The sequence below is a fragment of the Gastrolobium bilobum genome, unplaced genomic scaffold (genome assembly GCF_033153095.1).
Source record: "Gastrolobium bilobum isolate Gb01-03AN ecotype WA unplaced genomic scaffold, APGP_CSIRO_Gbil_v1 utg589, whole genome shotgun sequence".
NCBI lineage: Eukaryota > Viridiplantae > Streptophyta > Magnoliopsida > Fabales > Fabaceae > Gastrolobium > Gastrolobium bilobum.
Genome location: NW_026898229.1, coordinates 196,650 through 268,738, shown reverse-complemented (window position 1 = coordinate 268,738; position 72,089 = coordinate 196,650). Strand labels below are relative to the sequence as shown.

Here is a 72,089-nt window from a genome sequence, read left to right as displayed (position 1 = left end):
AAATACATAACCATGATATAATGTCCAATTACATAATCTATGTTCATTGTTCTCTAAATAATTACATAATTGGAATTATACATGATAAATATAGCCATCATCTAGGCCTCAAAATATACATCTCATGTGAATGCTCAAAATAAATTTGTTTACACGATATCTATATCAAAATATAAACAGAAAATCCACATGCTATGTCATATCATCTAAGTGGGCTTCTTGCCATGGGATGCTCCCTCTCCATCCGTGGAGGTACCTGAAATGATATCCTCAACACAGGTGAGATAAAAATTTCAGTAAACTAAGGGTCGTTAGAGGATTACTTTACCTTATAGTTCACTTCATGTGCATCACAGTAAAATAACATAGCATATAATACATCATCATATCATACATAATCTCAACTCAACTCCCAGGGAACTTCCAAGAGACCCTTTTGTCTCTTAGCATCAAATCCCCACGAAGTTCCTCAAGGGCTTGCTCTAAGAAAAGTCCATAGATACAGTGCACTTTCAAGAAACCTTTTGTTTTCTTAGATATCTGATCCCATGAAAATCCTTGTTGGCCATCGGGCTCCAAGAAAAGTGATTGTAAATATAAATCTATCTATTGGCCAGAGATACATCTCAAACATATTACATCATCATAAACATAACTTATAACTCATCATCATACTCAAATGCATGCTACTATGTCATAACGTTATAACACACATTTATCATAAAACCACTACTCTATTGGATCATGGTGGAACACACAAAGGGATTGACCCCAGGTCCAGAAGTTTACCTGATTTGTAGACTTCTTTCACTTGCCCTTTACTACCTCAAGAGCCCTCAATCACACAAACCACAACAATGAAACCTATGGCTAAATGTGGCAATGTGATCAATACAAACATTCAACACATGAAACATCAAGCATTTAGCTAAAATTCCCCTTGAATACTCAATCACTGAACTTACCTTCTTTGGTGATTTTCAACAAACTTGGTCTTGAACTAGTGTTTGCCCCAATGGATGCTCCTCCACCATCAAGTCACAAGACTCAACACTACATCCTTAATTAGCACCAAACACACCATCAAAATCCCTCATAAACAGAATTTTCGAAATTCACCTTGACATGATCTTGAACAATTTTTTTAAAGTGAGCCAAATGGTTGACTCATTGGTTTTTCCTTATCAAGAAACAATCCTAAGCATGTTTTACAAAGGAAGCTACATCATTTTGACACTCTAACCACACCAACCAATATTTTCAGAATTTACACATACCAAAACCTAGATTTGTCAAAAATCCATGAAAACATAAAATGAGTTTTGATTTCTTACCCTAAATCCTTCTAGAATGTGGAGAGGAGGACCTTTAAAGCACCTATGAGCTCAAACACTCCTAAAATCCATAAGTTCTCCAATATTTTTGAAACTGTAAGAAGGGAATATCTCACTTTACGATGCTTTATATCTGAAAATGAGGAAGGGTTTTTGTTCTTGGTTAAATACTAAACAAGTTTGGCTTTAGAACCAATTGATTTCGTTCACTATAGCTCACTCTAGGTGTTCTTCGATTTTCAACAATAGAGTTTGGCTCTTAGGAAGGGAAGACCATTGATGGTGAGGACTAAGGAAGGGGTTTTGACAAAAATTTGATTTCTTGCTCACTTAAGGTTGATTGACTTGGTCAACTAACTTAATTGGTCATTTACTCATTTAACCCTTCTATCTTGGTAAATCTGCTCTTTTACCATTTCCTTTCACATTTATTTTTTAGCCAATACTTGATATTTCAAAACATGTGTTTTTAACTTTTTATCTCATAAATTAGTCTCTCACTAATTTATTTATAAGTTTTAGGTAATTTTTCATAATTTGTATTTTTATCCCAAAACTCTCTGCACTTTGTTAGATAAGTGACTTCAATACTCAAGGGGGGGTGAATTGAGTTTTATCAAATCTTTTTGCAAAATGCCTCCTTTAATATTTTGAACAATATTTCTTCAATCAATTGATTTAGCACAGATAATTCTAAGTGAAAGTATTAGTGTGAGCAATAAATATCAGCTATTAAATAGATATACACAATTTAATAATGCAATTTCAAGATAAATATAAATAGTTCAAGGTTAGAGAAATTGCAAACTAGATGTATCCTGCCTCAATCACCACCACCATGACCTATGTCCAGATTGACGCTGCTCGATCATCCTTTTTCACTAACTATCAAGCTTGAAAGGTGCTTAATAAACCACTACAATCTTTCAAGACTTCGGGCTCTTAGATGCCTTTCCACTTCACTCCAAAATTACTTAGGAATTTGGTATCCTCTCAAATACAAAGGGTTTCACTACCCTCAACTCAAGCATTAAGTAGGTGAGTGTTTAGAAATGAATAAGTACTCTTAAAGTACAGATTGAACAAGTTGAAGCTTATAGGTAATGATGAATATCACAAGAGAAGAGCTCAAAGAGTGTTTATGATCAAAATGAGTAAGAATAAGTAATTGATGTTGTGATTCAAATAGAATAGTCAAGAATGATTGTATATTCAATAAAACATTGATTTCAACTAGTTTGAGGCGTAACAAATGAGTATATATAAGTGTTTGATCGAAACTAGTCGTTAGAATGATTACTGTCCAGTAAGTATTCGATTACTTTTTGCAAAATAATCGAACATTTCAGCAAGTATTCGAATACTTTATGAAAAGTATTTGATTACTATGCTCGAAACAAAGTATCTGATTACTTTTCAAGAAAGTATTTGAATACTGTCTTGATAGCAACTGAAAATGCAGCATTTTGAGTTCCAATGCATTCCAACTTGTCTCCAACCATTTTTAATGCAATACCTTGACTTGATAAATAGATTTTAAAGTTATAAAACTTGTCAACGGTCTTTTTTATGAGTTTTTCAAATTTCTTTCAAGTGTTTAAAGTCATAAATAATGCATGCATATAAATAAGCATCGTTTGAGCTCATTCATGCAATATTAATCAATTACCTTTACATTTGGGTCTAAGTCCTATAGATGTACTACTTGTAGGTTCTAGGACTTAGGTACTTCCATTGTAACTTTATTCTTGATCTCTCTTTGGACTTGGTCATGTGTCTTGATGGTTTTGCATTTATTGACTTGTTGAATTGCTTCCTTAAACTTTTTTTTTATTGTTTTGAATTGTATCACTCTTGAGGTCTTCTTCCAAACTTGTTTATTATCATCAAAACTCTTGTATTATTGAAATCTTCATTTTAATTAAGTACATTGGTTCCGCACACTTTTATTTGAAAAGTGACTTAATTATCATAATTTGATCTCTGATCTAATTATTATCTGATAATTTATGCAAAAATTTCTAATTATTCATTATACATATTTGAGTTATTATAATTAGAGATGAAACTTCCTGAACTTGTAGACACGATTAAAATTAATAATTAATAATAAATATAAGAACAAATTTTTCTTGTGAGAGGATCGAGTCATCCAATCAAATCCAACTCATGAACTCGTCTCTACAAAATTGTCGAAATATTAAATATTTGTTTTTCCTTAAAGATGTCGGTGGCTTGTATCTACGTTATAATTGCATATATAACTATGTTATTTTAACAACAGTGAATTATAATTATGCATTTTACTTTCTAAAATAAATATAATATTTAACTATCTTTAACATATATGTAGATTAATTAAGTTATTAATGAATTATTCAAATTCAGTAACTTCAAAAAAAATTAATTATTTGTGAAATTATATAAAGTTGTCTGACATTAAATAAAGCTATATGCATATCCGTATACATAATTTAAATAAGAAAATGATATTAATAGTAATTTTATATATTTTCTTTAGTAAATTGTAATTTTATCTAGCGAATTATAATTATTTATTTTTTATGTAAATATTTTTATTTTATTTCTCTTCATAATTTTACTTAATCTTTTTGCATGATAGTATATATTAAATATGAAACTAACAAATTTATGAATACTTTAAGAAGAGATAAAAGTCTTACTCCCCTTCTCGGTTGTCGAGTTTCGTTCATCTAATGGTTATAACCTATTTGAAATTAATAATTAATTAATTGGTATAACTCAATAAACTATAACCGTTAGATGGACGGAAATCAACGGTTGAGATGAGGAATAAGATTTTAAGGTAAAGATCTTTTGACTTCGGTGTAAGTTACTTTCCATTTCATCTGTTAATTTTCGTCTATCTAATGGTTATAACTTATTTGAAATTAATAATTAATTAATTAGTTTAACTCAATAAACTATAACTGTTAGCTGGACAACGAAAATCAACGGTTGAGATAAGGAGTAAGATTTTTAAGTCGTACACCGGTATCAAAAGAGCCCTTAATAAAAATAATCAAGTTACAAACAAGTTAATTAAATTAAGTTCGAACTTCATATTTTTTAAAAATAAAATCTAAACTTTATATTTGGCTTCGTTTTTTTTTTTGGTAAGCTGAGGGGGAAAACCCACAGCACAAAATAAAATTACACAATAGAAATAGTCCAAGGTCTACAAACAGACGCTAAATCAGCTAGAGATGTGCATGGTTCGAACCGAACTGGTTTTTTTGAAAAATCGAACCGAATTAGTTTAAATGGTTCGGTTCCGAAGTGGTTCGGTTCGGTGGGAAACGATTCGGTTCGAAACCGGTTCGGATCGATCCTCTTTTGAAAAGAAATTTTTAAAAAAAAAATCAATTTATAAAGATCAATTTGGTTTGGTTTGAAAATAGTTTAGTTCGGTTCAAAATGGTTCGGTTCTTAAACTGGTTCTAAAAATCGATTCGGTTCATGAACTGGTTCTTTAAAAATCGGTTCGGTTCATGAACTGGTTTTTAAAAATCGGTTATTTTAAGGGGCGGTTCCGTTCGGTTCATGGTTCGGTTCAATTTTTTGGTTATTTTGCACACCCCTAAAATCAGCGTTAAACAGGAACTCAATACCATGGGAAGGGGAATTGAACCTACACATGTCAGGACCATCAGAATTAACTATGGGATAGTTTGCCAGCCAATCTGCAATATTATTGCCTTCTCTATACGTATGCTTCAAGTGGATTGTCCATTCCTTTGCAATCCATGCCTGTATCCGAGAAATCAAATGACTCTCGCGGGCTGCATCACCAGAATTGGTGAGCAAAGTGATAGCAAATAACGAATCACTTTCTATAATTAATTTCCTCCAGCCAAATTCCCATGCTAACTCTAAACCCTTGAGAATACCCCAAAACTCAGCATTTAAAGCATTACAGACTCCAATTCTATAAGAAAAACCATTTAACCATTGACCAGAAGCATTACGAAAAACTCCTCCACAAGCTGCCAAACCTGGATTACCTTTTGCAGCTCCATCCGAGTTGAATTTCACCCAATCAACTTTCGGAGGATTCCAAGAGACCAGAATGCTAGACTTGGTGCGCATTAAATGACTCTTATTAGCGAGGTGGAAAGCTTCTTGAAATTCATGAGCTTTAGATTCCACCAAGTATTGCTTATACTGATGATGAGAATTTGTTCCACCAAAGACCTTTTTATTCCTCCAAATCCAAGCCATCCAACAGGTAGTTGCAAATATGGTATGCCATGGAATGATACCATTAAAATTTTCAGAACTCAGCATATTACCCTGCAACCAACTAAACAAACTGTCAGAGAAAAAAGAGTCATAGATATTGGTTGGAACCAACTCTGTCCATAGGCTACGTGTAAGAACCCGCACTGTTAAAATTAGGAAATTAATTAAATAAACATGAGATTAAAGAAATAATTCTATAATTGAACCTAATAATATTGATAAGACTTAAATGATTATGGTAAGTGATTAATAATGCTAAAAGTCGCTTTTCTGACGAAAAATGCAGATACCGATTCTGTCTCACGGTATAAATGTGTACCTATGAAGTATCCCAAAAATTATAATAAGTATGGGAATATTCCTAGAAAAATATATAGGACTAGTAAAACAAGTTTCAAGTTGAGATAATGAGAATTGATGTCAGAACTGATACTGGCTAAATAAAAGCGCGTACCGAAAAGGTGCTGCAAAAAATAAAATAAAAATATGAAAAATCTTATAAAAATGAGTAGGTTCAGATTCCAAAGTTTGGGATTAAAATGCTAACAGTGCGTTTAATACTTAAGTGACCTATATAAGGCCTTGGCACATGATCCTAGGTCATTTTTGTGCCTCCTACGTGCCTTTCTCCTTATGCTCCAGCAGTTGAGTGCCTCATCTTGCCACCTTCACCTTCCCTCCCTCTTATGAGCCAAAGGTGTCATTTTTACTCATTATTCCTCTACCAAAACACCATTGCCTTGGGTGAGTTGGTCTTATGAGGGTGTGTGTTGCTTCATTACTGAGTTGTAGCCTCTGGTTGGTGTGTTGAGGTGCTGAGTTTGAGAGTTGGGTTGAGGGAGATTTTGTTCTAGCATTTTGAGCTCCAAGGAGTAATCTTTGGTGCAAAGAACCAACCTTTGATCACCATTTCTGTGTACCTTGGGAGACATAACCTTTGCAGCTGATTGATGAGCTCCAAGAAAACCGTTGTTCTGTTCCAAACCTTGGTGGTAAGCACCATCATCCTTGCCTTTGGTTTCTATAGAAAGAATGAACATTGATGCATGTAATGATTAAAAGATAAGAACTTGAGGTTGGGTAAGGTTAAACACACCTAGAAAATGCATGTTTAAGCATCTGGAATCGTTAAAAGAACAACCTTTGGGAGTGATATCTCGCGAAATGCAGAACTGCATTCTGTCACGGATATGATATTCAGATATTGATATCCAGATATGGGCTTGGTGATATCCGAATATGGATATTCGGATATGATATCCGTATATGCATATCCGGATATGGCCCCGACATATATCTGGATATTCTGGGTATTTCGAGACAGTAACTGTACTGTTCATACATAGTGATATTTTGGGTTTGTGGACCCATGATTGGCTAATGTGGACTTCTGCAATATTAATCTAAGTCAGAATCAAAGGGATTAAGGGCTTGTGGCCTTGTGAGAAGCCTAAAGACATGGAACATAAAAAGAAGGCATTGTCCTTATGTCATATGCTTGTAGAGTATGAATATTGATATGATTATTAGTCTAAAACAGATTGTGATTGTGTTGTGTGTGGACTTTGAGCGAGTGTGGACCTTGGATTGGATTAATTTCTTAGAGGTAAGCTTTCGTGTCCTCAGTTTAGCCATTGTTGGTTCCACCATACCCCATGGGGGAATGGTTTTATGGATGATGTGTTTTCATGTTTTGATGATTGAAATGCTTTTTAGCTGTTAAGTGAAAGGGCCTTATAATATGCATGTGTTGTTCCATCTAGACGATAAGTCTGAGTATGTGGCATCATACAATACGGTGATTCTGTGGGTGGGTGCAAGTGGCTTCTTGCACTGATGTAGGTAATAGACGTATGTAAATCCTGCATTTCTCTGGCCAGTAGAATATCTTGGCACATATGACATGATTATCTGTTGCTACACTAATTTTGGAACTGATATTGTATATTGCTTTAAGAACTTATATTGCACATGTAAGTGAGCTTGAGGTGGAGAAATCCTTGAGGACCCCTTGCCTTACTGAGATTTCTGTTTAGAGATCTCACCCCACGTTTGGGGTACATATTTCAGGTTCAGGTAACTCGGGGGTTGAGACCTCGGGCGGCAGGAGGCCGGAGCTGAGTTAGATATCTGCTATTTATGATGATGTGCTTGGGTGATGACATGCTTATATTTATTATCATGTTATTTGTTGTGAGACTATGTTGGGCTTTGTTGCCTTATTTGGTGAGCATGGAGGTTGTCCATGCCATATTGATTGACTATGTCTTATTTTAGTCTCGAGTTGTATTAATGTATCAAGATTATGGTCCGGACTATGTTTGTAGTACCGTGACTTAGATACTCACTTTTATTTATATATATTGAGGTTATTCAGTGTATTTAGCTTTATTGCAATTTACATACAGACGATGTTTTGAAAAAGGATTAAGTAATCAACTTGGTAATATTAATGACGTCATAATTGGAAAGAAAAAGTTATTCCGCATTTTAATTAAGCGTGGCTTAATAGGATGACATGTTAACAAACCGGGTATACACGGGGTGTTACACTACGAATTTTATTGCAATCCCTTAAAAGATGAATGATGTTTTCCAGTTCCTCCAAACAAACAGCACAAGTTGAAGTCCCCAAATTGAATTTCCACAATCTTTCTCTAGTAGGAAGTTTGTTGTGGGACACTTTCCAGATGAACAATTTGATGACTTAAGGCCCCTCCTACCTCCAAATGTTTTTCCACCAATATGCATTAACTTGTATAGAATCATTATCTTCCACGAGAGTTTCATAAATTCGTTTAACTGAAATCCCAGCTCCATCTCCTAACCACCAGCGCCTTTGATCTGGTCCATCAAGAGAATTAGGTGGGAGCAAACTTTTAATTTTCAACAGAATTTTGGTGGCAGCCATCTAGCAAGAGATTCCATATCCTACCTGCCCTGATTAATCATATACCCAGCTAATTTTTTTCCTATCTCTTCCCATGGAATTGGAACAACTGTTACATCCATAAGCCTTCCTATATCTTTCATCCAGATATCTTTCCAAAAAAAAAATATTGTTCCCATCTCCAATTTCCCAAGTGAGATGATTTTCTAAATTTTTCCAAACCATACAGATGTGTTTCCAAAGTCTAGAATCAGAACCAGAGCTATGAAAAAAGTCCACCGCATTATGATGCCTACCATACTTTGCACGAAGAACCTAGACCCAAAGAAGGTCCGGTTGGGAAAACACAGCCCAAGGAAGCTTTCCGACAAAGGCATCATTCATCTTAGATAGGCATTTTAACCCCAACCCACCAGCAGCTTTTGATTTTACTAGAGTATTCCAGCCAATCAAATGGAGTTTCTTTGTATTGTCTGTATCTCCCCCAAATAAATCTTCTCTTTATTTTCTCAAGCTCATGACAAATTGATAAAGGTAATTTATCACACTGCATTTGATAATAAGGAATAGTGGCAAGAACAGATTGAGTAGGGGTTATTCTGCCTGCTTGTGATAGACACCTCGATTGCCACCCATTTAATCTATCTTGCACCTTTTCCATTATGTTCCTGTATGGCTCTTTTGAAACTCTGCCATGGTTCATCCAAACTCCCAGATGCCTCTCCACATTTCTGACTCTTTTGAAGCCACAAGCATTAGTAATCTCCTCTGTAGTATTCTCTGGAGTATTTTTAGAGAAAAAATACTAGTCTTTTGATGACTCACTTTTTGCCCAGATATTTCTTCAAACAGCTTAAAACATTTCATGATTTTTTCAATTTGTTGAAGATTAGCTTCCGCAAAAATCATTAAATCATCTGCAAACATCAAATGAGAGACTAGAGGACCCCTACTCCCAATTTGTATCGGTTTCCACAGACCCCCATCAACAACAGTGTTAACTATATGACTGAACTTTTCCATTCCTAGCACAAATAAATAAGGTGATAACGGATCTCCTTGACGAACTCTACGGGAAGGTTGAAACTCATTAGACTTCACACCATTCCAGAGAATATTGAACTTTGTTGAAGAAATTGCAGCCATAATGATATGAATAATTTTCTCCGGAAAATTTAATTCAATCATTATTTTCCTTATGAATTCTCAACTTAGTCTATCATAAGTTTTATTCAGATCAACTTTAATTGCCATGAAAGCTTTCTTACCTCTCATTTTGTGCATTGAATGAATTAGCTCCTGCACTATAACAATATTATCTTGTATATGTCTTCTAGGAACAAAACTGGATTGCACAGGGGAGATAATTTTCATCATAATACCTTTTAGCCTCTGCACCACAATCTTACTCAACAATTTATAAACAACTGGACAAAAAGATATAGGTGTAAAGTGAGACATATTTAAATAATGAGTGAAACTGTCTACCAAAAAAATAAAAATAATAATGAGTGAAATTTGAGTCTCTGAAGTTTAATTTCTCAGCATCGCTCAACTCATTTTAACATTCTAAAAATAACTTTCATATTCGTCTCGCTCAATTGGAACATCAACTGGATAATGGTTCAAACTTCAAAGATAAAAATGTTACACTCTTCTGATCTCTTAATAACAAGGGAATGAGAAGATATTCAGTGGTTCCGGACCACCATTACTCAGTGATCCGGATCAATCAAAATCATACAATTAATGAGAAGAGAGGATAAAGAAGAAATAAAAAATAACTTTTTGTCCAAGTGTTATGTAACGCCCGGCCACTTCAAGAATCAATGTCTATCCACACATACTAACACGAGACTTTTCAGTGTGCTTTTTCCTCACTCGCATACTTCCTGGGAAAACTTCCCAGGAGGTCACCCATAACAGAATTGCTCCAAGTCTAGCACGCTTAACTGTGGAGTTCTTTCGTTCCGGGCTACCGAAAAGCAGATGCATCTTGTTAGTATAGGCAGTACCAATTAATTCTTATACGCTATCCCAAACTGTGCAGTCTCATACCTGCACAGTCTTCGAAATCTCTCTTTTTGGGTTTCGATTCGATTCATTCATGCATGTAACCCCCTGCTGGAAGCCTGTCAGGAGTCGCTCCTTGTCCATGCCCTTTCGCACCGGCGATCACTCCCCGCCCTCGTCAGCGCTCGGGATGTTACATGCCCACCAGCTTCCGCCTGGTTCGTCCTCGAACCACACCGTACTGGAAGAGAGGCCCTGCTCTGATACCACTTGTAACGCCCGGCCACTTCAAGAATTAATGACTATCCCCACATACTAACACGAGACTTTTCAGTGTGCTTTTTCATCACTCGCACACTTCCTGGGAAAATTTTCCAAGAGGTCACCCATCACAAAATTGCTCCAAGTCAAGCACACTTAACTATGGAGTTCTTCCATTTTGGGCTACCGAAAAGCAGATGCATCTTGTTAGTATAGGTAGTACCAATTAATTCTTATACGCTATCCCAAACTGTGCAGTCTCATACCTGCACAGTCTTCGGAATCCCTCTCTTTCGGGTGTCGATTCGATTCATTCATGCATGTAACCCCCCGTTGGAAGCCTGTCAGGAGCCGCTCCTTGTCCATGCCTTTTCGCACCGGCAATCACTCTTCGCCCTCGTCAGCGCTCGGGATGTTACATGTTACCTCTTGAATGGAAGGACTACATGGGACCTAAAGCACAAAAAAAAATTTCCCAAGGGAATATATCATTTAACCATTTTTCTTAGTTAAAAATTTGATGTCAACGGGGAATTTTCTCTTTTTCCTTTTGAATAGGAAATATGAAAATATCTTTATTTATTGAATTTTTTTAAGGAGGAACAAAACTGGAAATTAAACATTTTAAATCAATTTTATGAGCGATTATTATATATAATCCATGTCACTTTTCTATATAAAGATATATTTAATACCAAATTTTTTTCCTAATGAATTTTATTCATTCAATTGATAGATTTTAAAGTAACATTCCTAATTTGTTATTGCATAAAATCACATTCACATATAAGAGATGGTGTGAACATTGTTTAATGAAAAATTCATCTAAAAACAAATAGCTGATGAAAATTATTTTTTTTTTTAATTTTTTGGGGACGTTATACTTACCACCAAGTAAGTTTACCACCCTTACAACTAGTCTCATCACCGTTAGATTAGAATTAAATCCAACGGTTCGCAATTATCCCTTATAATCCTAATTTTCACTCTCTCATCCCCTCTTTGTCTCTCTATAGATTTGAGATCTGCACATCTCTTCCTCCAAATCCCTTCTTTGTCTCTCTAGGTTTGAGATCTGCACTTCTCTTCCTCCAAATTTTTCTGGATTCAAATTTCTGTTCCTTTAGTCCATCTGTATGCTCGCCCATATATAATTTATGTGGAACTAAAGTTGTTTTAATCATGATCAAGATCCATTGGAAGAATTGTTTATAAAGTAATGAATTTTTAATAACGAATGAATTACTAAAGTAATGGAAGAATTGTTTATAAAAAAAAATAAGCAATGGAAAAATTGTGAATCAGCGTACATCAGCAATTCAATTATATATGTTTACCGATTTGCTGTATAAACAATTCATCATACTATAAACAATTCGGTAAACATATATAATTTAGCCCTTCGGTAAATATATAATGAAGTGAAATATGTTGAAGTGAAATATGCTTAGAATTCGTATAACAATTCAGCGATTTCTGGCAATGGATCTCTTCGGTAAACATATATATATATATAGGGGTGTGCATGGGTCAGGTCGCGTCAGGTTTTTGTGCCGACTCGACCTAACTTGATTTTTATAGGTCAGATATTTTGATCCGACCCGCTTTAATTTGATCCAAGTCAGGTCTGATTTGGTTTGAATTTTTTTGAACTAGTTCAGAACTGGGTCGGATCTGACCTGATTTGATTTCTGAAGTGGGTCTGACTTGATTTTTGAAGTGAGTCAAATCCGACCTGATCCGTTTTTAACTTGGTTTCAAAACTTGTTTTTAATTTGATTTTTTGTATAATTATTGATTTTTTTTAAACTCATGTAATTTAATTATTTATTTGTTTTAACATATATAAATTTTATAATAAATTTGATATTTGTTGAATAAATAAAGGAATGTAATTTTAAACTCCTGCACATGTGAAGCAAAATTAGTGAAAATTAATGAAAAGTAAAGGATGAGAGAATGTTCTTCCCATCTTAAGATGACAAATCACTAATTTTAACAATAACATATTATAAAATTACATAAAGTCTACTGATAGGAAATTCATAAATTCAAACCCAAAATTTACAAATTAAATTAAATTTAAAATTTCTAACAAAATTATTTCTGTACTTTTCACAATACTAAAAAATATCATATTTTTGATGAAAATTCAATGTTGCAAGCAACAAAAATTTCGTCACAAAATTATTTTTTCGTCGGAATACTTTTTGTCGAAAAGCGAAGAAATTTTTTCTCTAATGAAATTTTTTACAAAAATAGATTTTACATCAAAATTTTCGACGAAATTTAGTTTCCGTCCAAAGTTTTGACGAAAATGATTTCCTCCATAAAATATTTTAAACGAAAAAAGAATTACGTCAAAAATTTTGATGGAATATTTTTCGTTCAAAATTTCGATGGAATTGTGTTCTCACGAAAATTGTTTTGATAAAAATGTTTTATTTGAAACTTTCGATGAAATTTAGATTCTCAAAAGAATTTTGACATAATATTTTTTTCGTCAAATTTTTTTTGACCGAAATGTGAATGTTTTTTTATCAAAAAACTTAACAAAAATATTTAGTCAAAAAATTTCGATGGAAATGTGTTTCGCTAAAAATTTTGACGAAATTTATTTTTGTCAAATAGTTTAACGAAAATGTTTCCGTCAAAAAACTTTCGCCGAAATTTGAATTCTGTAAAGAATTTTGATGAAATTTTTTTTCGTCAAAAAAATTCTATGTAACTGTGTTTCGTTGAAATTTTTTATGAATATGTTTTTTTATGAAATATTTTGACGAAATTTAGATTCTGTAAAAAAATTTGACAAACATTTTTCCATCAAATTTTTTTACATAAATGTTTTTTGTCACAAATTTTGATGAAAATATTTTTCGTCAAAAACTTTTGTGAAAAAATTTGATGGAAATATTTTTCGTAAATTTTTTTTGACGTAATTGTTTTTTTCTTTTTCTTTTTTTTTTCACATAATTGGTGTGAGTCAAGTTTTGGGTCATTGAGTCATTATTAAAACAAGTCAGGTCTAAAACTGTCCCAAATAAAAGTGGGTCAGTATTTAAACCCAGTTCAAAAAAATAGATATTTATGGGTCAAGTCAAGGTCAGATCAATGGTAAGGCAAGTGAATCAATTTTTTTGTACACCTCTATATATATATATATATATATATATATATATATATATATATATATATATATTTCCCAACAGACTTCATTATATAAGCATATTTCACAATTCAGCGATTTCAATTCGGTAAACATATATAATTGTTCTCTTCGGTAAATATATACGATAGCAACCTACTCTTGCCATCAACAGAGTTCACAATTCGGTAAATATATAATGAAGTAGAATGAGATTTCTGCCCTTCTTTCTCTTCAAATTGTGATTACGGTTTGATAGACATAATAGAAAACTAGGTTGACTAAGAAGATGGGTCATGGAAAGATTTTGAGTAAACTGAAATTTGGATAAAGAAATAAAAACTTGAATCCAGAAAAATTTAGAGGAAGAGATGTGCATATCTCAAATTTAGAGAGAGACAAAGAGGGGATAAGAGAGTCAAAATTAGGATTATAAGAGATAATTGTGAACCGTTAAATTTAATTCTAATATAACGATGATGAGATTAGTTATAAGAGTAATAAACTTACCTGATGATAAATATAACCGTCCCCTTATTTTGTCTTGATGTTTGAGTGTTCCATTTTTTATGCATTATTGGATTTTCACGCATCCTTGAATTTGATACTAATTTTACCCATCATTAAATAAATTTAATTATAAAATCTTACAAACATATAAAATCAAGAGGTAGCAAAGCATCTCTTTACACAGATTGATTTAATTACCAAATACAAAGATTAATTAAAAGTAAAATTTATTTAAATAATATTAATAAAGAGGTGAACCAATTGCGTAGTAAGAATCTTTTATTGCAATAAGTTACCCTTTTTATTTGATTTGGTGGTATTAATTTATGTAAGAATCTTGTATTGCTTTAAATATCTTTTTCCTTTTTTCTTTTAGACGAAATTATCAATAATTTTACTTTTCATCGCTAAAAGACTAATATTAATATACAATTAGATTTAGCTTGGATTTGTTCAACTTATTTTGAAATAGATTCCTTGTAATGTTGTACAAAAAAAAAAACTTCCTTGTAATGTTACTTAAATGAGAGTATTAGAGTAGCATTAATTTGTTAGGATCCTGATTGTAACTATCACGGTTTGTTACCTTGTATATTAAAATAGATTAGCTTGATTTATGCTTTCTGTTCCTTAGTTTTAGCTGATTTCCTGATGTAAATAGATTAGCTTGATTTATGCTTTCTGTTCCTTAAGTTTAGCTGATTTCCTGATGTAAATAGATTAGCTTGATTTATGCTTTCTGTTCCTTAAGTTTAGCTGATTTCCTGATGTAACCAATTGTAAATCTTGGTCTATATAATAGACCCAATTTGATATATCATCAAGCTGCGAATGACAGCAACTTCTGTTATGGTATCAAGAGCTTGACGATCAACAAGCCTTCATTTTTTTTTTTTTTTTTTCATCATGACTTCCGCACCTAAAACCTTCAAGGTTTCTGATTCTAAAGTCACATGCACTTACTGTGGCAAACCTTATCATGACATAACAAGATGTTATCAGCTGATTGGTTACCCAGATCGCCCCACTCCTGGACGCAGCCCTCCTCCTGGACGAAGCCGTGGTCGTGGTCGTTCATCCACTGCACGATCTCACCCACAATCTGCTCGGGCTACTCATACTTCTCTGCCTTCGGTTCCTTCTGAGCCGTCATCAGCATCCATCTCCATGGCAGATTTTACACCAGAAGTTCTACAACATCTCATGTCCTTGGCTGTCTCTTCTGCCCCTCCAGTTGATAAACTTACGGGTAAGATTTTACACCCATCTTGGATCATCGACAGTGGTGCATCCCAACACATGACGGGCACACTCTCCTATCTATCCAATGTGCATTCTATTTCTCCTTGTTCTGTGGGACTGCCGAATGGAGTTCATGATATTGCTACGCAATGTGGCAGCATTACTTTGGGCTCTTCTCTTCATCTCTCCAATGTTCTTTATGTCCCTTCGTTGGCTTGTAATTTGATTTCTGTATCTCAGCTTCTGCGCCAGTCTTGCTTGGCATTGTTTGTTAATTCTGTTTGTTTGATACAGGACCTAAAGCAGAAGAGGACGATTGGAACGGGTGTTGAACGAGAAGGGGTGTATATATTGTGTGCATCATCAGCTTCTGCTCATGTTGCCAGTACGTCAGATTCTGCAGCACTATGGCATCGTCGTCTAGGACATCCATCTTCCCGTTATTTATCTTTGTTACCTTTTATTTCCAATGCAAATAATTTGGCTCCTTGTGACGTTTGTTGTAAAGCCAAACAACCACGAAGTCCTTTTCCTATTAATAATAAACGTTGTTTACATCCTTTTGATTTACTTCACTGTGATATATGGGGGCCATATCATATGGCATCTACAACTGGTGCCCGCTATTTTTTAACTGTAGTCGATGATTTTAGTAGACATGTTTGGATTTTTTTGATGCGCAATAAAACTGAAACTTCCACATGTTTACTTCGGTTTCTCCACTTGGTTCGCACCCAATATGATGCATCTGTTAAGCGAATTCAGAGTGATAATGGGACTGAATTTTTGTCATCTGTAGTCCAAGAGGCTCTCTCATCCTACGGTATTCATCATCAATTATCATGCACTTACACCCCACAGCAAAATGGACGCGTTGAACGTCGTCATCGTCACATCCTCAACGTGGCTCGTGCTTTGCGTTTTGATGGTCACTTACCTATATCTCTTTGGGGAGAATGCATCTTGACCGCTGCTCACCTCATCAACAGAACACCGACTCCACTCCTTGGTGGTCAGTGTCCCTATGAAGTTTTGCATGGCACTCCACCAAAGTATGATCACTTACGGGTCTTTGGGAGTTTATGTTACACTACTGTTTTACCCAAACCACATGACAAGTTCGCTCCTCGCTCCCGTAAGTGTGTGTTTGTTGGCTACCCTTTCAACAAAAAAGGATGGAAGGTCATGGATATCTCCACTCATGAAATATTTGTTTCTCGTGATGTTTTATTTCATGAAACTATTTTTCCATTGGCTGCAACTTCATCTGCACCTTCTGTCCATGTACCGTCACCACAAGCTGTCTTCACCGATTATGATGTGGCACCTGTTACTGCTATTGATACTCCCACAGCGGAGCTTGATGACAGGGGGAGTTCGTCCTCCCCAGTTCCGGGTTCTATTACTTCATCCACGGATGTCCCTGGTTCACCGGTTCCGTTGACAGAACCCAACACTGCATCTGTGGCAGATATTCGTGAACAGCGTGCCAGACGTCCCCCATCTCATTTAAAGGATTATGTATGCAACACAATGACTACACCCTTTCCTCGTCTCTCCACTTCTCCAATCGACTCAGGTATTCAATATTCCATTGATCATTATGTTTCTAATGCATTATTTTCTTCGCACCATCAGATTTTTCTTGCCGCCGTGGATAGTAACCTGGAACCCAAATCATTTAAAGAGGCTATGCAATATCCTCATTGGCAGAAAGCCATGCAAGCCGAAATTGATGCATTGGAAGCCAATCATACTTGGCAAATTCAACCTCTCCCTTCTGGTAAGAAAGCTATTCCATGTAAGTGGGTGTACCGCATCAAGTACAATTCTGATGGAACCATTGAACGCTATAAAGCGCGTCTGGTTATTGCTGGGAACAATCAGATCGAAGGAGAAGATTACACTGAGACTTTTGCACCGGTGGCTAAAATGACAAGTGTGCGTACATTTTTATCTGTAGCTGTAGCTCGAAAATGGAGCATTTTTCAGCTGGATGTTCAAAATGCCTTTCTCCATGGCGATTTGGATGAAGAAGTCTTTATGCGTTTTCCTCCCGGTTTCTCCCAAACCAAGTCTGGTCACGCCTGTAAGCTTCAACGTTCACTTTATGGTCTCAAGCAATCCCCACGAAATTGGTTTGCTAAGCTTCGTAGTTCTCTCCTCAGTTTCGGCTTTGTTCAGTCTCGTGCTGATTATACGTTGTTCACTTACTCGACTGGTTCCCATTATGTTGCTATACTTGTCTATGTAGATGATATTTTGTTGGCAGGTAGTGATCCTTCTCTCTGTGACCGTGTCAAAGCTCATTTACAAACCTGGTTTAAAATCAAAGATCTTGGTCCCCTCAAGTATTTTCTTGGCATTGAATTTGCTCGAAGCAAGACCGGTTTGTTTCTTACTCAACGCAAATTTGCTTTGGATATTCTTAAGGAATGTGGACTTCAAAGTTGTAAACCGGTTGCTTATCCTATGGATCCCAATCACAAGCTTGCTCTTGCTGAAGGACCTCCGTTTGATGATCCTAAACGTTATAGACGTATTGTTGGCCGTCTTGTATATCTCACGATTACACGACCAGAACTTAGTTATGCAGTTCACACACTTTCTCAGTTTTTGCAGCATCCTATGCAGATACATTACGATGCGGCTATTCGTGTTCTTCGGTACATTAAGTCCAATCCTGGCCAAGGACTCCTTCTTCGATCTGACAGTGATCTTCTTCTTCGTGCCTATTGTGATTCGGATTGGGCTAGTTGTCCCTTGACTCGAAAATCAGTCACTGGTTATTTTGTTACTCTTGGACATTCTCCTATTTCTTGGAAAACCAAGAAGCAAAACACAATATCCCGCTCCTCTGCTGAAGCTGAATACCGTGCCATGGCAGCTGCGACTTCTGAGCTTATTTGGTTAAAGTCTTTTCTCAGCTCTCTTGATATTCCTCATGCAGCCCCTATGCAACTGTTTTGTGACAGTCAGTCTGCTATTCATATTGCTTCTAATCCAGTGTTCCATGAGCGTACCAAGCATATCGAGTTAGATTGCCATTTTGTTCGGGACTATCTTCTCAGCAAGACTATTTCTACTCAACATATCCCCACTAGTTCTCAACCCGCAGATATTATGACCAAAGCACTTGGATCCAAACAATTCGATTTTTTGACTTCCAAGTTGGGCTTCTCCTCCCTCCATGCTCCACCTTGAGGGGGAGTATTAGAGTAGCATTAATTTGTTAGGATCCTGATTGTAACTATCACGGTTTGTTACCTTGTATATTAAAATAGATTAGCTTGATTTATGCTTTCTGTTCCTTAGTTTTAGCTGATTTCCTGATGTAAATAGATTAGCTTGATTTATGCTTTCTGTTCCTTAAGTTTAGCTGATTTCCTGATGTAAATAGATTAGCTTGATTTATGCTTTCTGTTCCTTAAGTTTAGCTGATTTCCTGATGTAACCAATTGTAAATCTTGGTCTATATAATAGACCCAATTTGATATATCATCAAGCTGCGAATGACAGCAACTTCTGTTAGAGAGGAATATGAAGATAAGAGAAAAATGAGAATGAGATAAGATTTCACCAATAAATATTCAAGTAAATTGAATGTATGATGATCCTGAAAATCTTTTTACACGATATGAAGTGGCACACGCCACAAGTTATTATAAGTGAAATTAAATTTTTACAATATAGAATTGCCATTTTTTATTTTTTTTACAATATAGATAAATTTTGCGTATATAGAATTTCTTTTTAACACGAGTCACACGTAAAAGTTATCTTTTATTATTCATACAGTAACAATTATTAAAAAATTAATCAAGGGTTGAAGTAAAAAAAAAAGTCAGCAAAGAAAATATAATTGTTATAAACAAATTAAATAAGTTAAGCTCAAGCTTCATATTTTCAAAAAATAATACTTAAGCTTTATAGTTAGCTTATTTAAATAAATGATAAAACTTAAGTATTCGTTGCCCCCCGCCACAGCAAACCAAACCCAAACGCTAGATATTAAGTTTGACTCAACTCATTTACATACCTAAATATATCATCTATGTTATTATGACATCGATTGAATCAATTTTTCAAAGATGAAAATATTATACTCTTTGATCTCTTAATAATAAGAGACTACATAATTTAATCTTTCTTATTAATTAAATGATATGATCTAAATGTAAAATTTTCTTCCTTTTTTTGTTTTAATAGAAAACAGAAATATCTTTATTTATTGTAAAATGTTAACACGGCTCGAACATTGAACTTAAACATTTTAAATCAATTCGAAACATGTTGTTTGGGATTTTGCCCTTTATTGCAACAAAAAAATAATAATTAAAATAAACATGAGCAGGACACTCATTATATATAATCTATGTCATTTTTTCCGAAGATATTTCATACCCAAAAAAAAAAAAATCTTCCTATTGAATTTAATCATTCAATTGATAAGTTTTAAAGTTTACATTCTTAATTAGATATTACATAAAAGCACATTCACATATACAAAGATAGTGTGAATATCGGGAACACAGACCAAAATGTTACTGTTCATCAATTTTTTTTTACCTAAATGTCATGTGAACAGTGTTATTTTTCAATATGTCACGTGAGCAAGTTCGCTGGGCACTGTAACAAACTCGATTAGCTGACTTGTCACGTTTTTAGTGAACATAGTACCAAGTTTGCTACTGAAGTAGCGAACTTGGTTGAACTTTTTACTTGGAAAACAACCAAGTTCGCTACCCGCAGTAGCGAACTTGGTACTTTTTCCACTAAAAACGTGACACGTCAGCAAACCGAGTTCGTTACAGTTTTCAGCGAACTTGCCCTCGTGGCATATTGAAAAATAACATTGTTCGCATGACATTTAGGTAAAAAATTTGGTGAACAATGACATTTTGGTAACTGTTTCGTGAATATCATTTAATGAAATATTCACCTCCGAAAAAAGAAAAATAATTCTTAACGAGTTTTTTTTTTCCTGGTAAGTATTCTTAACGAGTCTTTACTTGTTATAGGTAAGATTTTGTCTCTCATGTATGCGTGTTAAATGTTTATGCTTTACAAGATTTTCACGTATACTTGGAATTGATTACTAATGTTACACACCATTAAATAAATTTAATAAAATTTTACGTCCACATAAAATTAAGAGGGAGAGAAGCATCCCTTTGTACGGATTGATTTAATTACCAAGTACAGAGGTTCATTAAAGTTAAATTTATTCAAATAATTTCAAAAAGGATGAAAAAGATGTGAAGCAATTGTGCAATAAGAATCTTTATTGCAAGAATTTACCATTTTTTATTTGATTGCGTGGTAATAATTTAGGAAAGAATCTTGTATTGGTTTTAATTACCAAGTACAGAGATTAATCAAAGTTAAATGCATTAAAATAATTTCAAAAAGGATGAACAAGATGTGAAGCAATTGTGCAATAAGAATCTTTATTGCAAGAATTTACCATTTTTTATTTGATTTTGTGGTAGTAATTCAGGTAAGAATCTTGCATTGCTTTAATATCGTTTTCCTTTTTCCCTTTTCAAGAAAATATCAATAAATTTATTTAGTAAGCAATAATGGCTCTACCTCCTATTTTCTTAAACTTTTTATTCCCAAAATGAAAATATTTGTATGCAATTTTAGATTTAGCTCGGATTTGTTCCAACTCATTGCCAAACAAACACCTTGTAATAATGTTGCTTGGATGAGAGGGATAAGAATTAGGAAGGTAAAAGAAAAATAGAATGAAATAACTAAATGGTAAGTATTCAAAAACAGATTCTCAAGCAAATTGAATGTATGACAATCTTGAAAATCTTTTGACACTATATGAACTATGAAGTGACATTGGCCACAAGTTGTGATGATTCAGATTAAAATTTTAAATATAGATAAATTGTTCTTTTCAAAAAATCAAATTACTGCCACAAGTTTTAAATTTTTTTACAATATACTTATAACTCAAAACATTTTTTTTATATCAAAATGGATCAATTTTATCAATTGAAGTAACTTTTATTTGTAAGGAATAATAAATTTTAATAAATAAGAAATAATATTCGGAAGGGGAGTATCACATGACATCACCCCTAGTCCTAGATGCACAAGACCCCACGGAATTATCTTAAATTAATTTTTGCAATAAAGTGTTTAGCGAACAAAAACCACTTCAACTTTAATAAATTATTTTTATATATTTTTTTAGTAGTTTTTTTAAATAATGTCAATTAAAGTTTTTTATGTTTATCCCAAAATTAATTTGACAGTGGGCTAAAATTTCACGCTATCAGTAACGCCAATCAACGTATTTATGCAGAGCCAAGAAACACGAAGGTTGCCCGGCCGGTCAAGCCAAAAAAAATAAAAAAATAAAATAGAGGGCAAACATCAAGTGCAGCATGGTTCACGAGAGCAACACCCAAAACTAAATGAACGCCACATCATCATGCAAATCACAGCACCCAAAGTATGACACTGTTGCTTGTGATCCACGTGGCGAATTTTTATTGGATACGCGAACACTCTTTCGCATTCGTACTAGCTATAAAGCAACGTCTGAAAAATCCAAAGCTTCAGTTTCTGCTCCCCCTCTTCCTCCCAAGGTCAAGGCATTAAAGTCATAATTTGCCACCGTCGTTTTCCTCCGTAACCGCCGCCTCCGCCGCCGGCTGCGGAGGGTTTCGAGCTTCATTTCTTTGCTAGGTTTTGCTTGGAGTAAAACCAATGCCAGCACAGAAGCGCTCGACGGAGGCTCCGGAGGAGGATGTTCAGGGAAACAACCATGAACAGCCCGAAGATGAAGTCGGTACGTGTCGTTTTAATGTTTTCCTCCGAATTTCTGTGATAGGAATTGGTTAACAACTTCCTGCATTTTCATTTGAATTTCGATTATCTGTGCTGTTCGTGATATATATATTTTTTCTGCTTCGTTGTTGTCATCAGAATCCGATGGAAGCGATTCGTCGAGCGAAGAGGACGAAGACGAGTACGTTAACCTGATTCGTCGTTCCACATTTCTTCCGTCGTTCACTTTGCGATTTGGCTTTTTTTTTTTTTTTTTTTTTTTGTGCAACGGTTATGGTACTGCTTGAATTTTCAATGTGGATTTTGATTCTCTGTCGGAATGGTTTATTTTGTGTTTGCGGTTTTCGTATGTGGCGTATTCGGAGGAACTGGAGAGTGTTGCTTTTGTTTTTCGCTTATTTATATGTGATGCGTTCTCTCGTGCTTTTCTGGTTGTGGATGGTTGGTGGAGTTCATTGTTGAGTCCTTTGAAGACGGATGGTTACTTTGGTGGCTTTAGCATGAGTTCGTATTTGTGCATGCTTTCGATTGGATTGTTGCTGCATGCATTTACCCATTTGTTAACGGAGTCAAATCTTGGTTGTGGTTACTGGCGAAGGATTGTATCTGATTGCAATGTGTTTTCCCTTTTCAATATTTTTAGTATAGATAAAATAGAAAATTTCTTAAGATAGATGAGAACTGTTTGGGATCTGAGCTTACAGCATAATCGATGAACTTTGCTCCGCCCTAAGAAAAATGTTATGTTGTAGCATTATCAATGATTCTTATCTTGTGTAATGCGATTACATCATGGTGCTATGAGGGAAAAAAAGCATTTTTTATATTCTGCTTTGCTCATACTGAACTTGTGTAAAACCTTGTTTAATGTAAATGTTATTTTTTCCATGAACTTATTCTGTGAGAAGCATTTTACCCAGGCTAGAGATTACATCAACTTTTTTTTTTTTTGTTGGATTACCCATTTATTCGCATTATAATCTAATGACATTTTCATGGGCATGCTACTTTGCTAAGCTAAGAATGTGAAACACTTGTATGCATGCATAATATAATATGTTTTTGAACTCAGATGTACCTGGATGAAAACTCTTGACTTTAAGATGAAACTACTTATATTTCCTCTTATCCTTCATATGATTTTTATAAGGTGTATATAAATGTCAGAGTTTAGCAAAATCCTCTGAAAGTTATTTTCATAACTTTCTTTTACATCATCTCCTTTTTCATTCCTGGGAAGATCATTTTTTACTGAATCAATTAAATTAAGATGGCCTGTATCTGTTATTTGGGCTGCTGAGCATAATGCATTGACTTAGAGCAAGGGCTTGAGAATTTGGCATTTGACAATGATCCATCTCCGTAAAATATTAGATGCTAAGATTTGCTAATACCTCTTATTGGTGTGTATTTACAGATATGTGTCTATAAAGTTGTCAGATATACGCAAAGAAGTTCAGTGTCCTATCTGCCTAGGTATGTAATTTATAACTGATGCTAGATTGCTTAATAATATTTAGCATATTCTTTTCTAAAATTTTATGTTGTTCCACTAACATGCTTTGCTGCAAGTATTGATAGTTTTACCTTAAATTTTGTTTTAGTAAGGTATGGCGTCAATTATTTTAGAATAATATTTACTTGGTAAGATAATGGTTATGATTCTGGCAATGGAAAGATAGTCACTTTAAAGTTATATATTCATAAGATCCTTTTAATGTGTCTTGTATCCCCTCCCCCTCCCCTCCAACTTTTTGATGTACATAACTATAAAAAGATTAAAAGTGTCTGTAATGTGGTAACCTCTTTAAGCTCAGATGCTAGTAATGAATGAGTTCAGAGGAAAGAAATAAAAGGGGGGTTGAAATCCACCTATTATTTCATGTAGATCATGGAATTAGTGTCATCTCTATTAATATTACGATATTGCTCAGCTTATTACATAATTTCCAGGTGAGAATATCTGACACAGTAACTCATTATTTAAAGTCTATGACATTTACTTTTTGTTTTTGGTTCTATAAAGTTTGGGAAGAGGGGAGGTTGCCCCATTCTAAGGTGAATGCCACAGGCTTCAGAGAGGGCTCACAATCTATGACATTTGATTTAACATAACTATAAACTTACCATTTACTCACACTACATTATATCTGAGGAAGTCAGGATTGATCTAACTTCCATTGTAGTTGTGATTATTTCATTGGTTGCTTCTGTAAATAGTGCATAGCATTGAAATGGTTATTAACTGGACAGTCATTAACCAGTATGTCAACATAAAAGACGTGCTTGTAAATATGGACATAAAAGACGAATTATGCAAGTGATGATTTAAGGGAACCAGATCATTCAATGGTTCTTGATTCATGTAGTTTTATTGGATTAAATGGTTCTTTGCTTTTATAAAAGGAAAAATATAACGCTTGTAAGTTGCGATAACCTATCCAGAGTCCATCCAACTGTCTATGCCTGTGTAATTTCAAAATATCAAATTGTTGGACAGGTTCCATGCTGGTTGATGCATAAATTTATGATAAGATTTAGATAACAAAACATACCAATTTATTTTTTTCTGGGTTTACTCTGAAATGTGACAAGAATCTCTTTCATCTCAGGCAAGCCTTCACATGTACGTGTGCTTTATTGTCTCTTGTTGTGGTTTTTTGACATGCATGGTGCATATAGCAACATTTATTACCCAAATGGTGTATTCTCAATAGTAAACTACTTTTTTTGTTTTGTAACAATAGTAAACTACTTTTTATATATGTATATATATGAAGTTGTGAATGAGAATTAATGCACGACTTCACTGACATCTTGAATATGAAAGAAAAGTAAAACTAAATTTAGAAACAACCCATTTATAATATAACTTTTTTTTCCTAAGCTACTCTTTCTAGCTTATGAAAAAGGCACTAAAACTGCTTTTTTCTGGGTTTTAGCATTTTTTTTTGAAAAACTTATCGAATTTTTTTAATTAAAAAACGTTTTTCCTTTAATAAAACACAAACTAATGGGCGCCCTTAGAAGGAACCTGCAATCTTTTTGTTTTCTCTCTTTTTTTTTTAATTTACAAAAGTTGTAAAACAAAGGTAAGTACATGAAGTTTTCATGTGTTCACATTGTTGTTGAACAATAATAAATAGGTTGAGAGCTTTTTCATCCATAAGACCATAACTATTCACTTAAATTGTCGTATGAAAATAAAAAAATAAAAATCTGCATTGGGAACTCGACTGAAATTTTATATTTCTATTGAAAGATTTAGGCAAATGGATCAAATGGATGCATTAGTCTAGTTAGTTTGACCTCTAGTACAGATAATCTGCATAGCAACAAGCAAACAACTAATATTTACTGTAACGCCCGGCCGCTTCAAGAATCAATGACTGTCCCCACAAACTAACACGAGACTAATCGGTATGCTTTGTCCTCACTCGCACACTTCCACTTCCCAGGAGGTTACCCATCCCATAATTGTTCCAAGTCAAGCACGTTTAACTATGGAGTTCTTCTGTTCTGGGCTACCGAAAAGTAAATACATCTTGTTAGCCTAGGTAGTACCAATTAATTCTTATAAGCTATCCCCAACTATAGAGTCCTATACATGTACAGTCTTTGGAATCCCTCTCTTTCGGGTGTGTATTCGATTCATTCATGTACACCTCCGCTAGGAGCCGCTCCTTGTCCGTGCCTCTCTGCACCGGCGATCACTCCCCGCCCTCATCAGCCATTGGGATGTTACATTTACAAATTTATTTTCCCCCATTTGAATTGTATAAATTTTGTTGTTATTATGTTGTGCATTGATGAACGTTTCATGACATTGTGCGAGATATGCCAGATGTAACATGATAATTATTTTTTATTTCTTTTCCAATGATCAGATCGTATAGTAAAAAATGATTGGTTTCATGACGTGCAGGCATCATTCGAAAAACAAGAACTGTAATGGAATGCCTGCATCGCTTTTGCAGAGAGTGCATAGACAAATCCATGCGCCTTGGGTTCGTCATCCAACTGCCGCCATCTACATTATTATCTCACAAATTTATAGTTGGGGTGGTCTTTGTTTATTTGCTACAAATTTTTGCTCTTTCATTTTCTGAATAGTCTGGACTTGTTTTAATGCAGTAACAATGAATGCCCTGCTTGCCGTACACATTGTGCTAGCCGACGCTCACTTAGAGATGACCCAAACTATGATGCCTTGATTGCTGCTCTCTATCCAGATATTGACAAGTATGAGGAGGAGGTAAGTTGGACGTATTGCATCTAAGATTGAAAATGTGTTTTATCTGAATGAAAAACTCATTATCAAGGTTCTGGCCTAGGAATTGGCTTTGCATGAAGATGAGATGGCTCACAATAAGCAGGTGAATAGTATATAATCCATCGAGAAAATAGTCAAACCTCAGTTCTTCTCCTTATATTTATGATTGTGCTTTAATTTGCGTCAATTACAACAGGTTCAACATTCAAAAGTATTAAATGCTTTTGTATAGTGGACATAGTTTTGTTATGGTGTGAATAGTAAGCATGATCAATATAAATCAAGAAAGTTGTTGATCATTGTTTAGTGTATGTCTGCAAGATTTTTCCATTGGCTTATAGTATTAATAATTCAAGAGTTTTATCATTTTTAAGAAGATTCAAGATTCCATTGCCCAGACTCTTCAACGACAAACAGAAGCATTGGGTGGTAAGAAACGGAATGCTAAAGCAACAGCAGCGGCTTTTGTGAGGAGGTCACAAGGTAACTATCGCTCTTCACACCTGAGGAGACGAAGAAACTTTAGAAATGCTGGTGAACTTCAGGAATCCAATGACAATGAGGATATGAATGATAATGATGGGGTAAAGGACTCATCTTCTGGTGATGAGCAGACAGAAACCAAACCAAAAAAATGCAAAAGAGGTGGAGAACGCGAAACACAATTTCCTCAACATTCTACCTTTACTGATGGGGATGGAGCTGGTGATGAAAACACTCCAGAAGTGAATAGAGAAATAATAAGTTCATCTGGTACACTTGCCTGGGGAAAAAATGGCCACAGGAGTCACACCCGCGTCAATGGTAAGAATGCCAGAAACAGTCGCCTATCCAAGCTGGTTGATCATCTCCGTAACTTAGAAGTAAATGATGATGAGGTAATTTTATGTTTCTAGGATTGATTGTTTAAATACTACTGTACCCTAGACTATCTGAACCTCTGGCTTTAAGGTTGCTCAACCTGTTTGAGAAATGAGATCCTGTGCTATCTTTTAGACCAGGGCTCCAGATTCATTTAAAAGGGTGCTTAGTTCACGTTATTATTATTTAGTATTCTTTAGCAATTAGCAGTCTTTGCCTGAGCACTTATACTGCAACAATGATACAAGGTCTACGTTATTTCAGTTGGATATCCATCTCATGCTTGTCTCTTTGGATGAGCAAAGAACACCAAGTTTGCAGGAGCCATACCTTTGCTGCAGGCCTACTTTGTCAGTCAGGAACCTGTGCCAGGTTAATCTCTCTCCGTCTTAAAGACAATTTTTATGTAATATATATCTTATTGATTCTAATTGTTTTTCAATGTACAGTATGTTGCCCTTAAAGCTTCGCTGCAGGCCGATGAAGTCGAATTATGCTTGGTAAAAGAGCCGCAAGCCGAAATTATAAGAGCTGAAAGAACAGTTGATCCGGACAAAGATAAGTTGCATGTTCTAAGAGATCAAGAAACTTTGGCTGAACTGAAAACTTATCATAATGTCAGCTGTGGTGGTTATCTGGTAAGCTCTCAAAGTTGACTGTGTGGTGTATGAGTTTTTTTCCCTCTTGCCATTGTCTCATTGCAGATCTTCACTCTCTTGTTATCTCACTTTTTTTTTTGTTATTTACAGCTCATGGCTTATAAGAGGAAGTTGCAGAACTGACACAATTGGGTTGAGCTGATGATGAACAGTCACTTGAACCATTCTTTGCTAAGTGCATATTTATACAGAACAGTGAAAAATCTCAGATAGTTTTATCATTTCGTTTTTTTTTAGTACTTTCCCCATCTTACAGAAAACGGGGCTTAACCCGTTTTGTATAGCACACAGGAAATGAGAACCACAGGTTAGGGACATTCGACAAAACGTCAGGTTTCTTAATATTTTCACAAATATTTTGGATGAGGCATATATATCTCATGAAGTTGTTTTTAGTATCCTTTAATGTCATCGTAAAGGCTTTGGTTTGTTTTTATAACAAACCTGGTATTATCTATTAAAATCAAATTTGGTTTCAAATACACATTACGTGAACTGCATCTCACTAAATCTGAACCCTCGTGTTCATATTCATGCTTTGGATTCTGCAATCAAAAGTCTAAAGCTATGGAGTATATAGTACAAGCGTCGGGCATGGGGAAATAGATCTGATCATCTCTTCTATGTAACCTTTTTCGTTTTCTTTGCTTTTTCGGTGGGGCTGGGTGGGTACCGATAGGGGACGGCAATAAAATAGAAAAGAGAGCCGAGGATTTTGCACAGAATTGAAGTATAACAAGGTTTCCTAAATGACTAGTAACTTCTTTGAAGACCGACGCATTTTATTTGACACTTTATAATTTTCACGGAAATGTGACATCCCCGGAAGTTGCCTTCCGTTAGACTCGTATTGATTGATGATAGCTGTTTGGTGATGGGAAACAACTAATATAAAGTTTAATGTGGAAGTAATGAAATAGATAAGAAATTTGTGAATCATAACAACTAAATATCTTTTCATTAGTTGACATTAGTTACATGCATCACTATGACATTGAGTCTTATTAAAACTAAATTTTTAACAAAGTAATTTAAAACTATTTTTAATAGTTTCTCTTAATGATTTTTTAGGTATTCCTTTTTATTTTTAATTAGCTTATTTTCTGTTTGATATAAGTTTTTTTTTCATATGATAAATGCTTTGAACTAGATTTCGTTCTTTAATAGGTGATGATTCAACTCCATTTTAAACACTTATTTTCAATATCATCTTTTTTATGTGGCTTTTCGTTCAGTATTAACGTTCTCATATTTACTGCACGTTTTTGGTTCTTATTGGTACTTCATTAACCAATATTTACTATGTATTACTTGTCTCGTAGTTATTTGGTACAATTTATTTTAAGCACTTTCAATCACAAATTATTCTTGGAAGTACTTATTTATTTTTGTTAAATCGACTTGACTTGAATCATTGGTGAAACATGTTTAATTAATCTCCCTTTATTTGGTATGATGGATGTAACATGCCTAAACCAAGTAACTTATGGCATGATGTGATTCTTAATTTTTCACTTACTCAAGGTTATTATTATTCTCATCAATCATTTTTTTTTTTTGTGAAAATCTTATCGAACATTTCTTTCCGAAGCTTATCTCTACAGTTCAAATTTAAATTTTAGTTAGGTTACTTTTAATTTAGCTCGGGGGCACAAACTCCAATGCATATTTGAATGAAAAAAAAAAAAACGTTCATTTGCATTCACCAAAATGTAAAACAAATAAGCTGTCATTCCATTGAATAACCCATTAACAATACATCAAAAGAGTATAGATTGAAGCAGTGCCTGAAAGTAACAATAAATATGACCTGAATACCAACCAAGATAATAATGTATATGGTTAAAGGTGGATAGAAAAATCTTTTATTAGTCCTTTATAAGTTTGCACCCTTGTGGTTGGCTCATCATGCAGCTCATTTATCTTTTATTCTCTAAATACTTGTACAATATCTTTCATAACCCTCTATCATCTTTCTTTTCAAATAGACTGAAGACCATGAACAGATCTTTGTATTTTCTTCCATATCTTTTTGTCTAACCGCACAATTGATAATAATTTTTTCTACTTTAACTAATAAATATAACCTGCGAGCTTCTAGCACTTTTCTTGTCATGGGGAACACTTGTTAACTAGACATGTTCTAACTATTTGTTTCATATGGTATTAATCAACATCAAACAATCAAATTTAGTGAAAACAAATTTCTTCTGAGTGTTAATATCAATTGCAAGACCCTTTTGTGAATACAAATTTCTTTCATGCGCCCATATTTATCATTCACTCTTTCAAGAAATGCATCCTCCACAAGGTTGAAAATACATCTAATATTCTTCTGCAACATGCTATAGAATCCTAGAGCATGGCATTTTTTTTCCCCTTTACACACTTTTGGAAGCTGCCCTCGAGTTCGATATTTACAATATTTTTTTTTCTTGTGATTATTTTTGTCCTACAATAATGAAGCTCTAGAATATATTCTTTTATCTTGAAATTTTACATGAAAATTTTGTATTGTTATCTCTTTACCAGCATTAAATAAGTGTGATCTTATCAAATTTATGAATATTTGTGAAGAAAGATGTTAATAAATAATTTTCGCGACAAATTCTTGAGAAATTTTAACATTACAAGTGGTCAAGCTCATTCTAGCAATTTTAGTTTTTTTGGGGAGGTTTTCTTATTTTGCATTACTCTTTTGAGAAGAGAACAAGAAAACCGTGTTAGAATAAAACAGAGTGCAATTTTGGTATCTTTGGATTTAGATGTATTACAATTTGAATCGGTCCCCCCACCCACCTACTCAACTTACCTCACAATTAATTGAAGGGCAATGGACAAAGCCTCCATTGGGTTGGGCTACATATTTTGTTCACGGTCATGATGTCATAATATATGGAAATATGAATCTTTTTATGTCAAAATTTCACATTATTTGATTATGTGAAATTTTTGTATTTATTTATTTATTTTATTAATGATAATTAGACTTCATTTATTTAATGCATGTGAAGAAAGAAATAGATATAAAAAATTCAGATGACCAAGTCATATAAAATTTTAACACGAGAGAATTCAACCCATGTAATATATGGTTATCAAAAACTTTACTAGTTGAGATCACCAATGATGGATGTCTCTCATTGGAATTTTCAAGATTAAAGTCTTGCAAATACGAGTTGCATAAAGTAACTTAATGGGCAAAGATTCCAACATGAACAAAAGATCATGTTGATCCGTAATTTATTTCTTCCAGAAACCTATTAATATTGTTTCATTAAAGATACGTTTTATACAGTTAAAAATGAAAAGAAAGACCAATAAATATTGTCTCAGAATGAAAAGATAACTCGTGTCTTAATGTGAATTTATTAAGATATTATGAAAAATTAAAATTTTCATGAATTCTCTAGAGACAACATAGTAAAGTTTAAATTGACCAACTAAAAACAACAACTATTTGAAGAAATCGAGGAACCTCTAAAGTCTAAACAATTTTTTAAAAGAAAACCAGGAAAGAAAAGAGAACTGAATAAAAAGACAATGATAATAATAAGGTTGCCGAAATAAATGCTACGATCACATATGCTTCTTTTAGTAATAAGGGAGGTATTAAGACTTGACAAGAAAATGTAGACTATTATGAGGATTCAAATTCATTAAGGATGATATTAACCTTGTATGCCATGATTTCATCATGATTCTTATAATTACGTGGTTGACACTCGTATTTATCTATCGTTAAGGAATATCTATACATATATACCTAACCATTTGACAAATGGCTTCAAGAATTTTTTATAGTACTAATTAGTAAGTAACATATGGAAAGATTGAAAGGCTCAATTATTTTCCATGCATTCTACCACCGCGACTTTAATGAATGATCTTCATTTCTCTCAACCAATTTAAAGTGAAAATGGTAACTCAGAGGCTATTAGGTGTCTATTCACATACTCTGCTATAAACATCCAAACAACTTTGCAGCAAAGAAATGAAAAACCTGTGAAAGCCTTCCTTATCCATCATGTGACTGTTATTAAGTCTCATCTAATTTTACTTGACTAAAGAATGCTCCATTCAGTGCCACACCACACCGCTCCCATTCAATCTATTCACGTTTCAATGCATTTCTCTAGTAAATCTCTCCTCTGTACTATAGAAAACTCAAAACCCCATTTTTAAAAAATCATGCAAATGCACCTCTCCTAAACTTTTTCTCAGAACTCACATTGATGAAGGACATGCCATTCTTTCACCTCAAGAACTCCTTAGGAGCCAAGATGAAGAAAGGCTTCAGAACTTTCTGCAGCAGCGATGGTTCAACCTCAATTCTCAACCAACAAAATAGTAGTACTATTGGCAACACCAGCCATAGCCAAGGTGACTTCACAAGCAAGGTAAGCTCCCCTTACTTGCATGATGACAATTCAAAGCAAAATTCACCAACACTAGAAGATCTTATACTACAACTAGAATTGGAGGAAGAGATGGCTAAGAAAGCTAAGCTAAATAAATATAGTGGAATAAGGGGTAGGATGTCATGTGTGAACAACTCTGACATCTTGAGATCTGCAAGGAATGCCTTGAATCAGTACCCAAGGTTTTCACTTGATGGTAGGGACTCCATGTACCGGTCTTCTTTTGGGAACATAGAAGGAAGAAGATCAGTTTGCAGTGAGAGAAGTTTAGGAGGAATGTTACTTGAAGAGAATGATCATTCAGACTCAAAGATTGATAAGGTTATGTCTTTGCCTCAAACATTGGGAGGGGAGAGTGTAGTGTGGTGTAAACCAGGTGTTGTAGCCAAGTTAATGGGTTTGGAAGCTATGCCTGTGCCAGTAAGTAGCAAAAGATCAAACAACAAAGAGAAGTTAAGTACTGTTGTTAGGAGAAAAAATCTAAGGAGGAGATTTGAGAGGCATGACTTGGAGAGAAAACTAGCAATGGACATGCAGAGTTATCATGACATTAGAAGACACAAGTCCAATTGTTGCTCTAAAAATGGGTATTGTATTATGAAGCCTGTTCCTTTTAAGCCTCTGGCGGGTGGTCCTGGCAATTGGCAGCCCCGGAGATATGCTTAGAATCCATGCTCTAAAACTTCCTAATCTACAAAAGATGTTTATTCTGTTTGAAGTTATGCTAATGCAAGAAATGCCTAACAAGGCTAATAATGACAAGTTTTTTTTTCTGCATTTTAATTATTTTATCCGTTTCATTTTCCTTTTACTGCTGTAGATACACATTAGCATCTTGGTTTATGTTAATGCAATCCCCCTATCTACAAGCTTTCTGACGCTAATGGATGGTTAAATGCAAATTTAGTTATGAGACAATTCATGTCAGAGCAAACCCCCTTCTTGCCTTTTCTTTGAAATCCAAAAGTGGATAATTTTGCATTTGTTAGGATTTATGACTGCTTAACATGGTATTTGACCTTTCTTACCTCATAAAAGGTATTATATATTTATATTAAACTAAGAAACTTGGGGCATAAATGTTCTTAAGATTCAGAACAAAAACAATGTTCCTAGTGTTCTTGGTATAGGTATTGCGATCGCATGCACATCAAACTAAAAGGAAGACAAAATTATTAGACAAAAGGCATGAATATTGTTAAGATTCCGAACAAAAAGAATGTTCCAAGTTGTGAGGCAACAAGGTTTTGCAATTGATTATTGTGGATGGCTGAGATAAGCTTTGTTCAGTAATCTTGGCGGTGAAGTATGCTTGGTGATGAAATTCAGTAGCTTGCTGTAGCATTTTTAATGTTGTTGAGAAACAACCTTTGTTAACTAAAATAATCTTTCTTTGATCTCCAAAAAAATAAATAATATTCTTTCTTTAATAGCGAAGGCTTTTAACATGTGCCTCATATTAATATTCCATATCAATGTTAAATATTTCATTCACCAAATGCATTTGTCAATGGCTTCAATTTCGACAGTCACTACACGATATTAAAATTCGAAAGTCACTATACGATAAGCATCATTCATATATCCCTCTCATTTTATTTTTGAGTCCTTTAATAAATTTTGGAACAGGTTGGTCCTATAACAAATCAGTATATAAATGTAAATAATAATAACAACATAAGTCAATTAAGGTTTCGATAATACCAATGACTCGTCTTGTATTATCAAATATTAATGAACACACAAGTCTCTCCTTGATGCATTTTTTATTTTTATTTTTTTGGGTATATATATATATATTTTGGTATGCATTTTATTTTAAGTAAAAGGAACACTGACCCGAAAGCCTTAATTTTTTTTCAAGGAAAAGCTTCAATTAATATCATAGTATTGTAATATAATCACGTTGACTTTTCTTAAAATAAAAAATAATTGGTGTAAGAAATGAAAGAAAACAATATTCGATGTATCCTCAACCCTTACAAGAGAGAAATTGCCAAATTAGAAGGAAAAAATACATTAGAACAATTACAAATTATTCACCCAATATTTATAAACATGTATGTTGCAACCGAATCACGACTTATTAAAAATTTAAAAATAATGTAGTTGCTATTGAAATTTATTTGGGAAAATATTGTAAAAAAAAATTTTGTTTTAGAAAATTGATCTTTGAAAACAAAAATAGATTCAGGAGTCGATTAAAAGTAGAGAAGTTGAGAAGTTGTTAGCACCCCACACCGTCAATTTTTTAAAAAATGATTACCTTAAATTAATTATACAAATTATTAACAAATTGGTCACAATATTTGTTGCACTACAAAGAAATAAGTTAAATAAAATTTATTATTTATAAAGAAAACTAAATTATGAAAAATTATTTTTGAGCTTGACGGGAAGGTTCCCATTTCGATATATCCCTAGGTACAATAAAAAACTCAAAGCTACATCATTCTATAGAAATTATCTGTGTTGGTTAGTTTTAATTTTTGAAAGAAAATAATATATATATATATATATATATATATATATATATATATATATATATTTAAATGAATCTATCATTGCACAGAGCTTAAGCCAGCATAGCTATACATAAACTCGAATGAAATTTATAATACTTGAGGATGACAAGCCACCCGACAAGGTCATATATTGCTGCTAGGATATTAGATAAAACATATTTATTTAATAAATAGAATAATAATTTTTATTTTTAAATTTTGAGAAAAAATAATTTTCTTTGAAAATGAATCTATATTTGCACAAGGTTTAACATAGATTAACTATACGTTAATGGTGGAGCCAGCATAGTAACCCAGCTAGGGCAAAAAAAAATTAATTTGTGACAAACCTATCTACGGTTATTTATCACCTCTAAAACGTGGCTAATATTTGAAAATCAGCATGCAAACTAGCTACGGTTGTTTAGCTACGTTAAAAACGTGCTTAATTTTTAAATTTTAGCCCGGACTGGAATAGGTAAATGATATGTACAATATTTGAAGATGAATGATCATACAACAATATTATAAATTATTGCATGGATAAAAATAATTTGATATATTTATTTTTATATACTTATATATTTTAGAAATATTTGATCACATCATATTGAGAAATGATCTAAACTACACATGATAAAACATAAGAACAACGAAACAATTCTCTCTTTTTTTTCTAATTTCTAAATTATAAGTAAATATTTGATTCTACAAAAGATAATGTATCTAAAGAGACAAACGAACTATTTTTTTTATTTTTTTGTATTTTCACATTTTTTTTATTTTTAAAGTTTAAAATAAAAATTTAATCATACTTCACAAATAAATAATGCAAAATTGTAATAAAACAAAGAACGATAAAATTATTTTATTTATTATTTTTATTTTTTACATTTTAATTATTTTTGTCACTTTTATTTTTTAAGTTTTTTTTTTTTGGTTTTTCTTCAGTAAATAAAAGTTTTATTTTATTTTAATAAATATTAACATAATATGACTAAAAAGAGCAACTTCCTAGTTAGAATAAGGCTACATCAGCCCAATATGGTTAACGCGCTCAACTATTTTTTCTTTTTCTTTAGGTTAGGGCAAAAAAAATTATTTATTGCTTTTTAATAAAAAATTTACGCATTTGTAATAGTTTTGGAAATAATCACGAATATACTGCACAATGTAACGCCCAAATTGGGCGTCACACCCTTAAGGGTGACGCCTAACTGGGGCGTCACCCAGTTTGGGCGTTACACATGCGGCCTCCCCTACATATTTTTCTACCATTCTATTCACTCTTCACACCTCTTCTCTCACTCTTCATATCTCTTCTCTACCATAAATTCTGACATCATACATACATAATTGTTATCTTTAATTTAGTATTTTCATTTTATTTCTTATTCTATTTAAGAATGAGTTCACATCCTAATTCTGTTCGTGTTGTGTTATATTACAATGGTAGGAAGGTAGAAGGTCGACGAGGTGTCATGTTTGAAGGTGAAAAAAAGCCGACACGTATCCAACGCAACGCAACCATTGGCGAACTGCATCAGAGAATTCGGCAGAAGTTAAGTCTTCAAGGCAACCAATGTATCACTCATATCACGACAAGGCTATGGCAATGTGATAAATACATTAGTTTGCAAGTGGTTGACGATGAAGAGGTGGAGATAATAATGGAAGAATTTTTCAACTAGTCAAGGAGAGATTTTCTGGAGTTGTATGTCGACATCGCTGCATCGGAGAATGTTCCATTACCAGTGAGGTCAGTTGATTTAAATTCTCCCCGTCTTCCATCAACGTCTGCCGCTCATGCGTCTCCAGTTGGTAACATTTCTGAGGGAGATGAAAATGATCTGACTTGGGAAATGCATGACGAAGACGACGACGATAATGAAAATATCGCAATGGAAGAACGTCTTCTAGCAAGACTAAAGAAGAGATTATCAATGCTGAGTATTGGAATTTCAGGTTTAGAGGGACACCATTATACATGTCACCAGAATCAGTTAAGGGTCAGATTAACATCATTGGATATATGGTCTCTTGGATGTATAGTCATAGAGATGATCACTGGGTTAAATATATGTAGGAACCCTCTAACTTCAAAGGAGATGATTCCAACTACAAATGATATGATGTACAAGCTTGTTGTCCTTAAAGAAGCACCGAAGATACCTAATGGAGTAAGTGAGGATTGCAGAGATTTCTTGAGCAAAGGTTTCATCAAGAATCCTAGTCAGAGATGGATTGCTAGCAAGCTTCTCCACCGTCCTTTTCTATTTTCTCCATGTGATTCTTTTGGAGGTTATGAAAGATTTCATATGGTTAATCTGTCGTCCTCATTTTTCACTTATGATCGTAATTGGTTATCATTTAAGGCATAACTTTATTTTTTTGTTTGGTAAAAGGATACCTTTAGGGTACAAATTCTATATGTGTCTGTTTCGTTCTTTATGATAGAAGCATGTGTCACGTTGTTATTTCCTGTTCTGTTAATTGAATTCATAATAGACGACACAGAAGAATAAATAATGTTGCAAATAACAAATAAATGTATACACAAAGGAAGGGTGGTAGTTGATGCTTGGGCTAAAATCAGATATGTAAAGTTTATCGGAAATATGAGAACAATCAAGGATTATACTTGTAAACATTTCAAATATCTTTCTAGGCTTGAAGTTTCGTAACAAGTATATGATCCTATTAGAAATACTGTAATAGTTGTTTATAAGGAATGTAGAAATCAATGTGCAACAATGTACAAGGGAATGGACTTGGATATCCAATGAATGGTCTCGTTTAATGAAAAAAGAAAAGAAAAGAAGTAAAAATGGGACCCACACTTGTGTCAACAAGTCCTACAAACATAATACAAAGGCGAGATTCACTAAAAAGAAAGAAGAGAAAAAATAAAAATGGAATCGACACCTTTGTATTATGTTTGCAGGAGAGAAAAAATCTTCAATCTATATCCCATCTTGAATAGTGAAAATTCATGTTCAATTTGAATATGTCTGCGCATGTTTCTCGATTTCCAGAAATAAAAGCTTGGACATATATCTAAGAATACTCTAAAATTTGCTTGCGCATATTTTATACTCAGCTTGTTATCTACTTATCTTTTTACATGTGAATCGTATTATTTTTGTCGCAAAATGACTAATTATCTGATGTGGTTCTTTTTTTTGTTGTTGGAAGACGCACAATAAATAGAGATAAGAAGATAAATGAAGGCAGAATGAAGAGAATCACTTTATTGAGAAGAATCAAAAGTCTCATTACTGAGACAATCAACTAATGCCTAATTTCTACAGTAATCCTCCCCTTTTATTCAAGGGTTAAGCAACTCCATCAAACAAACTCATTCACTCCTGATAACATGTTTCCACCTCAATTCTATGGAATCTTTCTCCAAAAAATGTACCCTTCAAGTCTCAAGGCTACCCCTGATTCTAATTTCTTTCATATCAATACCACCCTCATGTTATCCGCTCTTTGGATCTAATTTATAAACAAGCTCAAAATTAAGTTTTTAGGATGCCCTATTAAATCAAATGAAGAGAGTAAACCTAATCATGGAATCTCAAGGAAAAAAAAAACAATTTATTTCTTTTTTTTTTAGATATTTCAATTGATTCATTATTTCGTAACTAGTCCAATTCGAGGCGAGTTATGGGATTAAGGCTTTAAACTCTTTCCAAAAATAATACTAGAAATGATTGAATACATACTCTTACACCGCCTGAAAATAATTTATTTATTTTTTTAGAAATAAAAATAATTTATCTACCTCACTGATTAACACAACTTTTCATTTTCAGCCCAACTCAAATTATTTGGGCTTCAAAACAAGAAAAGGTTCTTTCTTAAACCACTTTACATCAAACAGGACAGAGCAGACGAATCCTAGGTTTCATATAGACATGCATCAAGCTTAAACTAATATATACCACTATCCTCCAAACTGATAAGTAGTATTTTTGTCATACATTGTAAAGGCATGAGTTTTTTTAAGAAAAAAGAGAGAGTAAAAGTCACAAAAAAATAAATAAAAAACTGTTTTTTTTTTAAACTAAAAATTTCAGCTTCTAAAAATAATAAAAGTTAAAAATTAAATATTTTTTTATAAAACTTAATTTTTTTTAAATTTAAATAGTTTTAAGTTTTATAAAAAAATATTTCTAAAATAAGTAAGCTGTAAATGCTGTTTTTTTAAAAGGTCAAACAAAGGGGCTTATATAAGTCATTTTTGACAGGTATGACTTTGTCATAATAATATTTAAAATTAAATTTCAACATTAGTCGTATATTACATAAATAACTTGGGAGTTTCTTGTCTTGGAAACATGACTTATAAAAACAAGTCAAACCTACTTTGTTTGTTTCCCCTTTAACAAAAATGAAATATCTCATCAAATTCCTTCTTCATGAATTATTTGCGATTTCGTATAAATTAGCCAAGGCCATGCATGATGAAAACTGGGTTTTCTCCTTTCCCAACCAATTAGTTAAAAATTAATTTGTGAGGTTAATTCTAAGCGTTGTAGTTTTAGAAGCATCAACTCCCGTGTGTAGTTTTACTTTTCATGTCATTTGAGTTAAAGTTCTAAACCAAGTTAAACATTTTATTTATGGGAAAAGTGTTTATCCTTTAGAATGTCACAACTTATATCCTTTCACTCTCACAAAGAGGTGAGATTCACACCTTTATTTTTTTTGTTAATTCTCTCTCCTCCTGTATCTATCTCTTTCTTTCTCTTAAAATGACACAACTTTACATCATTTACAATGACACACACTTTTTCCTTTATTTATTCAACAAATTTGGAGAGACATTTTGTCTAATAGCTTATTTTTGGTTTTGAGACTAATTCCTTCAAGCACGAAGCAACACGGATGTTCCGAAACTCAAATCTAGTCTTTCGTTCGGGATGTAGTTTACTTACGATTAGAATAATAGAAATAGAAACTAAATAACTAATCATAATGGTTATTCAAATTAATTTAATTATTTATTTTGAACTAAATAACAAACTTAATTGTATCTATTAATTAAAATGGATATCCATTATTAATAAGTCAAGTGTCAATAGAATAAATCAGTAACTCCTCCCTTTAAAGGCTTAAATTGTTTCAAATGAAGAATAAAAAAAACATCAAGACGATAAACAATTTCTATGCATTTATATTAAAAAAAGAGTAAATACTATTTTTTGTCCTTAGCAAATTTCACGATACCCGCTCTAGTCCCTAGCAAATAAAAAAGCCCATTTGGTCCCTAGGAAATTCAAAATAGACCGTTTAGTTAAAATCGTAATCCCTCACAAATTCAAAAAAGACTCATATTAGTCCTTCAAAAAGATTAAAATGAATTCATTTTAAATTTCTTAGGAACCACAATGAATCTTTTTATTTGCTAGAGACTAAAGCGGGTATAGTAAAATTTACTGAGGACCAAAAAATGTATTTACTCTTAAAAAAAAGAGAGAAGGTTCTACACAAATTTTCAAACTTATTTTTTTCAGAATAATTTATAATCGGGCCTAGCCAGTGGTTTTCTACACACGGTTTTTCCTTTGTTATCTCAACTCAAATTATTTGGGCTTAAAAAACTACAACGATGTCTAGAGCTGTCTGGGTCTTGTGATGATAATTCTAGAATATTTCCGAATTTCGGAGAGTAAATACGATTTTCTAGAAAATTCAGAATTACTCGTCCACTTTATTTAAATACCTCACTTTCCTAGTTATTATTCAAATAACAATTTCAATCTGCAGAGTTCCTAAGTTCTGATAAAAGAAGAATACAAAATGTCACTGATTCCAAGTTTCTTCGGTGGCTGAAGGAGCAACGTTTTCGATCCTTTCTCCCTCGATGTTTGGGACCCTTTCAAGGATTTTCCTTCTTCCAGTTCTCTTTCTGCTTCGTTCCCTGAATTTTCTAGGGAAAATTCTGCATTTGTGAGCACACGAGTGGATTGGAAGGAGACCCCAGAAGCACATGTTTTCAAGGCTGATCTTCCTGGGCTGAAGAATGAGGAAGTGAAGGTTGAGATTGAAGATGACAGGGTACTTCAGATAACAGGAGAGAGGAACGTTGAGAAAGAAGACAAGAATGATAAATGGCATAGGGTGGAGCGTAGCAGTGGCAAGTTCATGAGGAGGTTCAGGTTGCCAGAGAATGCCAAAATGGAACAAGTGAAAGCTTCCATGGAAAATGGGGTTCTTACTGTGACAGTTCCAAAGGAAGAGGTCAAGAAGCCTGATGTTAAGGCCATAGAAATCTCTGGTTAAATAAAACAAACTAAGCTGTTTTTTGGTTTGAAGTCGTGTGCTTTTCTTTGTTGTAATGCTTATATATGGTGTGATATGCTTAATTTTTGTGGCTCTTTCACCTATTAGGGGTTTTAATTTCTTTAATTTATCAATTTGGTATCGCGTTAAAGGTATTTACGAACGGGGGTCATTTAGTGACGCGAGGGGGACCCAGCGTCACTGAGTGCCGCTATCATCCCCTCCCGTCACTCTCACTTTTTTTATTTTTATTTTACTTTTTTCTATTGAGTGCCGCCCCCCTCCCCTGGGGCACTCACAGAATTGTGCCAAGTGGCACAATCTGGTTACTCCTATTACCGTAAAACTTCGGAAGGCCATAACTTTTGACTCGGGTATCCAAATCAGCTGATTTTTTTTTTGATTTCACATAACTTTTCGAGATCTACGCAATGATATCTCATTTGACATATTTTATCTTCCATTAATATAGTTCAAATGTGCAACACTAATTACACTTTTTTACAGATTTGAATTATGTTTGTGAGAGATAAAATATGTCAAATGAGATGTCATTGCGTAGATCTCGGAAAGTTATGTGAAATCAAAAAAAAATCATCTGATTTGGATACCCGAGTCAAAAGTTATGGCTTTCTGAAGTTTTACGGTAATACGAGTAACCAGATTGTGCCACTTGGCACAATTCTGTGAGTGCCCCAGGGGAGGGGGGGCGGCACTCAATAGAAAAAAGTAAAAAAAAATAAAAAAAGTGAGAGTGACGCGAGGGGATGGTAGCGGCACTCAGTGACGCTGGGTCCCCCTCGCGTCACTAAATGACCCCAATTCGTAAATACCTTCAACCAAATACCAAATTCATAAATTAACATCACAAAAAACCCCCATCGGTCAAAGAGCCTAATTTTTGTACTACTTGTGTGATATGTGTGAGGAAATCTCATGTAATGTGCATGATGTATTGTAATTGCATAAATAAATAAAAGTTTTCTTAGTGAGATATTGTTACATTCCAAACTGATTTTTCTGCTAAAACTTTTTCATATCAGGCCACAATCAGTTTTCGAGGAAAATAACATTAACTAATTTGCCATAGATTTACTGAAAGTTTTGAGAATTTAAACACAAATTAGCTTTGGACCAAGACTCCTTACAATGACTATTACAGAATGCACAGGCCTAAAGAGGCTTTGGTAAACTTTTCCTTTTTCTGAAGTATACACAATATATTTGCTTAAAAAAAAAGAAAAAAAAAAAAGAAGCATACACAATTCGGATAGCACTTCGATCTGTAGTTGCCCTACCTCACACTATGGGTCATGCTCATGATCTGTATCTGCCTTACCTGTTTCCATGCTGCCGTGTAAACATGTAAAATTTTATTCCTTCTCAGTACATGTCAGTGATGAAGATGTCAGTGATGAAGTTTAGTTTGAAATAACAAATCATGATATCATATTCAGAAGATAATATTAAATTATTACGTATACTGCTAAAAAATAATGAAGGGTTCAAAAAACCTCAGTCTGACTGGCTTGTCCTAATGCTGATAAAAGTTGTAATAACTCCTGGGTCAGCTTGATGTCCCTTGAAATTGTGAGTGTACAGAATAATTATATGAAAAACTGGTGTCTGATGATACCAAACTGTAAATTTGTCAACTAATCACAAGTCAAATAATTGATTTGAGAAATACCAAAGTTACCATAATCAAGTTATAAATTTAACGCATGACAGAAATCTATTACCTGAAACAGAATTCACTTGAGAAAAATAATCGGCACAAAAGACTCTTGCGCACTCGTTGTTACTTCAATTCTATTTTTAAGGGGTGAGAATGGTTTGCTTTTCTACACTGAACTGAAATGATTTGGTATTTTTAGCCGAACCGATCTGTTTATGCTGGAATAGGTTTTTTATTCTACGAGGGGGTGTTTGTTTCAAGTTTTTGAAGAGGATTACTGGTAATCCTTCCTTGGTAAATGTAATTACCACGTTTGGTAGAAGGAATAAATTACGATTCCCGGATATCCAAGGATTACCGGTAATTTGATTTATAAAGAAAAGTCACTATTCAGATTACCAAAAATAATATGGCAATTCAGAATACCAATCAGAATACCAAGTAAAGGGAAAGCACAACAACAAATTTTGAGACAAAAATACCTCAATACACATAAAAATCTAGACCCAATCTATCAATTACAAAAGTAAAAATAGTTTGGGGTTATTTTTGTAAAATAACCTCATATTCCAAGTCATATTTCGTTCTAAACCAAATATGGAATCAGTAATTTTTACCCAATATTTCCGGTAATATTTTGGCGAACCAAACACCTCTTTCGTAAGATTCCAAGTAAACTCAATTTCTACTGTATTCCCATTAATCATGATTCTCGGTCACCAAAAAATTTCTCTTGTACCAAACACACCTGGATGTTCAGAACCGGATTTAGGTTTATAACTGATTCGAAACTAGTTCAGAATCAGTTTTGAAACTTTGACCAAGAATCCATGAGCATGTTACAATTCACAACACTAGAAACAACGGCAGTTTTTTCATAAATGAAGCTCAAGTAGTCCTGGCAGGTCTGCAGGAAGTCACATGAACAAAGCAAAACAGTTCGATGATTCTTTCAAGGTAATAAATACGACATGCTTAATCAAATCCGAGGAGCAGAAAAACTTCTGGTGCATATCTGCAAGACTCGTATTTAACATACGTAAAGATTGGTTACGGTTTATTTGTATTTAATCTAAATTTTCGTTGATAAAATGCATAATCTAAATTACAATACGTAAGAATATTGATTAAATTTACTACCAGTTTTTTAGCACTTTACCAGGTATTCCCACAAAGTTAAGAGCAACACTTACATCCAGAAAATCTAGCAAGCGATGCACGGTTGCAAATTTGTTGAACTAGTAGTATTTTAAAAAATACTTCAGCATCACTGTATAAAGATATACCGTGCTATGTGCAAACAAAACTAAATTCAAATTCAAGTTTTTAACAGAACTAAGGTGGAGCAATAACTAATAATAGGAATCCAGATCGGTTGTCAAAATCAAAACACCCATCTCGCTTAATTAATGAAGAGGGCACAGAGGATAGTAAGCAATAACCCAAAAATCTTATCTTATCTTACAGCCCGTTTCGGTTCTTAAATTGATTTAAAAAAAAAAATGGTTCTTAAATTGATTTTTAAAAAATGGGGTTATTTATAACCCTTCAATTTTTCACATTTGAATTTCACTGGGAGGCAGGTAACCTCTCTGCATCTTTCTTTTGGAAGCAATATAAAGATTTCAGAATTAATCGCATGCACTTGTTGGTTAATGTTATGGTTGGTTTCAGAAGTTGTAGTGACCTCCGAGCAATTTTCACATGAAGCTGTTAATTTGCCTCAGAAAAGAGGTCATAATGTGTTATTAAATGTACAAGAAGGACAGGGACAAGGCGGCAGGCGGCATGATCATCCTTCCACAAGGACAACATGAAGTTTATTTCGTTTAAAACAAATAGGTTACCCTAGTAACATTATATTTCATAATTAAAACAGGTTGAAGCTATAAATCATCATAACAGCTAAACATATTACACAAATTCATCCTTCCGTGTTTCAGCTAATCAAAGGTTAGCACGGATTGATAGAAGTACCTTGGTTTAAATAAAAAATATATAAAAAAAAAACTTTGAAACATACCTCCCGTCCGGGAAAATATAGTGAAGTTCAATTTACTTCGTCAAACTTAGTATTTAATTTCAAGCGCAAGAAATGACATAGAAGGTGCAGTATTTTGTTTACAGTTTAATTTGTAGAGATTCGGAGATTTACTATAAAACCGAAGTTATTTTACTGAATAAAATGAACCATGAACGACAGCGAACTGTTTGTCCATGTTCATGAACACAACATAAAACTTGGAAACAGACTTAAACAGAAACACACAGCAAACCTAAATTTTTAGATTAAGGGCCCTAGACCCATCCATAACAAGTTCTGAAACACAAAAGACATTAAGACCTGCAGGATTTGGAACATTCACATACTCAACATCCACCACGAAGACGCAACACAAGGTGAAGAGTAGACTCCTTCTGAATGTTGTAGTCAGCAAGGGTCCTTCCATCCTCCAATTGCTTCCCAGCAAAGATCAACCTCTGCTGGTCTGGTGGGATTCCCTCCTTGTCCTGGATTTTTGCTTTGACATTATCAATTGTGTCCGAACTTTCAACCTCCAATGTGATAGTCTTTCCAGTCAAAGTCTTCACAAAGATCTGCATACCTCCCCTCAGACGAAGGACAAGGTGAAGAGTGGACTCTTTCTGAATGTTGTAGTCTGCCAGGGTACGCCCATCTTCAAGCTGCTTTCCAGCAAAAATCAACCTTTGCTGGTCTGGGGGAATACCCTCCTTGTCCTGGATCTTGGCCTTCACATTGTCAATTGTGTCCGAGCTCTCTACTTCCAAAGTGATTGTCTTGCCAGTAAGGGTCTTCACGAAAATTTGCATGCCACCACGGAGTCTCAAGACAAGGTGGAGAGTTGACTCTTTCTGGATGTTGTAATCAGCCAAGGTTCGGCCATCTTCAAGCTGCTTTCCAGCAAAGATGAGCCTCTGTTGGTCTGGTGGGATTCCTTCTTTGTCTTGAATCTTGGCCTTAACATTGTCAATGGTGTCGGAACTCTCCACCTCAAGGGTAATGGTCTTTCCAGTGAGGGTCTTAACAAAGATTTGCATTCCACCACGAAGGCGGAGCACCAAGTGGAGGGTGGATTCTTTCTGAATGTTGTAATCAGCCAATGTTCGGCCATCCTCAAGCTGCTTTCCAGCAAAGATGAGCCTCTGTTGGTCTGGTGGGATTCCCTCTTTGTCTTGAATCTTGGCCTTAACATTGTCAATCGTGTCAGAGCTTTCCACCTCAAGGGTGATGGTCTTTCCAGTCAGGGTCTTAACAAAGATTTGCATACCACCACGGAGACGGAGCACCAAGTGGAGGGTTGACTCCTTTTGGATGTTGTAATCAGCAAGGGTACGCCCATCCTCAAGCTGCTTGCCAGCAAAAATGAGACGCTGCTGGTCTGGTGGGATCCCTTCCTTGTCTTGAATCTTGGCTTTCACATTGTCTATGGTATCTGAACTCTCCACTTCGAGAGTGATGGTCTTGCCAGTGAGGGTCTTAACGAAGATTTGCATCTACATTACAAGAAAAAGACAAATAAATGAACAATTCACCAATTCTTCATTATGGCTATTAAGATGAGAAAAACTGAGTTGAAAGACTACACAAAACAAAGGAATAAAAACATAAAATTAGTCAATATTACCAATTATATTTACAAGAAATAGATTTTAACGACTCATTAATCAAAATTCTTCAAAACATAGACATCATAAAAGCCCAGACAAAAAATAAATAAAAACAAAGGCATCAACTTGATTACTCGTCTCCAATCAACGATTCAATTAAATCGATAGCCAAAATAGACGAATCAGACACCCCCGACAAATCCAAATAACATGACATTTAATAATTATACAGATACTCAGTATATAACCCAAATCTGACAAATTATATATACCTTCATAACAGATCTCAAGACTGTTTCAAATTAACAAAAAAACTTAATCAAATTGGCTGATTAATTAACAAAAGTCTCAGAAAGATCTCAGCTTTCGTGTTTATTGAGACAGCAAAATCATGTACGACGACTCGACTCGATTCGATTCAAAAGAATTTCCAAGACACGAAAAGACACAGAACAAAATCAAAGCGCTCGACAGATCCGATGAAGAATTAAATAAAAAGAACCGAAAGCCCTAATAATCGAAACCCTAATAGGAAAGAGAAGAGGAGCAGCAGAAGATACCTTGAAACGGTGTTCTTCTTTCTCTGCAATGCAACGAAATGAAAAGCTAATAATATGTTTGTGGTATAGAGGGGCTTCGCTTTTATAACAAAAGATGTTTTGCTCCGTTACGGTAACGTCACCTCAACAAATCACGTTGTGACGCGTGGATAATTGGGAACCGCTAACCCTATTGACACGGTACGTTTGGTATTGGAGTCGTTTTCGGCAACTGACGAGATTATACAATTCCAACCACACGTTTGGGATCAATTGCTTTCTTGCTTAGGCCGGCACCGACTCTGGATAATTTTCAGTTTTTCTAACCAAAATAATTTACTAATTAATTAATTATTCATTCATTTATTTTAAGATTTTTTCTGAACAAAATTGTTCGATTTTGTTTTAAGATTTTATTCTCATAATCATTTATTTAACTTTAGAAGAATTAATTACTATTTTATTAAAAATAACTTTCTCTATTTGTTTTGTATATATCCTAAGGAAAAGTATTGTAATCCAATTAGTATTTTTATTTAATATTTAAATTAAAAAATCATCTATTTTTTAGTTATAATTTATTTATAGGAAAAAAGTATCTACTGTTACTTTAGATAACTTTATCTAATGTTCATCAAAATGACGTCGTTTTGGGGTTAAAAAATTAAAAAATTAGAATGATAAGACTATTATAACCCTGAAATAAATTAAAATTACAAAAACACCATGATTTCAGTCCCAAAAACGACGTCGTTTCGGTGAACATTAGATAAAGTTATTTAAAGTAACTTTAGAAAACACAAATCCTTTATTTATATATATTTTTTCTCATTTAAAATAACATAATTCATGTACTAAAAAAAGGGGAAGGATATTGTGACAACCAAGTTTTGTTACTACCAAATGACTACCAATCAATCTTACCGTTAGATCGATTATATTGATCCAACGATTATATTTATTTTCATCTTTGTATGGTCATGATTCCCCAAATTTAATACTTTATATTTATTTTCACCTTTGTATGGTTATGATTTCCCATATTTAATGCTTTCACTTTAAATATGGAGAATCATGACCATACAAAGATGAAAATAAATATAACTGTTGGATCCACATAATCGATCTAACGGTGAGATTGATTGGTAGTCAATTGGTAGTAGGGGTGAAACTGGGCCGGGCCGGCCTATGGCTCGGTCTACATCAGGCCAAACCTGACCTAGTATATTTTGTATAATAGGCCGGGCTTGGGCTTTAAAAAAGCATGTTTAATAAAAAAGGCCGTAGGCCCACTTTCAAAAGGTCGGCCTATATTGTACTATTTATTTTAAATAAAATAAAGTAGAGTAAGTATGCCTTGAAGAAAAAACAAAAGATATAAATTTAATCAATTGCAATTATTTATAACTTGATTATATTCGATTATATTTTAATAGAAATCTTACTTTATTTCTTATATAGGAGGAACCAACATCTCAACATGTTAGATTGTTTATATGAATATATTAAAAGATTTTTGGGTGAGGTTGTACTTACTACAAGCATCATGATGTGTTTGTTGGATTCATGTAGTTATTTTAATTTACATAGTATGGATTTGTTTGTTAGATCTAATGTTATTTAGTTTGAGCATTTTGCTTTTGAAAATGACTTAAATACATATTGTATGAGTTTTATTATGATTCATGATTCTGTTTGGACGTTGAAATTATGATTTTCGGTGTAGCAACATAATTTGAGTACTTTGTAAAGTTGATTTATGGTTCTGCTTGGAAGTTGAAAATTAACAGGCTAACGGGCCAAGCAACGCCATTTGTTTTTTAATAAACGGGTCAAATTAGGCTAACAGTTAGACTCATACTAGGCTTGAGCCAGGCCAAATTAAAAAAATTTGACGTAGGCTTGGGCTTTTCGGAGCAAAGCTTGGCCCAGCCCAGCCCACTTTCACCCCTACTTGGTAGTAACACAACTTGGTTGTCACAATATCCTTCCCCCTAAAAAAAATATAATTATGTATACTTTAAGGAAAAACATTTTCTCATGTTGCATGAGAATTCAATTCTCATGTTGTGACCCTTTAATTTGCGTGCAAAGCTTTTCTTTTCTTATTCTCTTTTTAGTAAATGTGGGGCCCACCACTAGTTAAGTCACAGCTTGAGAATTCAATTCTTATGCAACATAAGAAAATCAAACCCCATACTTTAAAAGAACAAAAGATATATTTCCAAAAAAAAAATTGATAAACAACAAACTATATTTATTACCTTTTTGAAATCAGTTGATTTTGAATATATCCGCTAATTTTAACTCAATTGATTACAGGACTAATCTTGTATAGGATTTTTTTTTTTTTTTTTTTTTGGCTTGTGTACTAGTTTTTTTTGGTATGCTGGCTTGTGTACTAGTTATGTGTTCAATATTACTTAGCTTCTCACACTGTAATTATATTTTTTTAAATTTTGCAGTTATTATAGTTTTTATTATTATTATTTATTTTTTTGTTCATTGTAATTAAAAAGACTACAAAGTGAAGGGACTGTGGTGCCCATCAAAACGTTTATATACAGATATAAGATATTGTTATTACTAATTAGTGTTACTATTAATATTAGTATTTCTTTGTTTTACTTTTAGATCGATTATGTTAATGTAATATTTTTGATTTAATTTTCTAAAAATATTTTTTCTTTAATACTTTATATTTATTTTCACGTTTGTACTATTATGATTCTCCATATTTAATGTTTTCACATTAAATATGGAGAATCATAAACATAAAAATGTGAAAACAAATATAATCGTAGGATCAGCATCATCGATCTAATGATGAAACAACGATATTTAATAGTAAGGTTTGGTGTTTGTCATTTTAAATGACATAAGTTATGTCATTTTAGGAGAGAGATAGACACAGAAAAACAGAAATCATGGGAGAGAGAAAGTGAGTGATTTTTTTTAATTTAAAATTCAAATTTTCTGTGTCTGTTTCTCTCTTAAAATGACATAACATTCTGTCATTTAAAATGACCAACACTTTTCCCTTAATAGTAATACTAATTAGTAGTAATAATATCTTATCTCTATAAAAAAAAAGCACAAGGCAAAAGTTCAATAATTTTCTAAAAATTTAATTTTATCTGAACTCCAGTACAATCACTCTATCCCATTACCATTATCATCACATATACTTTTTCATAATTTTATATATAAAATAACTTATTAATTTAAATATCTAAATAATTTTTTTATTTAAAAGTTCTTTTTATGTATTTTATTTAAAATTGGAGTTAAATCCTATGTAGCACCGATACTGACACGGGACACGACACTCCGACACGTTAATTTTTAAAAATGTTAGATTTCGACACGTTAGGACACTTTTTGATATTAAATAATATTTTTAATTTATATAGTGTATATTATATTTAATATTCAATAATTTAACAAAAAAATGAAACTAAACTTATAATATTTATCAATTTTGCAAAGAAACATAAGATATTCCAAATATTTATATTAAACTCAATAAAATGATAATCATAATTCAATGAATCTAATAGTTGGAACTAAAAACTCAACGCAACTCAACGTTTGAATCTTTTTTTGAATTTCTATAACGCGTGTTGGAGTGTCGGAGTGTTGGAGAGCGTCGAAAAATGTCGGACACGACACGTCATAATTTTTGAAGTGTCGGTGCTTCATAGGTTAAATCTCATAAATTTTTAGAACATATTAAGGTGATATTTTGGACAAGTTCATCCGTTGATTATTTAATCATCTATTCGGTTTGAATTTTTTAAAAAGAAAAATCGAATCGAACAAATCCAATTTTATTTGGTTTGAATGGGATCTTTTTTGATTTTTCGAAAAGCCTAAATTTAAGTTATACAAATAACTAGCTATATAAAAATAAAGTCATTTAAAATTACAAACAACTGAAAAAATTGAAGTCTTCAAACTAAACAAGTCTTAAAACTCATAAAGAGTTAAAGGGTTTGGTGTTTGTCATTTTAAATGACGTAAGTTAAGTCATTTTAGGAGATAGATAGACACAGAAAAACGGAAATCATGGGAGAGAGAAAGTGGATGGTTTTTTTAATTTAAAATTCAAATTTTCTGTGTCTGTATCTCTTAAAATGACATAACTTTCTGTCATTTAAAATGATAAACACTTTTCCCAGAGTTAAAATAGATTAATAGACAATAAAAAATTAAAACAAAATAATTTACTATCAATAACATCCAAGATGGATCCAAGTCTATAAAACAGCAAGATTCCGAGTCACCATTTTTTCAAAAATAATAAATATATAATACATTGGATCGATTTTAACCAACCAAACCGAAAACTGATCAAATCCAATTAAAATATGCAAAAAAAAATTCGGTTTTTGATTTTCGATTTTCAGTTATCAGTTTTTCGGTTCGATCACTGCGATTTGAATCGGTTGATGAATACCCTTACTTTGAAAGATGGACAATACATTAGGTCCACCTTCTTATGCTAAGAAAATCCATAATATATTTATTTTTTAATAGAATGAGGTTGGCAAATAGCAAAGATCAAAGATCTCATGATCACAAACGAAGTATTGATACCATATAAAGCACTAATTCAACTAAAAAATTTAAGTTAATAAATAAAAATTCATCAATAAATTTTATATTATATCACTCTAGCATATTATTTATATTTTCCATGAGTACCATTGCATTGGAGGAACTCAACATCAACAGGTTTCCCTGTGGAAATCATCCCAAGATAGTCGTACTCTCTTCATGTCTGAGTGTGCGGTTACTAGCAGAGATTTTCGCGGTCTGGATTGGATCGGTTTTAGAAGAAAAAATCATCTGATCCAATCTCTTCGATTTGATCACGTTATCATCCATTCGGTTTGGAATTTTTTTTAAATCCGATCCGATCCAATCCAATTTTTTTCGGATTGCGCCACTAGGGTTAGCCTAGTGGTGTGGGGTGTGTGTGTTAGGAGTGTGTGTAGTGTAGGGTGTTGTGTTCAATTCCTTGTAACCTCCACACACAAAAATCCTAAAATTTGTTTCTTGATTATTGCTCAAATAACATCTTTTGTATATATTGACTTTGTAATTTATTTATTTTTTAAATACAAAAGTATCAGTAAACGATAATATAGATTTTTTTTTGGACAATAAGATATAAAGCTCTACATATATAAAATTTTATTGATGAGACGTGACTAGATTTTTTCTTGAGTTTAGTTAATGAGTTAATGGGTCTTGAGTTTAGAAATTTTTGGACTATGATGGGGGAAAGACCCAAGTAAGTAGAGGAAAATTAATATATTGTATTGGTTTGGATTGGATCGATTTTCATCTACCAATTCGAAAACCGATCCAATCCAATTAAAATTTGTCGTTTTTTTTCGATTTTCGATTTTCGGTTTATTCGGTTTTCGGTTTTTCGGTTCGGTTAGTGCGGTTTGAATCGATTTGGATTGGTTGATGAACACTCCTAGTTACTGGCACAGGAAGATGCAGCAAATGAAGCTTGTAATTAAAACGCCTTGATGATTGATGCCAATGTCTCTGTTGGGGCAGTTTTTGATTCTGCCAGGATTCATAAATAAAAATAAAATGTTTTGATTCCAAATCCCAAACACAATTCATTATTGAAGGCAGTTGTGCCAAAACAAAATCAGAAGACTAAGGTACTAAAAATCAACAGAAACTACTATATTCAGGTCACTTTGCACCAGATGACACTCACTAAATCTGATTTTTTCTTTCTTTCTTTCTATAGTAAATGATATAAGATATTTACAAACATACCAAAAAAGTGTTAACTAAATTCCTACACTCCCAACATCAGAGATTCTTCTGACATTATGGTCAACAATGAATACTTAGCCTTGATTGAGATTCTGCCACCCTCTACACACAGCTTTGCCCCAGTGACCACCCAATATCCAGGTAGATCCTCTGGACCCCTAACCATTTCCTTTGTGTCCACAAAGCTCAACATTTTTGGAGCCCTTGTGGGCACAGGAGGGCCACCATGATAAATTGCTGAATTTATATCCACTTTAGTTGGCTTCTCAGGTGACTGCAACTCCTTGCTAAGCCTTGTACTCATCAATGCTGAGAATAATCCTGACTTCCGAGATGTGGTTGAAGGTCCATCCCATTCTGATCTGCGACTTTTTGCTGATGCAACTGTTGAGAATCCAAGCCTCAGAAAAAGGACTTTCTTCATTCCCACAAGCTTAACCTCAAACCAGGCCTTTGTCACTATAGATGTGGACTCATCTATATGGGAGCTATTGTATTGTACAGGTGCTGTGTAGACATGAGAAAACATACTCCACTTCACCGGTTCATAGTAGCCCCTTTCAACAGGTTCATCAATAGGATCATAACCATGATCTTCTGAAATTTCAAGGACACCAGGAACCTCTGAAAGATGCTGGAGATGGATTGCTAGGTGGTCACATTTTTGGCCTTCCAAGTATAAGCGAATCCCTGTCACAGGCCGATTTCCAGAGTCAACCTGCTTATAGAAAACATATAATAAGTTTTTTTTTTCCTACATTGAATGAGGGGTTATGAACAGGTTCATAAATGCAGGTATATTTTTATTTTATTTTTAATACAAGTGGGAATTGAACACATGACCTAATACAACCTACTCAAATCTCTCACCACTAAACCAAACCCAGTGGCTTAAATGCAAGTATTCTGATATAACTAAATTTGGAATGGAAAGTCAAAGATAAGTTGTCCAGAATCTCCAGATGTAACTTTTTTGTACATTGATTATGTGGTCTTCCAGCAAAAATCTCCCATTTGAATAAATAATGCAATTTTTTTAAGTGGACAATTAGAGCACAGGTGAAGTTAGAGAAGGTTCATAAACTTCTGACTAGTAATGACAGTTGTAAGAACAAAATACCTTTACAGTACTAACATAAAGCTTGGGTCCCATGAGAGTGAACTGAAGTGATGGAGAAATGTTTCTTTTATGCTTAGGACCGTATCCAAGAGGCAGATCACCATACATTGGGGCCCATTGCCGAGGCAACTGAAATTCTAGAAATTGATGAAGCTCTTCTATTGCAGGTTTATCTGTTTGAAACAAAAAACTTTTAAACACATGTACCAGATAAAGTGCATTATACAAATCCATAAATAATTATATATTCATTTTATATTAATGATTGTCTGTGTGCAAAACAAACCGACATGCATAGGCTTCATGAGAGAGATAAATACTGATTTTAATTTGCAGCATAAAAGATCAACATTTAAACGTAAAGTTTTATCAAAAGTGGTGATTGTCAACCAAAATTCCAACAAAAAAATAAAATTCCAAAAGAATAACAAATAAGACAATAAATGGTAGGAGAGAAACCAAAGTCGCAGGTGTCTACTCACATCTAAGATACAAATTCACCGCATGACTTAAAAATCCATTGCCTGGAACAGAATTCAGTAGGGAAGTAATTGGCACAAAAGACATTGATATGACATTAGGAGACTGTGCTATGGTTGAGAGCCACTGGTTATAAGATTGACCAATATCAACACCTCCCTTTCGAACAGAAATGCTCACTATATCCTGCAAAGAAATTTATATAATGAAGTCCAATTCTGTCAGATGCAGGATGGCTACAAGGTCCACCGTAAAGTAATGAAAATTGCACCATTCTTATAACAAAAAAAGAAAAAAAGAAAAAAAACACTAACATCATTCTTGGACTGACGTCTTACAACTGGCCTACCAGCAGCAGTCGTGCGCCGCAGCTTAGCATGATCATCCTGTAAACATGATTACAAATATATTTAGACAAATCAAACTTTTCAGATTTCTATTTCCTTTTTTTGCATGTTTTAGAATGACAGGCATATTTAATTTTGCATTGCAAGCCAGCTATTTTTCTTCAGAACTATCTTTGGGATTCTTGGTGAGCATAGGGTGTGTCCTTCTACTTTAGAATGTTTTTGCTAGTTCATGTTAGATATATAAAACCATTCTTGGCCTCCATCTAATAACTTAAACTGCCAGGAGAGTCATTCTTTGACAGTTCATTATAAAAGGCTTTGGAAAAACCAAAGAGGCTAAAATTTTGTGGGTGCTTTGCATGCAACTCTTTGTTGCTCCTGGTTGAAGCAGAATGCTCCCATCTTTAAGGGTGTTCTTTCTGCCTATGCTTCTAGGGAGTTACTATTTCAGATATGAAGAGAAAGGAAGCCTTGTAGCAATCTTGAGTTTTTTTTATATTCCATCTTGTATTTTAGTTTGTGTTTTGGAGGATATCCTGTCCTCAATTACTTGTCCTTTCTTCTTTTCTCTCTTAGAAATTTTCTTTTGCTGCCAAATTAAAAACTCTCTGAACTCATAATCCGTATCTCCTCACACTTTTCAATTTTAAAAGCAAGTAATGAAACGGAAGGTACATTGTCCTGTATCAAAAAATAATCTGCCTAATCTTTTACCTTAAGTTTTCCTGATATTTCAGCAGGATTGACATTAGAACTTTGATTCGAATTCTCAGAAAACCTCTCATCAGCTAATTTCTTTAGCAATTTCTGAAGTTCAGCCGGCTGAAGATCTGAATTTTTTGACTGCTTGATGTGAACCACATCCTTACCTCCCATCTTCACCCCAACAACAATATGGGTACCATATTTTTCAATGAACCTGAAGAACCATGTATCTTTTAGAGCACTATTCAAGTCCCAGCAACATAAAGAAGGATTCTACTTTTATTAAATTATTAAAGAAAAAAAGAATTCAATAAGGCTGTTCAAACAGGCAGACATGCACTAAAAGATTCAAGTAGAATGTTAAAATGTGCATCATATTAGTTTATCCAATATACTATTACAACAGGAGAACAAAGTGCAAGTTTAAAACATTATCTAGGATCAAGTTTCTTTAAGGAAAAATGCTAGTCTATGTATTTTGTTTTTACCTTAGGAGCATCTTCCACACCAGCATAGGAATTGCACACATGGACCCAAAACACATGCATTCGTTTAAGATACATCATGATCAAACAGACAAGAATCTTCTTCTAGTCCAATAATCCATTAATATAAACTGCTTAAATCAGCTCTATAAAGTCAAAATTCGTGTATAACATTAAAACATCAGTTAGTATATATCAACATATTAATCAAGTTCTTGTTTCGTCCAGAAACCTTTCATGTAACTCATGGTTGATGAAATCCATTGGTGAAATTTGAAAATGTGTTCAAGTTTAGGTTTCTTAATGAATTGTATAGACTTCTCATGTTCAGAACTCTTGTAAGTTCTAACTTATTGTTAGCAACTTTTAGTGATCATAGCAACTTGTAGGGATCATATCAAAGTGATACTTATATGCATACAAACTTTCATTATTGTTCAGAGGGAAGAAAAAAAATTTATATGTTTATACAAAAAAAAATAAAAAAATCAAAGGTATGTAATGTTTTAATACTATTAATAAGAACAAGATGATGAAGAATAACAATAATACTTACTCGGCAAGAGCAGCAGGGTTCCATGAAGAAGGCACTTCTCTTTTCACACTTTCAGAAAGGGTTATATTGGTTCTATCTAATTCAACGTTATATAATGTTATGTACCATCCATCATAAGCAAGGTTTTTAGTGGAAGCTGCATCCATCGGCCAACACTTTCTCATGTCGAACATGTTATTGAATAGGCCAGATGGAATCTTCCCCGACAAAGATAGATGTCCGTTGAAATGCTCAGACATCTGCAACACTCCAAATTCAATGAAATTCAAATGATACTGACACAAGGCAAGAATAGCAAACAACAATTTTCAAACGAATTCAATTCTGGCAAAACCATAATTAGAATATTAAAAAGAAGAAGAAGACAGAGAAACATGGTAATTACAAAAGATAAAAAAGACTATATATATGTTTATTTTGTGATGACCTGACCTGATTAAAAGGGAGAACATCGGAGCGAAACCTGGTGCGTTCACCTTTGTCGCACTTGATGGAGGTGGGTACGTTGGGAACAACAACCCCAACAGGAAATACAAGGTCTCTGGTATGGGCGGTTTCAATTTCAACCAACCTGGATTTGCAAGCAGAGAATCTTATATCACTGCAGAGATCATAGCCTTGACCAATCACACACACAGCTTTCTCTGCCGTCATCTGGGGATCCAACCCAGCAATGCTATTGATATTGATACCCATTAACACTTTACAGTAGTACTATGCCTGATTCCTCAGATAATTCAATAACAAGGTGAAGTGTAAGATGTTGTTGATTGAGTTGTTGTTCTTGTACTATGAGAGTTTTCAAAGGGTCTTCTTCTACGCGGGTCATTTTTTATTTTTTATTTATTTAATTCTTTTTATTTTGGGGTTTGAATATTTGAATTGAAGGTGAAAGGGACAGTTTTGTATTCAAAGATTGGACCCTTTGAAGGAGGTGACAAGGCAAAGTGTGAACGACGAAAAAGAGAAAGCATAAGAAGGCGGCTCCATGGACTGTGCGTGTCTGTGCCCTCCACGTGGCAGAATTGCGTGGTAATTAACGGTGAGTGCCATTTTGGTTTGGCCACTTAAAAGTTTAAAGTTTAAAGAGGAACTAGTCTTAGCGTATGCGTTGACGTGAAATATCAATTAAATGAGTACGCTTAGGTTTGACCGTGATCTTTGGAAAAAGCTTTTGTCCCTCACCACCGTCACGGTAGTTACGTTTTTTATGATTTTATTTTATTTTATCAAATCGATTTTATTAATAGTTCAACCACTTTTATGCTTTTATAATTTTTTTATATTGTAATTTTATGTTTTATTATAAGTAAATATCCTTTTTGATCCTAACAAAAAAAAAAACACTTTAGAAAAATAAATTAGTCAGTTAGTTCCTAACAAATTCAAGGTGGACCCATTTTAGTCCTTTTGAGGAATTAATATGAGTCTTTTTGAATTTGTGAGGGATCACGATTTCAACTAAATGGGTCCACTTTGAATTTGTTAGGGACTATCTGACTAATTTATTTTTGTAAGGGACTAAAATGGGGACCGTATTTTTTGTTAGGGACTAAAAAAGATATTTACTCTTTTATTATTTTTTATCTTTTCTTTGATTTTATATAAAATCTCTATTTTAACTATTTTGCTCACCGATAAGTGAGATTAATAGGTGAATTCATTCGTAGCATTACAAATGCAAAAGTTATTACAAATCAAGGGGTTATAGCTGATTGTTTCCAACATAATTTTTGGAGAGTTTACAGATAAAAATTAGGAATAATTATAATATGGGGTTGATTATTTTTATATAACCAATATAAAAATAAATAATATTACATTCAACGTTGACTATCCGTTCGCTATTAATCCACTAATCCACTTGTATTCAATAATTGATATACTTAAAAAAATTAGAAATATTAGGTATAAATGGAAGCGTAAGTTATGTGGGTATAAAATGATCCTAATTCTTATAATATTTGAATTTTGTAAATAATTTACATTTTTGTTTTTTATATATTACTTGCTTAATTATTTTGATTAAATATTGATCCACTTGTATTCAATAACTGATATACTTAAAAAAATTAGAAATATTAGGTATAAATGGAAACGTAAGTTATGTGGGTAAAAAATGATCCTAATTCTTATAATATTTGAATTTTGTAAATAATTTACATTTTGCTTTTATATATTACTTGCTTAATTATTTAGATTAAATGCAATATCCATGTGGTCCCACATATTTGTGTGTGTTTCTCTTTAATAATGAAATTAACATAAATTAGTTTATTTGGTATAAGATTCTATGACAAATGATTTAAAGTTTGATTGTTGCTACCATATTTTTTTTTAATAAAAATTGAATTTAAGCATAAGATAAAAAAAAAATTAATCTCTACATTATTCATGCCTTAAAACGCAAAATTCCGAAAATGTTCATTGGTTCTTCTATAAATTGGGATCAAGAGATATAATATAAAATAAACATTCGATTATTTTACAGTTTACTAGGACAACATTTAGCTATGTATCGCTTTCTTTTAATTTTATGCTAAGATCTATGCTAACAAAGAATTTTTTTTTTTTTTAATAAAAGTATAACAATTAAGGAGAAATTTTGTTTCATTCGATAACCAGAAGCTTAAATAAGAATTTATAGTAGAAATTATATCCAAATGATTTACCAATAAAAAATCAAATCCAAAAATCGTGTTCTTGTAGTTTGATCCTAAATTTTGTGATTTTACTGGATGTTAACATTTTATTATTGTTGGAATAGTTGTAAAACTTAGTTATAATGACCGCAAATTTTAGATTGGCTAGATAGATTAATAATTATGACTTTTGGTGAATCAAAATCGTAAAAGATAAATGATATCAATATATATATTTTTTTTGAACTTTTTAATATTTTATGTATTATTAGATAAAATTTCATGTTAGTTTCACTAATTAATGCTGGTCCACTCGCTATAAGTGGGAATGATTTCATCCAATAAATAAGAGAATTTTAAAAATATGCATCGCTAACATTTTTCTCATCTAAAACAGTTGTAAAATTTTGTTACGATTTTCATATTTTCTACCATATTTGGTAATTTGGCTAAAAATAGTGATTATTTTACCAAGTGATCTTACCTTTTTAAGAGTAAATTAATTTTTATTCAAATATATACCAGCATGGCAGCATATATACCGTATACAGTATTGGTATTTTTAAATTCATGTTAAATTTTAAAAACATTTAAAATTATAAGACGAAAATTTTATTAATTAATTTGAGTGAAATCTTAAATATATAAACTAAAATATGAAGAATATTTAAATTATAAAAAAGATAGGTTTAATTAATACAAAGAATTTAAAATTAAAATTTTAATAAATGACATGTACCATCTTTAAATAAAAAAACTTAAAAATACTATGTTTGTGATGACCAAAAATATTAATGAAAAATTGGTGATTTAAATTAGAAAAAAAATGATCCATTATATGATTTTTAGATTTTATCTAAAGGACTTTCATGTTTGCATTCGCAGTCAAATCCCAAGTAAACCATCCTGTAATTTGTTCGACTTTCGGTTCGATAATTGCAACTATGGTTGTTAAAGTAGGAGGGGGGACATAGATTTTTTCCAAGTAACTAACACCTTCTATAAATTTTTAAGGGTTAATTCTTCCAAAAATTCTCCCGAATATAATGTTTTTAGGAAAACACGTACAGTACTTTTGTGTTTATAGGCCAAAGTTTTCACACAAGAAAGGCACCCTTCTCTTTCAAGAGGATTCGTGGCATGTCAAACTCCGGTAAAGTTCTTCGCTTTGCATCGAATTAGCAATGTTAATAAAATCAGATCGGCCAAATCGGATTGATTCGGGAATTGATAAATCAGTTATGTAATTGGTTTGGACAAAATAATGGACCGATCATGCATCAGAATTAGTGAAACTCTGCCGATTTTAGTGAAAAATCGGTTATCCGGCTCGATCCAAAAAAAAAATTCCCAACTTTTTTTTAAAATAAAATAAAATCATAATGGACATATTTGAGTATTTTTTTTCTTATTGACTTACATAAGTTATGTACTTATAACACTAGTATTATCTCAATATACAATATGCATGAAATTTTAATTTGATTTATAGTTAAAGATGTCGTATACTGAACCTGAAGTCCTGTATCATAATAATTATATTTTTGTTTGATCCTTTATAAGATAATAATGTGCGATTTATTATTTTTATATTAAAATATTTGAAATTTTTATCTTTTTTTAGATATTTAAGTATGTTTATAATTTTTTAATATAAATTATAGAATTACATATAATTACTGAGTCATATAATCAGTGACCTAGTATCTTGACCGCATCAATAATCAGCGGATTTAATAACATTGGTTACAGTGTCTCATATGTATTATAAAACTTCCATTAAACTACATGCTCACTAGAAAACATCCTAACATTCCAAAACAATATTCTTGAAATATAAAACAACTCAAGATTAATAAAATAGAAATAGTTATAGAATACTTTAAAGAAAACTAATTAAAGCAAAAGTTAAATATGCCTACGTACGTCATAGCCCATTCCGAATTTTTTTGTTTGACATAAATATTGAATCTAAGACCAACTCAAATAAAATCTGACTAAGTTATAGTTTTTTTTTTTCCCAAGCGACTAGCTGCTTATTGTTTTATGTGAAGAGAAGGGAAGAGATAGGACCTTTTATAACATTTTCATGGGTTACTAGTTGTCTCATGTGTACTCTAAATTTTCCATTGAACTGCTTGTTCACTAAAAACAACCCAAAATTCCAAAACAATCTTAAAATATTAAGCAACTCAAGATTCATAAAATAGAAATAACTATAGAATAATTTTTAAAGAAAACTAATTAAAACAAAAGTCAAATATGCGTACGTCATAGCCCTTTCAGAATTGTTTTGTTTTACATAAATATTTGATCTATGACCTACTCAAATTAAATCTGATAATGTTATAGGTCCCGCAAGGGTTTATTTACTCTTATTAATTATTTGAGACGCATTAGTATGATAACTCCTTGTAAGTTTCTTTGCTTCAGAGTTGGATATTTTAGAAGCAACTTTTGCAAAAGCCTTTGTACGCAATAAATAAACAATAATAATTTTGTTTACGGTTAAAAATACTATTCAAAAGTGAATGTTTTATGGCAAGAAATTATTATGTAATCTTGATCAATTTGATCATAAGCAATGGTGGAGTCAAAGGGTTAGGGGGTGATCACCTCCCTAAGTTGATCAAATTTATATTTTATCATGACTATCGGCTATTGGGATATCCGGATGTAATCCAAAAAAAAAAATTACTTTATACATTACATTCAAACTTAAAGATATACTATTGTGTTGTCCTGTGAATAATATTTTTAAAAATTAATCAAATACGAAAATAAAGTAATTTCATTTGGATATGAATGAAATAACTCTTAGATTTCCTTATTTCATGATGTTATGATGAATGCCGTGTAACTGTAAAGGCAGTAAAGTATTGTTTTTTTTTTCCCAAAAGTTTTAACTTTTCATTAAATAACAAGGAATAATTATGAAAGCGCCTTACGTCCAGAGGATTTATTGTGATCCGGGATTATCATTTTTTAAATGATCTCTTAGTATAAATGAGAGAATAAAATTAAAAAAGAAAAAAAATAACAAGAATAAAAAAGAAAGAAAAAATTAGTGAAACATAAAAAATATTTCCCGTTGCGTCGTGATGCACACTATGTCACTATGCATCACTAGTACTACGGCAAAAGAATTCCAATTATTTTATTGTCCGTATGAGTAATGACTAAGGTATTGATGTGTGAGGACTTGGACTAGACTTTGCATACGCGGGTCTTAACCATTTCCCTTTTGATCAGTTGGGCTGTCAAAAGTATTAAAGCCCATCCGAGACGATACAATCATTTTGGTCGTTTCTATACTTGCTTTTTGTCACCTTTGCTTCAGAGCGTACATAGGTTAGGCCGACCTACAAAGATTTTTGGTTCAGCTTATATTAAGTCAGGCTTAGTCTATTATAAATAATAAAATAGAATAGTCTTAGAATTTTAAAAAAACTTATTTAAAAAATAGGTCAAAGATTTTTTTGTACATGTCAGGCCTAGAAGCCTACAGGCCTGTCTATATCTCATTATTTATTTAAATTATAATGAATAAAATTATTATTTTAATAATTTTGAATAATAAAATAATATTACTTTAGTTATCCTTTTAATTATTAGATATTTAATAGGCTTAAACAGGCTAACAGATCTAGGCCAAGACTTTTATTTTTTAAATATAGGTCAGACCAAACTTGTAATTTGGAGTCTACACAAACTAATAGATCAGGTCATGCCCAATAATTTTTTACAAATATTTGGCCTATTTAAGTAAAAATCTAGCCCTATTTATACCCCTAATCATCCCAATTCCCACCGACTAATTTCTTTTCTAGTGGGAGATTTAGATATCCTGTATGAGTTTATAGGTCGGAACCTTAATGTGATTATTGTATCTAAAAAAATAAATATTATAATATACTATACGACACAATATTTAGTAAATATATTCATCATAAAATATGTTTTTAGGATTAAATATACACTTTTTACTAAAGAGGAAGGTTATATTTACAACTTTTTTTTATAACCTTTTACAACCACATCTTAACATCGTTGATTTCCGTCAATCAACGATTATCATTTAGTGTGAATTAATAATTAATTAATGAATTTAATTTGCAAAAATAATAATCATTGATTGGCGGAAATCAACGGTGTTAGAATATAGTTGTAAGAGGTTATAAAAAAAAGTTGTAAGTATAACCCTTCCTCTTTACTAAATATATTATTTATTGAATTCATATACTTTCTAAGTAGAAATAAAAAAAATTGTGTTACCAAATATTATTTTTGGCATAAACTCTCCATAAGTACAAAAGTAAAAAAGAAATTATTTCTTTCCAAACATAAGGATAGAAAACAAAATAATTAGCATATTCATCCTATAGTTGTTTGACAAACTTAATCTTTCCATGCTTTCAAATATTTATTCCTTTCTTTATTTATTACTTATAATTGTTTAAATAGTATGATTATATTTGAATTTAAATTTAATTTTATGATATTAATACAAAATGGAAGCGGTCCCTACCAAAAAATTGGAAGTGGTGCATTATTAACTTTACTTAATTATTTTATCTTTTTTGGTACATACTTAATTATTTATCTAATTATATAACTTCTAATTATTTTTAAATCAATGCACAAGCTTCAAAGTTAGATTTTCTTTAAATTGACGAGTAGTACTGTGAGATTATTGTAATTGAAAGTTTTATAAAAAGAAATTATTGAGGTATATATAAATATGAATTGGGAGCGGAGAGTAAATGATTTTAAAAAAAAAAACCCTAGAAATCAACTTTTATCATTCAACAACTCTTTTATATTAATTCGGATTAGAATAAATAAATTAAGAATTCAATATTTGAATATATTGAGGTCTTCAGTTTATTCTTTATCAATTGAGTCCAACATTTAATTATTCATGATACAATTGTATAAGTCTAACAACTATTAGGCTGGGCCTAATCATATACGGTTGAAGATAAATGATGTTGATGAAGAGAAGGGCGGTTAAAGAGTTGATTGCAGTGATGATATTCTCTTTGACGAGATAGTTGATCTGTGTAATATTTTTTTAAAAAAATATAATAATAAATAAATAAATAAAATATAAAATATCTTAGATATTTAGATAAAATATCTTAGATATTTATAAAAGTAATAATTAGATTTCTTAGATTTTTATAAACGTAATGATTAAGATTTCTTAGATTTTTATAAAAGTAATAATTAGATTCTTTAGATATTTATAAACGCAATAATTAAGATTCCTTAGATATTTATAAAGGTAATGATCACATTCCTTAGATTTTTATAAAAAGTAACGATTATATTCCTTTTTGGAATTCTAAATAAAGCCCCCTTCCCAAGAAACTTAAGCATAAGAAGAAGAGAGAGAGAGTGTGAGAAAGAAAGAAGGAAAGAAAGAGAAGGAGATAGAAGGAAAGGAAGAGAAAGAGAGAGAAAGAAAAAGGAAGAGGAAGAAAAAAGAGAAAGAAGGAAAAAGAAGAATGAAGGCAATATTGGGAGTAAAGAACTCATTCTCTCCTTTATTTTTAAAGTTGATTTTTAGATATTTTAGAATGCTATGATGGTTCTGTTATTATCTATGTCATATTTAAAGTTATTTCTTTATAAGTTGTGAAGATGTCGTTACTCTACCAAAATTATTTCATGAATTCTTTCTACTCTTTTACTTTATTTTCTCTATTTGACTTTGCGAATTTGATGAATTTACTTATATTAAATATGAGAATGATCTTAAATCAAGTTTATAGAAATTAAAGAATTTCTTTTGTACCAAATGAATACTAATAGAATATGTAATCTTTTACTAAATGATTCTGATGTGACTGACCCACAAGGGGATCAGAGTGGTTATAGGGTAAGGAATGCTTTATCATGGTTTGAGCTCCGCCATACAGAACCTTTCACATACAGAACCCACAGAGTTTGGGCGCTCCAGAATTGAGCATTAGTCATTTTAGTTAAAGATTTCACGTTCCTATATATGTTTATATCTAGAACCCACGAAGTTTGGGTAGAACCCACAAATGTTTGGGTATGACTAAATGAAGAACCCACAAAGGTCTAGACTTATATTTATTATTTATGATATTATTTTCTTATTATAAATTTACTTTGTGAGAATGATATTTTCCACTAAAGTGGCTGGATTGGTTATAGTTCGAAAACCCCAATATTACTGAGGTTTATCTCACGTGTGTTTGTTTTTATGCTAACCTTTCCAGAGTAAACAGGCCAATATGTGTAGCTTTGGAGTAGGATAAAACACTATGGCTAAAGACTTTAAATACTATATGGAGCTTAGTGGAGCAAATTAATAGAAAGAAAAGTGTTTCTTTTCAGTTTAAATTAGGGTGTAATTCTAATGTAATAATGAACTTGACTTCTGTATAATTAGATTTTAAGAATATTTTGTAATATACCTTATTTCATATCCGCTGCGTTAAAATTTCACTTAAGAATTAATGTGATATCTTCTATGCTAGTCAGTTATAGAGGATGTTACAATCTGGTTCTCCTGGAGTTTGATCAATTTGAGGAGACTGGAAAGGGGTACCTACAAGATGCTCCAACGCTCCAGTTAGTTCAGTATTCAATGTAGTTCAAGTATTCAAGGATAGATAATCTTACCTGGGCTGAACGACTTTGTATTTATAGTGGGAGTATGTCTTGCTTCATTTTGCCTTTCACAGGGTGGTGTCGATTCCCACTGGTGGAGAATGGTGGCTTTTCGCAGGCTATTCATTGGGCTAGAAGCCTATGGTCAGGCTAGTCCTAGTAGATGTAGTGACGAACTAGTGTTGCCATTCATTCATTGGGTTCATGTGGAGGTCAAGTTGCCTTGAGCTACTGGTCTCGGTAATGATGATTCATTGCTTACTAAGTTACTTTTGGCTTGTCCTCCAAGTAGGCGAGATGCCTACGGTTCATACGCGGGATGGATTTGGTTCCTTCAAAGTTAAGTCTATGGTTCTTGGGCCCTCTGGGCCTTTATTGGATTGAACCTCCATCTTGCATATATCAGGTCCAGATCAGAAGTCTCCCAACTCGTTGCTTATGCTGGAAGCGTGAGTAGCGAGATGTATATTCATGCAAGATGTGTGTTATGTCAGTCATGTAAGTTTGCTTGTGTCGAGATAATGCCACATTTCTACTATTTTTTGCACTTAATGAGTGTTGGTAATCAATTATTTTGCCACTTAAGAAATGGTTTATGTGACTTTGATATGTCAATTGCATTAGATTCTCCCTTCATTGCGTGTGGGTTAACGCATTAATCCTTGATTTAGAGGTTGACACGTGTCCCACTTTGGTTTCCAGCGTTTTTACCTTATGTGGACTTTTACGCATATGTCATATGTTACTTTTTGAAGTTTTTTTTTAACTGTAAGGCCTTTTGGAGGGGAAAATTTTATTTCTCATTCCGACTTCATTTGCCTCATTCGCTCTTCTTCTCTGAAAATATGAAGCGTTGTTCTCTCCTATAATCATTCCTATGCCATTGTCAATTCCTTTACGTGACACGTTGGTTCGTGATTATGCTACTGTTTCTTACCTCAAAGTTCAATTTCTTTTTCTATATAACAGGTATATTTTTTCCTTTACTCCTTTCTTCGTTATCTTCATGCTTTTATTTCTAAAGAATCTTTGCATCCTGGCTTTTATGGTTTCGTCTAGACTTGTGGTTAAATACCTTCATCCTACATTGTTTTTCTCCATTCGTATAAGTGGGTCTCTAGTTGTGGTTTGATCATTCATTCAATTTTCTCTTTTTCTTCCTTTTAGGTTTTAAATCGAGTAGAATCCCAAGTTCTCAATCGTTTGAAAAACGTCCTCTGAACATCACTTTTCTGCTTATTTTTTATTCCACTGGCCCAGAACCTAGGCTTGTAGAATCTATGACTACCAGTGAATGGCGGTTGTTCGGTGAATGAGTGTCCTTGGGAGAAATCCAATCTCCTTGGGACCCTACCTCCCACATTAAGGGGATACATAAGTGATTTTTCACGTGGGGCTCAATCAGCTAGGACTTAATCGTATAGAGGTCAAGGTAGATCTCGCGGGTTGCCTAGCGCCCCTTCTCAACAAAGTAACATTCAGGAAAGAGTTGGACATAATACTTTTGCTCCTTCTAAGTCCAGGGAACCCATTGTCATTCTACTAGTTCAGAGTCAGAGTCTATTCCTTGAACTGTACCTCCTAGGGTATCTCAGAGCCCAAGTCCCCTGGAGTTTGATCAATTTGAGGAGACTGAAGGGGATACCTACAAGGCACTCCGATACTCAAATCAGTTCAGTATTCAATGTAGTTCAAGTATTTAAGGATAGATAATCTTACCTCAGCTGAATGCCTTTGTATTTATAGTGGAAGTATGTCTTTCTTTATATTGCCTTTCATAGGGCGATGTCGATTCCCATTGGTGGAGAATGGCTACCTTTCACAGGATATTCCTTGCGCGAGAAGTCTATGGTCAGGTTAGCCCTAGTAGATGTGATGATGAGCTGATAATGTCATTCATTCATTGGGTTCATGTGGAGGTCAAGTTATACTAAGCTGCTGATCTCGACAATGATGTTTTCTTGCTTACTAAGTTACTTTTGGCTTGTCCGCCAAGTAGGCGAGATACCTACGGTTCATAAGCGAGATGAATTTGGTTCCTACAGAAATTACATATACCAGAGCTATTGATAAGGGGAGCCAAGAGAGAGAACAAAAGAAGCGGCAATAATTGGTGAACTGTGTGCTTTATGTTGAAAAAACGTGTGTATATAATATATGAAGCCTTTCCAAACGCACGTTTTTGATGGAGTTGTTTTTTTTTTTTTTTAATGCAGTGAGGGCATATCTATGAAGCTTTCTTTTCTCCACTAAAGTTTATTAATTCATTTTGTTTCAAAAAAATATATTGACTTAATTTCTTCTTAGTTAGATGACATCACTGCATGTAACTCTTATCGTATAATCAAAACCTATTGCAGTCGTGAAACATTTAAAGATTTTTTTTCTTCTAAATCACATAATTAACTTTACTGTGAATTTCTTTGTTTACTATAACAATATATAGTAATATTTGAAAAATGTTTCTAACTAAAAAAAATGTGTTGCTATTTATATTAATACCATTTTAACAAGTGTTATGTTAAGATCACATTATTGAATGATTTTATATAACAACACTTTAATATATCTTTAGTAACAACTAAGAATCTTTTATCTTTTTATGCCTATGGATGGAGGGTTATGCTTAGCCCAATCACATCAAGTGAGTTTGACATCATGTCTCAACTCAAAATCTCTTGCCACATTAGTATGTTTCTCCTTTCTAGCTAAACACTTGGTTAGCCCGAGTTCGACTTGGCTTTGATACAACGATCAAGGGAAGCTATGAAGAGGGACTATCACCTATGGACTAAAGTAAGTCCAACCACATCAAACGAATTTAACACCCATGTTTCAATCCAAAAAATCAAAACATTGAGTTTATAGGTCCTCTCATAAATAAACTTAACGAAGGCATAATACCAACTAATAGGAAACTTTATCACTAGTCAAACTCACCAAGTTTGATCGCTCTCATAATATAAATGAGTTATTATGGAGCGTTTGATAGAGGAGAAAATTTTTTTTATCGGAAATTTTGATTTTTAATAATATGATGAAAAAATTCAGTTTACGATAATATCCAAAAATTAAAAATTTAAAAAAAATTTAATTTTCCGAAAATCCTGAGAAATACCTCCTACCAAACAGCCCCTATAAGCAATGTTATTATAGAACATTGCTATTGAACTTGTATCATTTGGGTTGGGCCGGTCGATTTTATCATAAACTCGTAAACTAGCAAGTTGAAAATAACCCAGTCAACAAAAGATCGGGAATGTATCCGGAAAAAAAAAAAGATCATGAATTCACACGCGCCTAAACTTCACAACAAGTATTATTTTCGTGTGGTTTATAAAGCGTTTGTCAGTTTATATCTCGAACCGTTAATAGACTCCGTCGAGGTTATGGTTCAACCAGATATACCATTCACGTATTAAAAAATAAATATATTACGTATATTAAAAATTCACCAAAAAAAAACTATCAATAATGGGCTTTAAAACATAAGGTTCAATTTCAGCTTGTAGATGGATGAGGCACTGTCAAGAATAGGTTCAATTTCAGCCTCTCGCCTATCCCAATCTGCAAAGGTCAAAAGGATGGAAGAAAGAATCAATCGCGTTGGTTGGGATACAATGAGATAGAATAACATACTTCCAAGCGCATACAACTTCTTGCAGACAAAAAAAAGGACCTAAACCCAAATATATACACACTAAATCAAGAGAAACAAACTAAAATTAAAATACTAATCAAGCTTTGTTGGGAGACTTAGTGGCCTTAGAAGGAGACTTAGGTTCCTTGGCAGCCTTATCAGACTTCTGTGAAATAGTGAAACAGAGCATAGTAGAGGAGAAAAAACTGAGAGAAAGACAAACGAGGTCAGTGAAGAATGACGCTGATGTAACAATTGAACGGCGAAGGACAATAAGACGAGATATGAGAGTGATTTAGGTTTTTTTTTTATAAAAGTATGAAATCCAAAGTCTCAAAACGATGTTGCTTATTTTATAACTATTATTTTTTTATTTTTAAAAATATTTAACCGGTTCAAACCATGTTCCCTATAACTCGCCGGGTGATCGAGATTTGGCCGATTCGATCGGTCCAAATTGGATTGACTGCGTAATTGATCCAAAGCATTGCTCGAACAAGAGAATCCACTTGATCACCGAGACCTAGATCGACCTGGCCAATACGATTCAATTTTTAAAGCACTGATTTATATCATGGCTGATGCGTTATTTCAGAAGTTATTCTTTCGGTATTTATTACTGTCATCTCTCTGTTGCATCAATGAATGTAGTATTTATTAGAATTTAATCTTTATTTCATGTTTTAAGTTTGTCTCCCATGAGTGTAGAGGTAGCAAGGTGATGTTGGTTGCACCAATCTTCACCATTTGGACCCCAATTAATGTTGGAAATTTTTTAAAATATGATTTTTCATTATGACAGAAACTCTTTGATTCAGGTATAACTTGGACTCTAGACCATTCCATTAAAGAAATCTGTTTCTTGCTTAATCCCATTAATATGAATATTAAAAAAAGAAAAGAAATTGAAATAAACCCACAGATATACGTTAACATATGGCAAAAGGCGATTAATAGTATTATATCTAATTGGTTTCATTGTCAGTGAAAAGATGAGATTTTGCGGTCATGCACATCTTCCTTGTGCATCACTGTTAATAAAATTGGACGGGTCGGGTCGATTGAGGAATAGGTAAATCAGCCATGCAATTGATTCGGTTGAAACAATGGATTAGTCATGTATCAGAATCGGTGTAATCAGGCCGATATTCATGAAAACCGGTGACCCAGCCTGGTAAAAAAAAAAAATCCAAAATTATTTTTTTTAAAAAAATAAAATCATAATGGACATATTTAAATAATTTTTTGCTTATTGATTTACATAAGTTATGTACCTGTAACATTAATATTATCACAATTATGCACTATGCAGAAAGTTTTGATTTGATTTATAGTTAGAGATGTCATTTTTTGAACCTAAAGCCTCGTATCATGATCATTATATTTTTGTTTGATCTTTTATTAGATAATAATATGTGATTTATTATTTTTTATATTAAAATATTTGAAATTTTTATCATTTTTTTAAATATTTTAGTGTGTTTATAATTTTTAATATAAATTATAAAATTATATATAATTACCGGGTCATGCGGTTGAACTAGTGAACCTAAATTAATAATTGGCATAATTTTCTTGATACATATTAAAGTAAGCTAGTAACATAAGATGGTGTCGGGCATCTTTTATAAACAATCACAAGCATGCTTAAAAGGGTTGTGAGAATCCCCATAACACCATGGGGGTAATACAACTTACAAGGATACAATGGGTTGGGGATAGAGGGTGGTTTTTGTACAATTACAATATGAGTATAGTTATTTGTATGGGATACAAATTTTTTTTAGTACATGTATGGGATACAATTTTTTAAGTATGAAATGTATGTATTTTAATTTATTTATCCGATTAAGACAACTCAACTGACTTACTAGTTGAACCAATGATTTACTGACTTAGTAATTCGACCGGGGTTAATTATTGGGCCAAATTTTATAACATTAGTTAAAAATAATTTCAGATCTATTTTTATTTTGAGAAATATTTTTCTTATATTGTAGGAAAAAAGTTATCTCATATCGTAAAAATAAAATTATAAATGGACCCCACAGATAAGAAGAGAGAGAAAAAAGAGTGGTAGAACCCAACCTCTTTTGTGTATGTAGAAAAATTATTTATCTCATGTAAAATAAAATAAACATAACCCTTTTATTTTATAATTTCTTAAGTAGTTTCCTTCCCGTGTGCTTGGAGCGAGTAAATTTTTGATATGACAAGAATATTTACTCCTTTATAAAAAAAATGTGAAAAATAATAATTATAAAGATAAAAATAATATAAACATATTATTTTTTTTATATTTTATTAAATATATACTGAATGATTGGTACGTAC

General features: G+C 32.9%; 5 protein-coding genes and 1 pseudogene across 8 annotated transcripts; 4 read left to right on the top strand and 2 right to left on the bottom strand.

Moving 5' to 3' along the window:
- The first annotated feature begins 22,258 nt into the window (after window positions 1–22,258).
- Window positions 22,259–28,663, top strand: LOC133314030 (putative E3 ubiquitin-protein ligase RING1a). Of its 3 annotated transcripts, none has more exons than XM_061515458.1 (10): window positions 22,259–22,469; window positions 22,607–22,649; window positions 23,886–23,944; window positions 26,394–26,475; window positions 26,603–26,723; window positions 26,803–26,844; window positions 27,140–27,619; window positions 27,867–27,974; window positions 28,052–28,240; window positions 28,352–28,663. In XM_061515458.1, exons 1-10 carry the CDS (start codon window positions 22,388–22,390, stop codon window positions 28,382–28,384), a joined length of 1,239 nt encoding a protein of 412 aa, XP_061371442.1. In that variant the 5' UTR covers window positions 22,259–22,387; the 3' UTR covers window positions 28,385–28,663. The 3 variants fall into 3 exon arrangements, with proteins under 3 accessions (XP_061371442.1, XP_061371441.1, XP_061371440.1); XM_061515457.1 differs by having other exon boundaries at window positions 27,119–27,619; XM_061515456.1 differs by having other exon boundaries at window positions 27,116–27,619.
- Window positions 28,664–32,381: 3,718 nt separating this feature from the next.
- LOC133314042 (uncharacterized) lies at window positions 32,382–33,407 on the top strand. The gene has a single exon (XM_061515479.1). The coding sequence runs from the start codon at window positions 32,497–32,499 to the stop codon at window positions 33,346–33,348; it is 852 nt and encodes a 283-aa protein (XP_061371463.1). The 5' UTR covers window positions 32,382–32,496; the 3' UTR covers window positions 33,349–33,407.
- Window positions 33,408–37,048: 3,641 nt separating this feature from the next.
- Window positions 37,049–37,567, top strand: LOC133314052 (uncharacterized). The gene has a single exon (XM_061515488.1). The coding sequence runs from the start codon at window positions 37,049–37,051 to the stop codon at window positions 37,565–37,567; it is 519 nt and encodes a 172-aa protein (XP_061371472.1).
- Window positions 37,568–40,994: 3,427 nt separating this feature from the next.
- On the top strand, window positions 40,995–41,561 carry LOC133314025 (18.5 kDa class I heat shock protein-like; annotated as a pseudogene).
- A 3,655-nt stretch (window positions 41,562–45,216) lies between these two features.
- Window positions 45,217–47,384, bottom strand: LOC133314023 (polyubiquitin-like). Of its 2 annotated transcripts, none has more exons than XM_061515449.1 (2): window positions 45,913–47,338; window positions 45,217–45,801 (listed from the first exon to the last, which is right to left on the bottom strand). In XM_061515449.1, the coding sequence occupies exons 1-2, from the start codon at window positions 46,669–46,671 to the stop codon at window positions 45,526–45,528; spliced, it is 1,035 nt and encodes a 344-aa protein (XP_061371433.1). In that variant the 5' UTR covers window positions 46,672–47,338; the 3' UTR covers window positions 45,217–45,525. The 2 variants fall into 2 exon arrangements, with proteins under 2 accessions (XP_061371433.1, XP_061371432.1); XM_061515448.1 differs by adding an exon at window positions 47,346–47,384 and having other exon boundaries at window positions 45,221–46,671.
- A 5,679-nt stretch (window positions 47,385–53,063) lies between these two features.
- LOC133314034 (MACPF domain-containing protein NSL1) lies at window positions 53,064–57,527 on the bottom strand. The gene is made up of 7 exons (XM_061515463.1): window positions 57,261–57,527; window positions 56,829–57,067; window positions 55,797–56,001; window positions 55,047–55,118; window positions 54,735–54,918; window positions 54,253–54,425; window positions 53,064–53,850 (listed from the first exon to the last, which is right to left on the bottom strand). Exons 1-7 carry the CDS (start codon window positions 57,522–57,524, stop codon window positions 53,155–53,157), a joined length of 1,833 nt encoding a protein of 610 aa, XP_061371447.1. The 5' UTR covers window positions 57,525–57,527; the 3' UTR covers window positions 53,064–53,154.
- Window positions 57,528–72,089: the final 14,562 nt, after the last annotated feature.

Bases quoted from the DNA above. Each gene is read 5' to 3' on its own strand.
- LOC133314034 (XM_061515463.1), bottom strand. From the start codon at position 57,524: ATGGGTATCAATATCAATAGCATTGCTGGGTTGGATCCCCAGATGACG. The intron at 57,068-57,260 runs GTCAGGTCATCA...GGAGTGTTGCAG, and splicing joins ATGTTCTCCCTTTTAATCAG to ATGTCTGAGCATTTCAACGG. The intron at 56,002-56,828 runs GTAAGTATTATT...ATGGTTCTTCAG, and splicing joins AACCCTGCTGCTCTTGCCGA to GTTCATTGAAAAATATGGTA.
- LOC133314052 (XM_061515488.1), top strand. From the start codon at position 37,049: ATGCATGACGAAGACGACGACGATAATGAAAATATCGCAATGGAAGAA.
- LOC133314042 (XM_061515479.1), top strand. From the start codon at position 32,497: ATGAAGGACATGCCATTCTTTCACCTCAAGAACTCCTTAGGAGCCAAG.
- LOC133314023 (XM_061515448.1), bottom strand. From the start codon at position 46,671: ATGCAAATCTTCGTTAAGACCCTCACTGGCAAGACCATCACTCTCGAA.
- LOC133314030 (XM_061515456.1), top strand. From the start codon at position 22,388: ATGCCAGCACAGAAGCGCTCGACGGAGGCTCCGGAGGAGGATGTTCAG. The intron at 23,945-26,393 runs GTATGTAATTTA...CATGACGTGCAG, and splicing joins TCAGTGTCCTATCTGCCTAG to GCATCATTCGAAAAACAAGA. The intron at 26,845-27,115 runs GTGAATAGTATA...ATCATTTTTAAG, and splicing joins AGATGGCTCACAATAAGCAG to AAGATTCAAGATTCCATTGC.